The sequence below is a fragment of the Sturnira hondurensis genome, unplaced genomic scaffold (genome assembly GCF_014824575.4).
Source record: "Sturnira hondurensis isolate 20B ecotype Veracruz unplaced genomic scaffold, ASM1482457v3 Scaffold0008860, whole genome shotgun sequence".
In the NCBI taxonomy this organism is placed as follows: domain Eukaryota; kingdom Metazoa; phylum Chordata; class Mammalia; order Chiroptera; family Phyllostomidae; genus Sturnira; species Sturnira hondurensis.
Window position 1 is genome coordinate 2,730,474 of NW_028081491.1, and position 72,089 is coordinate 2,802,562.

General features: G+C 39.9%; 2 protein-coding genes across 4 annotated transcripts; one reads left to right on the forward strand and one right to left on the reverse strand.

Moving 5' to 3' along the window:
* The first annotated feature begins 1,975 nt into the window (after nucleotides 1-1,975).
* Nucleotides 1,976-46,073, forward strand: FBP2 (fructose-bisphosphatase 2). The gene is made up of 7 exons (XM_037056218.1): nucleotides 1,976-2,230; nucleotides 6,227-6,389; nucleotides 8,520-8,612; nucleotides 24,890-25,030; nucleotides 31,610-31,747; nucleotides 41,731-41,850; nucleotides 45,212-46,073. Exons 1-7 carry the CDS (start codon nucleotides 2,061-2,063, stop codon nucleotides 45,404-45,406), a joined length of 1,020 nt encoding a protein of 339 aa, XP_036912113.1. The 5' UTR covers nucleotides 1,976-2,060; the 3' UTR covers nucleotides 45,407-46,073.
* Nucleotides 46,074-54,904: 8,831 nt separating this feature from the next.
* LOC118993677 (procathepsin L-like) lies at nucleotides 54,905-68,912 on the reverse strand. 3 transcript variants are annotated; one of them, XM_037056165.1, is made up of 8 exons: nucleotides 68,860-68,912; nucleotides 68,227-68,363; nucleotides 67,784-67,906; nucleotides 67,536-67,682; nucleotides 67,138-67,362; nucleotides 59,098-59,260; nucleotides 57,712-57,829; nucleotides 54,905-55,288 (listed from the first exon to the last, which is right to left on the reverse strand). In XM_037056165.1, exons 2-8 carry the CDS (start codon nucleotides 68,350-68,352, stop codon nucleotides 55,189-55,191), a joined length of 1,002 nt encoding a protein of 333 aa, XP_036912060.1. In that variant the 5' UTR covers nucleotides 68,353-68,363; nucleotides 68,860-68,912; the 3' UTR covers nucleotides 54,905-55,188. The 3 variants fall into 3 exon arrangements, with proteins under 3 accessions (XP_036912060.1, XP_036912061.1, XP_036912062.1); XM_037056166.1 differs by lacking the exon at nucleotides 68,860-68,912 and adding an exon at nucleotides 68,581-68,663; XM_037056167.1 differs by lacking the exons at nucleotides 68,227-68,363; nucleotides 68,860-68,912 and adding an exon at nucleotides 68,018-68,216.
* Nucleotides 68,913-72,089: the final 3,177 nt, after the last annotated feature.

Genomic DNA, 72,089 nt, shown 5'->3' on the forward strand with positions numbered 1-72,089 from the left:
CAGGGCAACCCACAGCACTGCATTGTGTTGTTGTATGTGGGAGAGGGGTCCAAGAGGAAGTAGTGTTGCTTGCTCGGGTCTTGGCCGGCTTTCAGTCACTTCCTCTGCTACCCACAAGCAAATTGGGCCCTCTTGGTGCTGATTCCCAGGTGGGTGGTTGTGTGTACATGCTAGGACCCTGTGGGTCTCTCCAATGAACTCTCCTGTGAGGCTGGGAATTTCTCCCACCACTTCAACCCTACAGGATTTTTCAGTCACAGGTTTTGAAGCTCTATTTCCCTGCACTGGAACCCTGGGTTGTGCAGTCTGTCTCACTCCCATTGTTCCTCCCAGTTTATTTGCACACAAATGTGGGACCACACTCTCTGTCAGCCGCCACCTGGCCTGGTCCGTCAGTTGCTGCCTTGCTGCAATGCCTCTCTGCCTGGCTGCCCATCTCCGCCTCTTCTACCAGTATGGAGGAATGTTTGTTCTTTATCTCCTTGGTTGTTGGACCTCCACACAGCTTGATTTTCTGTCAGTTCTGGTTGTTTGGGGGTTTTAAATTTGTTGTTGTCCTTCTTTTGATTGTGTGAGGAGGCACGGTGTATCTACCTGCTCTTTTCTAATAAAAGGAAACTGATATAGTTACAGCTGCACTTTCTTTCCTGCACAGTTCTTCAGTATAGGCTAGATGTTCATAGCCGTGGTGGCTATGTTGTGCCAATGAAATGACAAGCATGGGGCAAAAGCCAGCACAAAGGATCACAGAAAAGAGACAGAGATCCCTAATGGAACTTTTAAATGGCTAAATGAATGCCAGCAGCCACCTCCAACTGAACTTGAGAAAACAGGAGAAAAATGAATGATCACACAATTAAATCATTCTGAGTTTTCTATTACTTGCAGCTAAACACACTCTAATTGAAATAACTGTCAAAGGAAAATATCAAATTGCAGAGCAATGTGCATATTCTATTTTGTAAAATGAAATTATATACGTATGCATAATAATTACATATACATCAAGAAGTTGGAAGGGCAATAATAGCTAACAAGTATTGAGCATCTGTTGTGTACCAGGCACATCTTATCAATTTAATCCTCACAACTACTATATAAGACAGATGGATGTTTTATTATTATCCCATTTTAAAAGTGAGGAAACTGAGGCCTTATACAACTAGCAGATAACTAGCTGGGTACGCAGAGCCAGGTCTTTCTCTCCCTAGAGAAACAGCTTGGACCACCCTGTGCAGACCCCACCAGTGCCTGCTACTAATGTAGACACCCTCCTGCTGTAACTGCAATTATTTTTAGGGAGTGGGCTGGGGGATGGGCTGGTGGTGAGGACTTTTGCTTTATATACTTTCTTTATATACTTCTGCAGTGTTTCCTTTTCAATAAGCAGGCATTATTTTGTCATAAAAGTGTAAATCTAGAGAAACTGATAAAATAACCCTGGTGCTGTGCTAGGAATAGAATTTATTTCTTTCGGATTTGGGTATGTATTATGGATATCCATCCAGTTCTACATGTTTTGGGGGAAAGAAAAAGCATTCTTCAACTTGTATGAAAGAACCTTTCCTTGCTAAGGGGTCCCACGATTGCCATCACTTTATCTTGCCACCTATACCCCAGAGAAGATAACTGCCAATATGCTTTCTATAAACCACAGAGGAATTGGATTCTGTGCTACATGGATGCAAAGAATCCTTTCCAGTCCTTGAATAAAAAAATTTTATGGATCATCTCACAGTGGCTGCATTTCTCATCTCCCACCTATTACTAGACAGTTGCTTCGTAGGATCTTTAAAGAAAGCAGCTCATCAAGAGAAAATAGATCTGTGTCTCTGGGCTTCCCAGTTCTATTTACAGCTTGCTACTGCGCCTTGACAGCTTTCAGAAGAGTGTGCCAGAGAGATATCCTTGAGGCTTGCCCAGTTACCTCAATCACGTGGGCTGGGCAATTTTCTTTAAAGGTCCTGGGCCAGCTCTGATACCAGGGAGCTACAGCTCTTAAGAGACAAACAAGGCTTTCTGCAGGGAGAAAAGAAGGATTTGAAAAATAACCCGCCACAATGACAGACAGAAGCCCCTTCGAAACAGACGTGGTCACACTGACCCGCTATGTTATGGAAAGGGGGCGTCAGGCGAAAGGGACTGGAGAGCTCACGCAGCTGCTGAACTCCATGCTGACGGCCATCAAAGCCATTTCCTCAGCTGTGCGCAAGGCCGGCCTGGCCAACCTGTGAGTTCTGGGAGCAGGTGCGGGTACACAGAGCCACCCTGACACATGGGGATAGGGCCCAGGTGGGGTGTGGGCAAAGCGGTAGGCACTTGTCAGAAAATCTGGTCAAAGCTCTTTGCCTACGTGCCCTGGACAGAAGTTGCCTTTTAAGTTTCTGTCACGTGTGCTTTGATAAAGAGAACTTTGAATTGTTTCAAGAAAGAACAAAATACTTGGAGACACGTTATAGGGAAAAAATATATATATAATTTTTCCAGTTGCCATGTATTATAATGATAACAAGCTCAGTGGTTTGTTACATTAACACATATTGAATGATGGTGAGTTTCATATTTGCATTCTCACTGGCACAAAGAAAAAGCCAGGAGACTGGAGAGGTCTCTTTATGCGTTTTGCAGGAAGGAGCATTTTATTGTCCTGACCCTTGCCAATACATTAGGAGCTAGGAACCATTTACCAATGTAGGCCCCAGCCTACAAAACAACTCTTTAATTTCTCCTCTGTGAACAATTTTTTACCTTCTCTGCTTGGTGGGGAGAAAGCTGGGAGGACAAAATGCACAGTGTTCTGCACTTGGTTCTCGTCGGTCCTTTATACAAGCACAGGAGGCCAAGTTCGGGCTATGGCTGCTGATCAACAGGCAAGTGTCCAGTTTAAGTTTGTAACAAAATAAAAGGCAGTCTTCTCTGGGCTTCCCTTTTCATTGCAGTAATTCCAATGGAGTTCCTTTCAGAAGTCTAAGGGACTTATTATTAGTAGTAGTAGTAGTATTACTCCAAAATGAAGAAATAACAAAGACCAACATTTGAAATATTTTATTAACACTTTAGTGCTTTTAACACAAAAATGTGATAGCATTATACGACAAGATATAATCATCACAAGATAATTACATAATTATTTGTACAAGGCTTTGTGACCCAGTAATGGGATCCCGGTTAACATGCCTTATGATCAGCTTCTTCCCACACTGTGTATTGCTGTCATTTGGAGATAATGGCCAAGCTCTACACTTAAGGATGTTCATGAATGTGAGGTGCAGCCATTTGCCTCTGTCCTGCTTTGGTCAGACAATGAGGCTTGCTGAGTGACACTAAATAGTGACTTGGTCTCTGCCTGTATGTGGGCTCCACTTGGCTTAGTGCTCTTCCCTGCTGACCTCTCAGTATTATTGACCTATCCTTTGGGCCCCAGATCTGGGCAGGATGCTTGGTTGGGCAGCAGTTGCTGTGGTAGGGTTGTACCAGTCAGCTGTGGAACAGACTCTATGGCCATTCATTGTCCAGATGAAGTGGACTCAGTCAGGAACTGGATAATTAAGGTGCTCATCTGACTTGGCTCTTCCTTCCATGCGATCATGGGCAAGGATCTATTCTCGCTAGGACCTCAGTTTGTGAAATGGACAGGATCCCAAGAGTCCCTAACTTTCAGGGCTGTTGTAACTGTTAGCAAGTCCACGTGATGATTTCGATAGTGCCAACCTAAATGTGCAGTAAATACTTTTTATTTCCACAGTTTGAAGCCCCATTCCAGGGAAATTTGCCAGTTGGCTGGTCAATGCTGCAGACCGATCACTAGGTGGCAGGCGCAGCTGTGGAAACAAGACACCAGGATTCCCCACATTTTCTAGGGGGCTGAATTTCCCTCGGTCTGGTCGGGGCTCTACATTCTGCTGGTCCAGACAGCCTTCTTTCCCGTCTGGCCTTTGAAAGACACCCTAGCAGCAGGAGAAGCCCGTTGGTTGGGAATCCTTTCTAGCAAGATGCTGAGATTGTTTTAAGAGGCCCCTGGTATTGCTTCTCAGAGATCAAAACGGTAGCACTCGGTCCCAGAGGAGTTCTGCTCGGGAGAGTGGGATTTTCACGTGTACCTGCCACTTCCCAGTTAGGAGCCTCAAGTCCCTCACTCTTTGCATTTTCTTTTCGCGAAGATGCACTCTCTGTTAATGCACCTTAAAAGTGATGAGAAATTTTCATGGTTTCCTCCCTTTTCCTCCACTGCTTGCTGAAGGGAATGCTAGAATGCCTCCTCCGAAAAACTCTCCACAGCTTTTGTCAAAATGTTTGAACATCCTGCTTGAAAATGGCTGGGAAAGCTTTAGTGTAGTTAAAATGCTAGAAGGTATTGTCCTGTGGGTAAAATGCCCTAACCCACGCTCTCACTTGGAGCAGCAGGTAGGCAGTCAGGTCTCCTTGGGAATGTGCCTTCATCCTTTCTGGAAGGTCCGGTGTGGCTGTGGGTTTTTCTCAGCGGGATGCCCAGTACCTTGAGGGAGGGTGAGGGGAGCCTGTTGAGGGGGATGTAAAGGTGTGGTTTGTGGGGTGGTGGTGGGTGGTTTGCAAGCACAAGATAGACCTATTTCTCAACTCTGCCCACCACAGGGCTTGGGAACGCCAGCTCTTCATTCTCCAACAGCATCTGCTTCCAGAATCCACATTAAACAAGAGGTTGGGTTTGTGGTGCCTTTAAATTCCAATGCAGAACAACTCTGCTTTGTTGTTGCTGATGTTTATTTGCTTTTGTTTTGAACCTGAAACTACACTCTTTGTGGCCAGGCTACCAGTATTGTTTTACAAGATAGCTGGCTCAGTACATCACATCACAGCAGACATCACATCACAGGGCAGGGCTGTGTGGGAGGGAAGAGGCTGTGAGTCAGGGAAGAGAGTGGGAAATGACTTGTCCCCCTTGAGAGTAAATCTGAGGTTCTCAACTCAGGCCATCTGTTAGACCACCTGAGGATTCCAACAAATAAATGGTGTCAAAAAGGGAGGAGATTACTGTTCTGCTCTCACTTTTTTTGTCATTCAACGAGGATATATTAAGCACCTCCTATGTCTCTGGATACTATGGAAATAAATATAGTAGCTCCACTTCTTGCCTCAATGGACAGATAATTTAGCAGAAAAAAATATTCCCATGAACAGATTGTGAGCCAATGTGGATGGGACAGCAAGGGCGTGCCTGGTGTGTGGTGGGAACGTGAAGGGGGACCCAGGAAGCTTCCAGAGTGGGTTAGGGGACACAGTAGGGAAAAGCTGGTAGTGTGCAGGGGGTATTTCTGTAGGGAGAGAGCCATGTGTGAAGATGAAAAGGAGAGGAGCAGCTTGCTGGCTGTCAGTGGCCATAGGACCTCTGCAGCTGTTGGACTGCAGAAGGCTTAAGTTGGGGGTGGTCATGTGGTTCTTAGGAGAGAGAAGAGCATCCGGGTGGGGCAGTAAACCCAGGGGTTGATCCTAAGGCAGGTGTGTGCCCCATGGGTGGAAGAGTCCGGGAGCTGAGGCTGGCCAAGTGAGGGAGAGAGGCACAAGAGAAAGTGCCAGTGTGGAAACAGGTATTGCCAGTGGGTCCTGTGCAGTCCCCCTCCCACTGTGGGGACTTGGGGGTGCTGGGTGGACAAGTGATCTTCTATCAAGGTGGGAGGTGTGAAACCTTTGCATATTTAGTTCTCTGAAACACGAAGACTCTAGATAGAACTTTATAGTAATGTTCTTCCTGATATTGCATGAAAAGAGAGTGAAAACTATATTAAATTAGTTAGGTCTGTCTCCAGATTTCCTTTTTATTCAAGTAACACCACCCTAAAGCAGGGCAATTTTTTAATTCAGCCAAGCAGGCCACTATTTGAGGATGAATAACAAATATTGAAACCCTAGGCATGGAAAGTCTTGGTTCTTTATTATTTTTGGAGTCATTAATTATAGGACTGTGCCTCAGGCAGGTTTGCAATTTACAATTGTAAGACTGAATTCTGGTTAGCATGTTGGGAGGAGGGCAGACTAGGGTAATACCCTGGAGGTGTAAAGAAAGCAAGGATGAGAATCACTGGTGTGGGACAGGGCATACTTGTGATGATAACTTAGAGACTCAGGAACCATGAAGGGAAAGCCATACCCTGGTGGTGTGTTAGTGTCTGGACTTATTTGTTGGAGTTCAGGATCTTTTGGTGATGTCCAGTGATATGACTGAAAAGCATTTTTTTTTTTGTCTTCTCAGGTATGGGATTGCGGGGACCGTGAACGTGACGGGGGATGAGGTGAAGAAACTGGACATGTTATCTAATTCCCTGGTAATCAACATGCTTCAGTCCTCCTACAGCACCTGTGTACTGGTCTCAGAAGAGAATAAAGAGGCGATTATCACCGCCAAGGACAAGAGGGTGAGTGAGGGAGGCAGGGTGCAGCTCTGCTCATCACCACTAGATGATGATACTGAGTTGAGAAGACGGTTGCCTTGCATTTCTTTTGTTTCTGCGATTTTCCTCTACTGCTTAATTTTGTTTTCCAGAAACAACTGTATACATCTTTACTTAGAAGTCTTACGCTGTCTGGTAAAAAAATGACTCCATAACTAGCAGGTCAGTGATTCATTCAGGAGATAAATCATAGTGATTTACCAAAATTTCAGTAAATCAGTGATTTTGGTAAATGCCTCAGTGTGGCATACATGGGTTTTTGTTTAACCTGCTGGTCTGCAAGTGCAGGCATTTTGGGGAGACTTGAAAATCAGTAAGTTCAGTAAAGAGTTGAGTTCCTGGGAAGAGTCGTACTATATAGCCTCTAAATTTTTCCCTCCCCACTTCTTTTCACCCCGCCACCTCCACACACTTCCTCTCAAGGAGTTTATGGTTTCAACAGAGGTTTCTTTCTTCCCGACACAGTGTCAGACTAATACAGAAAAGAAAACATAAAGATGGTGGCTCTCTTGCCTCAGTACAGTGGTCAACTTGGTTAGTGCAGGGCATGGCTGGGAGGGTCCATATGCACTCTGGTTTCATGAGCAGTTTACTAAAGAAAGAGGTTGTTTGGTGGTCAAAACATTCAATCACGTTCTCCTGCTGATACAGTAATACAAAATACAGACTGAGACTATCGTCCCTTGCTTTATATATTGGGTGTTGGAGACAAAGTGCCGTTTCTTTTTGATTAGCTGGTAGTGTGGAAAAGGTAAAGACAAATTTACTAAGCACCAGCCATATGCCAGGGACTGTGCAAAGCACTTTACTCCTCTTGTGTCACATAATTGAAGCTAAATCACACCTATTCTTTTCAACTTTCATATGACCCTCAAGTCTCTTTCCAATATGATCTACCATTTTCTTTCCCAGCTGGCCTGAGCTACACAGGACTTCATGCTAGTTCCTGAATACTCCATGCCTACTCCCATATGAATTCCTTAAACACGTTCCAATATATGCTAGATGCCCAACAAATCTGTTGAATGAATACACGAATGAAATGACAGGCTAAGTTGGATTATCTGCAAGGAGAATGGGAAATATCCAAGTCTATGAATTACCCCACTAATTTGTGCTCTTTCCTTCCATCTTTGCCCACCCCAGTTGAACAAGGTGATTAAAAAAGGAAATAAAATTCAACTTCAGCAACGGAAAAGTAATTTTAGTGACAGTAGAAGTGACTCCCATTTTACTTCAAGTTTTTTTTACTTTGTTTAGTTAATAGAAGGGGATACTCCAATCCCCATCACTAAGGCTCTCATAGGGCCTTGCACAAAGGAGGCCTGTAAAAGTATCTGGCGATTTCTTCCCATGAAGTGTTGGCTGAAGTTGTCTGTGACAGACAACCCACAGCAATGTGGGGACGTGTGAGGGACATGGTGTCACAAGACCCCACCTCCTCCGTCTTCTGGTCTTCATGTCAGACATGTGGGTTGGATACAGCAACATGCAGAAGAGTATTTTTATTTTATCTATGCATACCAGCTGTTTATACCTACCAGCTGTCTTAATAAAATGGACCCAAAGGCCCTGGGACATTGCTCTAAGATTTTCCATTTTTCCCCAGAAATACTCTAAAATGAAAAAAAAAAGCATATTTGGGAAGAGGATCAGAAAGAATTGTCAGTAAATCTGTAACTGACATGACTCTCAATGTGGGTGGAGTGAGTCTGAGTTTGTTTTCAGTTTCTCCACCTCTTCCCCGCAAAATGCCCTTTTCAGACCTTGTTACCTTTCACCCCCTCAGCAGTTCTAAGGCCCCATGGACCCAAATAGGAAGGGATGGTGGAGCCAGAGGAGGTAGAAGGAAAGCTTTTTGGAGGTAGAGCGAAGTCCGTTGCCCTGTATGGCCATATATAATTTGTTGTTGGCAGATAGGCCCTGACCTGTACAATTTATATATGCTGATACACTTCACCCTCCTTAAGTAATTACATTTTTTTGCTAAGAATATTCCTTTGTTCTCAGTTGCTTTTGGGTGTTGTATTATCTGCCCCTCACAGCTACATAGACTGTGTTGATCTGAAGTGGTTCTTCCTTCTGTGCATTTAGGGGAAATATGTGGTCTGCTTTGACCCACTGGATGGATCTTCCAACATCGACTGTCTGGCCTCCATTGGAACTATATTTGCCATCTACAGAAAGGTGAGTAGACAGTCTGATCTTTAATGCCTTGTTTCTCTGGTGGTTTCTGGAAGCTTCCTGGCCTGGGAGCACAAGTCTGGAGTTCTAATCTCTATCCTCCCACTAAGTAGGCAGGCCACTCTAGGCAGATCGTGAACCTCACTTTGCCTCAGACTCCTTACTGGAAGAATTGAATTGATAGTTTTCTCTCTGCCTTCTTCACTGCATTCGTGGGAAGGTAAAGTGAGAGGACAGATGGGGTGGTGTATTGAAAACCTGAATGAGACAAAATGTCAGACACGGTATTAGGTTCCAGGTGACATTTGTTTCTTCTTTATGGATCTCAAATCTGGCTGCATTACTTTTCTATCACTGCCATAGCAATTTATACACTTTTAGAGCTGAAAATGACACCCACTTCAATTTCTCCCTTTGAGGTACAACTTACAGATAAAAATAAAGAGATAGGTGGTGTGATATTTATGAGATTCTGGAAAAAGACAACCAGTTGTACCTTTGAAGTAATTCACGTTGGTGTTTCTATCATGGTTATTGCTCTTGACTGCTGAGCCTGAGTCAGACGCTGCTCTTCCCACCTGTAAGCACAGTGCTCCCAGGTCAGTCCTCACCTCAGCCCTGGAGGCAGCTACACATATTATTGTACTGATTTTTTAAAATGGTGTACAAATGGAAACACAGAGTAGGTAACTAACTTGACTAAAATCATCAGTCAGGCCAGGAATTCAAAGGGACATCATAACTTCACCATCACAGCTTTTAATAGCTCCCTCCCATGGTTTTATTGAATTGTAATTGACATATCATAATGTATTAGTTTTAGCTGTATAACATCATGATTTGGTATATGTATTATTATGAAATGATAAACACAATAAGTTTATTTCACATGTGTCACCTTATATAGTTATAATTTTTTTCTTGTGATGGGAATTTTTAAGATATACTCTCATTTACCAACTTTCAAATACACAGTACTACATTATTAACTTTGGTCACCATGCTGTATATTACATGCTCAGAACTTACTTATCTTATAACTGTAAGTTTGTACCTTTTGATCACCTTCACCCATTTCTTCCCCCCATCTCAATCTCTTGCCTCCATCAATCACCAACCTGCTGTCTGTTTTTATGAGTTCTTTTTTAATATATAGAATCAATATGTAAGTGAATTCATGTGGTATTTGTCTTCCTCTTACTGACTTATTTAACTTAGCATAATGCCTTCAAGGTCCATTCATGTTGCTGCAAATGGCAGAATTTTCTTTCTTTTTTATGGCTGAATAACATTCCATTATATATATATATGAAGTGATAAAGAAATGTGGTGTGTGTATATATATGTGTGTGTATATATATATATATATACCACATTTCTTTATCACTTCATCTATCTGTAGAAACTTAGGTTGTTCCATATCTTGGCTTTTTAAAATAATGTTGCAATGAACATGGGGGTGCAGATATATCTTCACGAGAGTGATTTAACTTCCTTTAGATAAATACCCAGAAGGGGAATTGCTAGATTATATGATAATTCTATTTTTAATTTTTTGAAGAACCTCCATGCTATTACCATAGTGACTGTACCAATTTATGTCCCCATCAATGGTGCCCAAAGATTTCCTTTTCTCCACACCCTTGCCAACACTTGCTATCTCTTGTCTTTTTGATGATATCCATTCTAACAAATATGAGATGATCTTTCATTGTGGTTTTGATTTACATTTCCCTGATAATTGGTGATTTTTGAGCATCTTTTCATTTACTTGTTAGTGCTTCATATATGTTCTTTGGAAAATGTCTATTCAATTTCTCTGTCCACTTTTTAATCATATTGGGTTTTTTGCTACTGAGTTATATGAGTTCTCTTTATATTTTGAATATTAAACCCTTATCCTATGTATGATGACTTAATAGCTTCTTAAAGTCAACTGTTTTAAAAACGAAGAGAAACAATGGGGGAGGCTGTGCAAGTGCAGGGGCGGGGGAGTATATGGGATATCTCTGTATCTTCATCTCAATTTTTCTGTGAACCTAAAATTGTTCTAAAGATATACGGTATTTAAAACAAAAGGGTGGAATATTATTATACATAATATAGGATATTCACACTTGAATTTACATGATTTTGAACACAGACATTCTGTCTTAAAGTTAAGTATAGGCTTTGTAGGCTAGTCAAAATAACCATGGATTATCTCTGAAAGTATTTCTAAAGAAGAGGAGGAAATTTAAGAAAATAATAAATCTTTTTAAGATGGAAATGATGAAAACAAGAGAAATGAAGAGACAATTTTGTGATGCTTCAGCAATGCCTAGTAAGAGAGAAGCTTGCTTTAAAGATTGCATGGGGCTGTCACAGCATCTCAGACACCTGTCAGCACCAGGGTCATGCACATTTCTGACAAGGGCTTCTGGGATTCTCTGATAAGCACTGAGATAGAAGTTTCAGGGTAGTCAGAGAATTGTCAGAGTTATCTTCTTCCCTTTTTCTCTAAGGAGAAATGCTGAAAACCAAATACGACATCATGTACTGTTTTCAGCCATCTGCCATGCAATTACCTTTTTCTTGAAATTGACATTTTCCATTTCCAACAAAGTCATGAATTACACAAAATGAAAACTCTCTTACTATAAAACATCCATAAGTGCTGGGTAAAATATATCATCCATGCCTTTACAAGCATAGCAGAGCTCATTGAAATGAACAAGTGATAAACACAAGATAAGGGTCAGGGACCAGAATCACAGGAAACAAAACCAGAGTGCTGAGGAGGATACTGATGCTGAAGTTGTCCTGATGGGAAGAGTGGGTCTATTAAGCTGATTATCTAAGGGTATGGGTTTTAACACCCTTACAGCATCAGGAGACCTCCTTCCCTCTGTGTTATGGCTAACTTTCCCCCTAAAGTCTACTCTTTTGTTGACATAAGGGTAGATAAACAAATGAAACACAAAAGAGAGTCCAGAAATAAACCCACACATGTATGGCCACATGACCTATGAAAAGATAACACTGAAGTTCAATTTGTACAGGGTGATATTTTTAATAAATGATGCCATGCCAACTGTATATGTGTATGAGAAAAAAATTAACTTTGAGCCCTACCTTGTACCACATACAAAAATTAATTAAAGAAATATTAGATACTTAATTGTAAAATATAAAACTCTTAGAAAAAACACAGGAGAATATCTTCATGCCACTGGAGAAATTAAGATTTCTTAAAGAGGACACAAAAATTACTAGCCATGAAAGCAAAGGCTAATGAACTGGACATAAGAATTTTTGTTCATCAAAAGAAAAGATTAAGAGAGTGAAAAGGTGACTTCTGGACAAGATGGAGGCATAGATAGATACACTTTGCTACCTCACACAACCAAAAGAAGGAAAACAACAAATTTAAAAACAAAAAATAACCAGACCTGCCAGAAAAATCAAACTGTATGGAGGTGTGACAACAAAGGAGTTAAAGAAAAAACATTCATCCAAACCGATAGGAAGAACAGAGACAAACAACTGGGATGGAGAGGACCTGTGAGAAGGCCGTGGCTAGAGGACCAGGGTGGGGGGCGGCAAGCAGCAACTGGTGGAGTGGGTGGTCTACATTTGCATGCAGATAAACCAGGAGAAACAACTGGGGAGTGAGTGAGACAGCCCTGTAACTGAGGGTTCCAGTGTGGGGAAATAAAGCCTCAAATCCTGTGACTGAAGAAACCTGTGGGAGTTACTGCAGTGGGAGAAACTCCCAGCCTCACAGGAGGGTTTGTTGGAGATACCCACAGGGTCCTAGAATGTACACAAACCCACCCACCAGGTAAGCAGCACCAGAAGGGCTCAATTTGCTTATAGGAAGAGGAGGAAGAGACTGAAAGTCTGCTGAGAGCTGAGCAAGTGGCACTGTTCCTTCTTGGACCCCTCTCCCACATAGGGAGCCACATGCAGCACCCGGGTTGCCCCACCCTGGCAAATACCTGAGGCTCTGCCCCTGACTACATGACAGCTATGAAGAGACAAAAAAATATGGCCCAAATAAAAGAACAGATCAAAGCTCCAGAAGAAATACAACTAAGCAATGAAGAGATAGCCAACATATCAGATGCACAGTTCAAAAATGCTGGTAATCAGGATGCTCACAGAAATGGTGGAGTATGGTCACAAAACAGGAAAAAGTGAAGGCTGTGAAAAGTGAAATAAAAGAAAATTTAAAAAACCAAAATATAAAAAAAACAGAAAAAAAAGAAAATGTACAGGGAACTAACCGTGAAGAGAAGGAAACTGGGGCTCAAATCAATGGTTTGGAGCAGAAGGAAGAAATAAACATTCAACCAGAACAGAATAAAGAAATAAGAATGAGGAGAGACTTAGGAACTTCTGGCACAACTTTAAACATTCCAACATCTGAATCATAGGGGTGCCAAAAGCAGAAGAGGAAGAGCAAGAAATTGAGAACTTATTTAAAAACATGATGAAGGAGAATGTCCTTAATCTGGCAAAAGAAACAGACTTCCAGGAAGTCCAGAAAGCTCAGAGAGTCACAAAAAAGTTGGACCCAAGGAAGCACACACTAAGGCACATCATAATTACATTACCCAAGATTGAATACATGGAGAGAATCTTAAAAGCAGCAAGAGAAAAGGAGACATTTGCCTACAAAGGAGTTCTCACAAGACTGTCATCTGATTTCTCAAAAGAAACCTTACAGGCAAGAAGGGACTAGAACGAAGAATTCCAAGTCACTGAAAGCAATCACCTACATGCAAGATTACTCTATCAGCAAAGCTATCACTTAGATGGAAGGGCAGATAAAGTGCTTTTCAGATAAGTTCAAGTTCAAGAAGTTCATCATCACTAAGTTCTTATTATATGAAATGTTAAAGGGATGTATCTATGAAAAAGAAGAAGATAAAAAATACAATTAGTAAAATGACAACAAACTCAGAACTATCAAAAACTGAACCTAAAGAAAACAAAAACAAACTAAGCAAACAACTACAACAGGAACAGATTCACAGGAATAGAGATCATATGGAGAGTTATCAGCAGGGAGGTGGAGCAGGGGAGAATGAGGGAAAAGATACAGGGAATAAAAAGCATAAATGGTAGGTACAAAATAGACAGGGGAAGGTTAAGAATAGTGTGGGAAATGTAGAAGCCAAAGAACTTATATGTATGACCCATGGACATGAACTAAGGTGGGGGAATGATGGTGGGATGAGGGTACATGGAAGAGGGAAATAAAAGGGAGAAAAATGGGAGAACGATAATAGCATAATCAATAAAAGGTCTTATTAAAAAGAGAATGAAAAGGCAACCACAGACTTGTAGAAAATATTTGTAATACATACATCCAAAAAAGATGCAGACACATAGATGCAGAATAAATGAAGAATTTGTATAATTCAATAAAAAGTACTGTCAATTTAATTAAAGGAATGGCTAAAGGCTTTAACAGGCACTTCAAAAAAGAATCCCCCCCCCCAGTTAATAAGCACATGAGAAATACTCAACATCATTGTTCATCAGGGAAATGGACAGTAAAATGACAGTGAAACATCATTTACCCCTCCAGAATGGCCAAAAGACTACCACTACTAAATGTTGATAAAGAAACTGGAATTCTTATACATTATTAGTGGGAGTAGAATATGATACAAACACTTTAAATAACTTGATAGCACCTGCTAGTGCTAAACATAGTTATACACTATGGCCCAGTAAGTAGGCACCCAGGATAGATGCATGCTTGTGTCTGTCAAAAGATGTGTACAGGTTATTCATAATAGTCCCAAACTTAAAAATTCAAATACATATCTACATTAAAATGACTAAATAAATTGTGATATATTCATGCAACAGGAAACTACATAGCAATGAAAAGGAACAAACTCCCAAGAGAGGCCTCTGACTTCCAGTTAAGATGGAGGTGTAGGTAAATATGGCTTTCCTCCTTGAAAAGCCACATCAAAATTACAACTGAACAATAGAAAAAACATCAATCAGAACCATCTGAAATCAAGTTGAATGGAAATTTAACAACTCTGGAATTAAAGATACCCCTTTCATGCAGACTGCTCGGAAGGGTTGAGACACTGAATGGGCTGGTCCCACACCCACAGGTGGTAGATAAAAATTCAGGAGAGATATCTTGGGAGTGAGTAGTCGCAGCTCCACATCAAGACCTCCAGCCAAGGGTTCCAGTGCCAAGATGATAAGTCCCCATAACTTCTGGCTGCAAAAAACCAGTGGGGATTGTGTCTGTGGAAGAATCCTTGGAAGTCCCAAGCAGTTCCTCTTAAGTAATCTGTACACAAACTTACTCAACATACTCCTTCTGACCTCCAGCACTGGGGTAGAAGCACGAAAGACACAGTGGCACACAAGGAGGAACTGAAGTGTATGGAGTCAAGGCAAGAGCTGGGGAACAGCTTTCTCCTGACAGAAAGGTGAGCAGAGGCCATGGTTCCTTTTCTGAACTCTCCTCATACAGATCCACATAGCCTTCAGGTGGGTGCCATATCTGGGAGTCCACCAGCCTGTCTAACATTATTTGCCCAGCCCTGGAGATCTTCTGAGGCTTTGCCTCACCCAACTTATGGGTCCACCCAAGCTACGCACAGTGACTTTTACATATGAATGGCTGGACTTGGCTCATGCTTTATAATCCCAAAAATCTCTAAAACAAGCAACAGCCAGCATCAGTAAGCCCCCAACCCCAAACCTCTTCATAAGTGGCTCTAGGCCTGGCTTCACCTGAGAACTTCCAAACCCAGCATAAGTAGCAGCCATCTTCAGATTACTTTGTAGCTCATGCATGGTAGCTCTGGGCAGAACACAGGTGGGGACTGACCTTAGTCCACAAACCCGGTGGACAGCTACAGACCATGTCAGAGCACCACCACCCTGCTCCTGCACAGCTAATCCTCCATGGCAGGCGGAGGCTGGTGGTCAGTGGTCATAGGCAGTCCTTGCATCTGACTGGCCTGGGTAAAACCCTCCCATTGGCTTGCCAATGGCAATCAAGGCTCAACTACAAGAGGAAAGTGTACTCAACCCACACAGAGGGTGCACCTTGAGTACCCAGCTTGGGTGAAAGGAGAGGCAGTATTACTGGACCCTACAAGACATCTACTACATTAGGTCATGCTACTAAGGCAGGGAGTCATAGAAACTCTACCTAATACATAGAAACAAACACAAGGAGGCTCCCAAAATGAGGAGACAAAGAAACATGGACCAAATGAAAGATCAGACCAAAACTCCAGAAAAAGAACTAAACAAAATGGAGATAAGCAATCTATTAGATGCAGAGTTCAAAACAATGATTATACAGATGTTCAAAGAACTTAATGAGGACCTCAAAAGCATAGAAAAGATCTAGTCAGAAGTGAAGGACACATCAATTAAAATAAAGAACAATTTACAGGGAAACCACAGTAGAATGGATGAAGCCAAGAACCAAATCAGAGATAGAACATAAGGAAGCACAAAACAGCCAATCAGAACAAGAAGGAAAAAGAATAGAAAAAAATGAGGATAGCATAAGGAGTTCTGGGACAACTCAAGCATTCTAAAATTCACATTATAGAGAAAAGGAGGCAAGGAGAAGAGAAAGAGCAAGAAATTGGATATCTATTTGAAAAAATAATGAAAGAAAACTTCCCTAATTTGGTGAAAGAAGTAGACCTGCAAGTCCAGGACACACAGAGAGTCTCAAACAAGATCCATGCAAAGAGGCCCAGTCCAAGACACATCATAATTAAAATGTCAAACTTAAAATAAAGACAGAACCTACAAGCAGCAAGAGAATAGCAGTTAATTACCTACAGGGTAGTTTCCATAAGACTGTTAGGTAATTTCTCAAGAGAAAGTTTGCAGACTAAAAGGGATTAGCAAGAAATATTCAAAGTCATGGAAAGTTGAGTCCTACATGCTCTGGCTGGTATAGCTCAGTGGATTGATCACAGGCCTTCGCACTAGTGATGCTGGTTCGGTTCCCAGTCAGGGCTTATGCTTGGGTTGTAGGCCAGGTCCCCAGTAGGGATGTGCAAGAGGCAACCACACATTGATGTTTCTCTCTCCCTCTTTCTCCTTCCCTTCCCCCTCACTAAAAAGAAATAAAAATCTAAACAAACAAACAAACAAACAAACAAAAGGTGGGGACCTACAGCCAAGATTGCTCTACTCAGCAAAGCTGTCATTTAGAATCAAAGAGCAGTTAAAGAGCTTCCCAGACAAGAAAAAAACTAATGAATTTATCACCACCAAATCATTATTATATGAAATGTTAAAGGTAATTTCAAAGGGCATATAGAGAGCTTCCCAGATAAGAAAAAACTAATGAGTTAATCACCACCAAATCATTATTATATGAAATTTTAAAGGTAATTACTTAAGAAAACAAAGATCAAAACTAGAAGCAATAAAAGGCAATAAACTTATATCTGTCAACAATTGAATTTACAAAACAAACTAAGCAAATAAAAAGAACAAAGTCTGAATCACAGAGAGCATTTTGATGTTTGCCATAAGGGAGGGGTGTGTAGCAGAAGGAGCAAAGAGGTGAGAGGGTTAAGAGGTACACACAGATAATTACAGAGCAACCATGGTGATGTAAAGTACGCTATAGGAAATGAAGTAGCCAAAGAACTTATATGCATGACCAATGGACATGAATACAGGTGTATTGCTGAGGGAATGGGCAATGCTGGGTGGAAGGGGGTGCTGGGTGAAGGGCATCCGAGGGATAACACTGGGACAACTATAATAGCATAAACAATAAAATATAATTTTAAAAAAGATAAAACTCATGCTATGAGCAAAAATATAAATATAATCATGTAATGTTGTAAAACATATGTAAGACATTAATATCTTTTACATGTAAAGAGCTACTAAATCAATGATAAGAAGGTGAATATCTTGATAGAAAAACAGGCAAAGACATGAAAGAAGCAACTTACAAAATAAGAAATAAAAATGGTCAATAAACATTAAAAGTTTAGCTTGTTAACTATAAAATAAAAATGAAACAAAATAGATGTCACATTTTAACCTATCAAATTGGCCAAGTTGAAAAAACAATAGTAGCTTATGTTTATTTACTTGCACATTGAATTAAAATGAACATTCTTAGCAGTGGTATGGGTGATGGCAAGGCTCCCCAACTCAGGTAAACAGCAATCAATCAAAACAACAGGGCAAGCCATGAATATGCACAGCAGAGAGCCCTGCCTGGAATAAAAGGAAAGTGGCCGAGTGTTGCATCACACATGATCACAGGGTTCACCAGCCCGGTCCAGGTTTCTGAAGCAGTTAATCAAACACAAACTTTCAGCTGCCCTCCCCATCTCTGGTGTGGCTATGAACAGCCAGAACTGACCATGGGCAGCCAGAATAAGGAGGCACATACAAGTGTGCACACTAGGCTGCACTAGCTTAAACCAATTCCTTCTTGCCAGGTGGCACTTCAGGCACCACGTGAATTCCCCTGAATTCAATCAGACTCTCAAAACCACCTAGTTCACAGACTACACAGAGGCCACTTCTAAACAAGGCCAATTTTTCAAAATTGGGAGACAGAGCTGTTTCAGCTAACTCCTAGGAATAAACACATAGAGTCAAACAAAACAGGGAGACAGAAGAATATGCTCCAAATGAAGGAACCAAAGAAAAAAACAACAACAAAAACAAAAAAAAAAGCTCTAATAAAACAGAGATAAGTCATTTCCCTGGTGAAGAATTCAAATAAATAATCATAAAGATGCTAAACAAACTTGAAAGTAGAAATAGAAAAACTCAGAGAGAAATTAGCAAAGATTTAGAAAATATAAAAAAGAACCAATCAGAAATAAAGAATACAATAAATGAAATGAAAAGCACACTAGAAGAAATCAACTGCAAATTAGTTAATATGGAGGAACAGATTAGCAACCTGAAAAGACAGAATAATGAAAATCATTCAATCAGGACAGTTAAAACATGAGATAATTTTTAAAAAGAGGATTATATAAGAGAACTATGGGACAACATTAAGCACATTACTATTCACACTGTGAATATCAGAAGGAGGAAAGAGAAAAGGGGGCAGACAGTATATTTGAAGAAATGATGGCTGAAAACTTTTTAACTCTGGGGAAGTAAAAAGGCAATTAGATACAGGAAGCATGGAGAGTTCCAATAAAGATGAACTGAAAGAGGCCTACATCAAGACATATTGCAATTAAAATGGCAAATATTAAGGATAAAGAGACAATCTCAAAGGCAACAAGAGAGAAGCAATGAGTTACAAACAAGGGAAGTCCTGTAATGTCATCACTTGGTTTTTCAGCAGCAACTCTACATGCCAAAAAGGAGTGGCAGGAAATATTTAAAGTGCTGGAAGAAAAGAACTTAAAATGCAGAATACTATACCTGGCAAGGTTGTAATTTAGAATTGAAGGAGAGAGAGTTTCCCAGAGAAGCAAAAATTAAAGGAGTTTCACATCTCTAAATCAGCTTTACGAGACATATTAAAGGATCTTCTTTATGCAGAAAAAGAAAGCCATTATCAGAAATAAGAAAATACAGGAAAGAAAAAAATTGGTAAAGGCAAATATATAATAAACACAGTGAACCAACCACTTAAAAGAAGGTTAAAAGACAAAGTAGCAAAATTAACTATAATGACCATAAATACATGAAGAAAGATATAAAATATATGGTGTTAAAAACATTAAGTGTGAAGGGAGTAGTGATTTTAGAATGTGTTATCAGCTTAAAATTAACTACTACAGATGTGGATGGATATATATGAACCTCATGGTAGCCACACACCAAAAATCTACAAACCACCACCCCCCCAAATAAAGAGAAAGGAACTCAAAGAAAACACTGAAGAAGACCAGCAAGCCAAAAGAAAAGAGATCAAGAGAAGAATGGAACAGAGAAGAACTACCAAAAAAAAACCCCAAAAACCCAACCAAACAAACAAACAAACAAAAAACCCTCCCAAAACCAACTAACAAAAATGATAATATGAATATTCTATCAATAATTACTTTAAATGTAAATGGACTAAATGCTCCAATCAAAAGACATGAGGTGGCTGAGTAGATTAAAAAAAAGACCCATTCATATGTTGCCTGTGTCAAAGTAGATTTTAGGTTTAAATACAAAACTTTAGAGTTTTTGCAATAAAGCATAAGAGAAAAATCTCCAGGACCTAGGGCTTGGTGCAGAGTTCTTAGACATGACACCAAAAGCATGGCACATGAAATTTGAATTGGACTTCATCAAAATTGAAAACTTTATCTCATAAAGAACTGTTTTAAGAAGATGAGCTCACAAATACAAAATGAGAAAAATATTTTCAAGTCACAAGTCTAACAAAGGACATATGTCAGGAATATAAAAAAACTCTCAAAATTTAAAAGCATAAAACTCTGAATAATCAGTGATTGTCAGGGATCAGGGGAAGTGGGAAAAAGGGTGGGTGTGACTATAAAGAAGTAGCACTAGGGAGATACCTGTGGTGATGGAGTAGTTCTGTGTCTTGAAGTGTTGGTGGATAAATAAGTCTTCACATGATAAAATGGCACAGAGCTATACACACATTTAATACAATGTTACTTGCTTGGTTTTGATATTGTACTATAACATATATATACATACAGGTATGGAAGATGTGACTATTGGGGGAAACTGGGTGAGAGGTGCATGGGCTCTCTCTGTACTACCTGCACAATTTCCTTTGAATCTATACATACAAGGTAGGACCAAAGTAAGTTTACAGTTGTTCATATGGAAAATAACACAATAATAAATAAATAATAATACAAAAATGAACTCTGTGTTTCAAGTACTTACAACTGTAAATCTCCTTTTGCCCCACCCTATGTATTTTAAATAAAATGTTTTAAAAAATAGAAAAAACCCTATATGTTAACAACAGAGGTTGATTAAATTTGGGGGTGCCCATGCAATTGAAAATCCAGCATGCTCATGAAAAAGTATGTATGCATGCACATAGATGTCTGTACATGTGTATAAATTTACAAGTATGTGTATGTGTGTGCATATCAGCTGAATGTAACAACCATGAGCCAGATTGTAGTAAGTGGTAGGAAAGAAGACATGAACAAGATAGTCAGTGCTTGCCATTGTGGAGCTGACAGTCTATTTAGGAAGTCAGACATTAAGTACACTAATGAGTGTGTTGAGAGCTTCAAAGGAGAAGCACTAAGTACCTGGAAAGTCAGGGAAGGCCACCACAGGGAAGCTAATGTTTCATTTGAGATTTGAAAGATAACTATGAGTTCCTCAGGCAAGTGGTGAGAGGAGAAAGGAGAAAACCTTCTGACTAGAAAGAAGGGCTTAGGCAGAGTTCTATAGCTCACATGCAAGGTGAATATTCAAGAAAAGATAAAGAAGCTCATTGAAGCTGCAACATGGGGCACATAAGGCTTAGGGGTGGGGGGCAAAGATGTTGAACAAGGCTTGTCCAACCAGCAGGAGGTCAGATCATGGAACACCTGGTAAAATGAGTTAAGAATATTGGACATCAAGGCTGTGGGAAATCAATGAAGTATTTTAAACAGAGCATTGACATAGACCTGAGGTGGGGTAAGGGCAGAGTGGGAGGACCAGGCAGGAGGTAATGGTATCTCTGGCCAAGGGGTAGTGGAAAAGATAGACAGGAGGGCTTGGATCTGTGAAGAATGGGTTGTAGAAGTGACTGCACTTAGGGACTGAGTGGAGGTTGTGGTTAGGGAAATGAAGAGAAGAGTGATTCCTGGGTTCCTACTGGTCAGATGATGGTGCTGTTTGCTCATATGGGGATCAATATGAGAAGAGCAGAAAATTTAGGGGGTATTACAGGGCAGATGAATTCAATCTTTGATATATTTAGCTTGAGGCATTGGTGGGATACCTGAATAAGGATGTCTGGTGGTCAGGTGGCTCCCAGAGTTGCACCATCAAACGAGATGAAGATGGAAGTGTGGGAGGCATTGACACCTAAGTAAAGCTTGAAACTTTGGTTGTGGGTGAAAATGCTGAGGAGTGTGTAGAATGAGAAGACAAGAGAGCTTTCTTGGTCAGGACTCTGGTATAAATGGAAGGAGTGAATCAGGAAGCCCCAAGACATATGTATGGCCAGCCTCAGAGAGGCCCTGGGCCAGGGAAGGGTTGAGCTGGGAGACCTTTTTTCCTCCAAGTCTCTCATCTTGACTTCCTGTGGCTACTGTACTCCTTCCCCTCTCTGAAGACCAGTTTGGTTCCTTCTCTGATTCTTTGACTAATTACAGAAGAAAGATGGTCACCCCACAGCTCACAAGTCTCCATTAACCAGAATGTTCTAGCCCCAAATATAGATTTCTGGAGCAGAGACTCTGGGCCAGTTTGGGTCAGGAATGCATCCCAGATCCCATTAAACTGTTGGGAGGGTTTGGGACTCATAACACAAACATAGTAGCTAAGAGTCACTGCTATGGGTAGGGTGGCAATGGAGAAGATCCATTTTCCAGTGGGTAGACACTCAAAGGCTTGGGGGGAACCAGAAGGAGCACCAACATTTAAGAAGAGGAGCTAAAAAAAGCAAATGAGAAGGCACATGTAGAGAGTTAGAAATTCATGCTAGAGGGAAATGGAGAGAAGCTCTGGAGAGATGCATCTTGAGAAGGAAGCAACACCCAATGAAGGGATCCAATACTGCCTAGAGGGCAGGTAGGAGAAAGACTGGCAAAAGTGCATCAGATTTAGTAATAGGGTCACATCTGGCAGTCTGCAGTGGAGACAGGAGAAGTAAGATAGTGTAGACTGGCATCCAAGACTCCAGGGATCTCCTGACCTGTTAGGAACCAGGCCTTAAGAGAAGCTTGCCTGAGCTCTGCCTCCTGTCCCCAGGCTCACACCCCCACCTCCCACCAGTGGATGAGAGCTCAGCTGACTTGAGCCTGGTGCCAGAATGATTGGGGACCACTGCAGCTCCAGGATATTGATGAAGAAAGAAATGGGGTGGTAGCTGGAGGGAAGTCGTGGGATCTAGAAAGTGTTTCTTGTTATTTTGTAAGGCCAGGGATTCTATGAGTAATTAAAGGCCAGTGGAAGGAGTTAGGGAGAAGGGATTCTCTTCAAACCACAGTGCAAGTTCCCCCAAACCAAGGAGAGGGTGCTACACTCACCACAGGCTGCAAAATCATGGCTCAGAGAAAGGAAAATCTCTGATGTGGGAGAATTCTGGTTTCCTATACAGAAAATGCAATCCTTTTGATGGCTGAGCAAAGCATTTTAATGTTTTTTTTTTAAAAAAAGATTCTATTTATTTCTTTTTAGACAAAGGGGAAGGGAGGAAGAAAGAGAGGGAGAGAAACATCAATGTGTGGTTGCCTTGCATGTGCCCCCTACTGGGGACCTGACTCCCAACCTAGGCATGTGCCCTGATGGGAGAATCTGAGCGGTGACTCTTTGGTACACAGGCTAGTAATCTCCTCAGCCACACCAGTCAGGGCTGAACAAAGATGTTTTAAAAGCTTCAGTGGGGATGACTACAAATTTTCATTAAAGAACCTAATACTACCTTTGCCTTCTACTTCCCTGATGGTTCTTAAGAGACCATGCTTTAGAGCAGTGGTTCTAAAATTTTTGTGCGTATCAGAATTACCAGGAGGGTAGATTCTGAAGGCCCAGCATTTCTGATTCTGGAGGTCTGGGGCATGGCCCAAGAATATGCATATCCAGTTAGAATCACTGCTCTGGGGCCTGCTTCTCAAAATCCGTATGTGGTCTGGGAATCTGAAAATAAAGCCAGTTATTGAGTGCATACACACAAGTCAAGTGACAATATAACCTAGTTGTAAAAAAATGTGTTAGAAAAAGTGCAAGACTGAAAGTAAGGAAAAAGACTAAAAGGAATGTGCCTTATTTTATTTTATTGTTGTTCAAGTACATTTGTCTGCATTTTCCCTACACCACTTTTCCCACCCCAGCCATCCCCATCTCTCTTCCTTGATTCGAACCCCACCCTTGTTTTTTTCCCTGTGTTCTTTATAGTTGCTTCTTAAAACCCTTCCCCACTTTCCCTTCTTATCCCCTCCCACCTCCCCTCTGGTTGCTGTCAGATTGTTCTTAAATTCAATGTCTGTGGTTATATTTCAATTGCTTTTTTCTTTTACTGATTAGGTTCCAGTTAAAGGTGAGATCATATGGTATTTGTCTTTCACTGTCTGGCTTATCTCACTTAGCATAATCTCTCCAGTTCCATCCATGCTGTTGCAAAGGGTAGGAGCTCCTTCATTCTCTCTGCTGTGTAGTATTCCACTGTGTAAATGTACCATAGTTTTTTTAGCCATTCCTTTACTGATGGGCACTTAGGTTGCTTCTAGCACTTGGCTGTTGTAAATTGAGCTGCTATGAACATTGAGGTGCATAGGTTCTTATGGAGTGGTGTTTCAGGATTCTTAGGGTATAATCCCAGCAGTGGAATTGCTGGGTCAGAAGGCAGTTCCATTTTTAGTTGTGTGTGGAAGTTCCATACTGTTTTCCACAGTGGCTGCACCAGTCTGCATTCCCAGTAATAGTGCACTAGGGTTCCCTTTTCTTCACATCATCTCCAATACTTTGTTGTTTATTGATTTGTTCATGATGGCCACTTTATCTGGTGTGAGGTGATATGTCATTGTGGTTTTAATTTGCATCTCTCTGAAGGCTAGTTATGCTGAGCATCTTTTCATACGTCTCTGGGCCCTCTGTATGTTCTCCTTGGAGAAGTGTCTGTTCAGGTTGTTTGCCGATTTTTAAATTGGGAATGTGCCATTTTTAATTGAATTAACTTGTAGCCCTAGAAAAACAGTAAAATAATAAAAGTATTAAAGGTCAAATGATGCTTCAAAGAAATCCTTAAAGAAGGATAAGATTTGGTTTTAAGACAAAGCTGTTAGGATATTACTGGCAGATGACAAACTGGCCCCATTTCCATTAGTTTTTGAAAATGATGCTGGCTTTGCTGCAGAAAATGTGGGTCCAGCCCCAGCTTCATCACTCACTGCATTCATGATGTTGTGTGAGTACCTCTCTGACCTCTATCCCTTTTCCTTTAGGGAAATGAAGGGTATTGAGCCTCTCCATTGTTTCACACATACACTATGAAAGCAATTTGAAAGATATAGAGTCTCATAACAATACAAATGATTATTTTACCCTTAAAAGTAATTCTTCAGGAGAATTAAGAAGCCCACTCCTTGGCAAGGGTTCTCTTCAGAGATGATAATGTACCATATTTTCCTCCTCTTCCTCAGGTGACAGAGGATGAGCCTTCTGAAAAGGATGCCCTGCAGCCAGGCCGTGAGATTGTGGCTGCAGGCTATGCACTCTATGGCAGTGCAACCCTGGTGGCTCTCTCCACTGGGCAAGGAGTGGACCTCTTCATGCTTGACCCAGTAAGTATACAGCATGGCATTATCAGCACTTGCAACTCCATGGAGCTCTGTACTTCAATTCTAGTCCCCTGGGATAATTTCCTGGCCATTCTTAATACTTGCATTTGGGGCCAGAGAGTTTTGGAGCCAAAAGATCATGAAAAAATATTAAGGATCTTTGTCCAAGTGAGGGAATTTGAGGGGTCCTGCAGGTTCAATCATATCAACTCAGGCCCTGTTCTTAAAGAGTTTGTTCCTCCAGTTTATGGAAACACAATGATTTGAAAATCTCAGTGCTGCTGTGTGGCTGAGGAGCTGGGTTTTATAATTTCATTTCATTTTAATTAACTTAAAAAGCTGCAAGTGACTGGTGGCTATCCTATTGGACAGCACAGGTTTGGAGGACTTCCCCTAATCTACATGTTCTTCCCAGTAAGAGGAAAGACTGGTAGAAAATTGCTTTATCAGGTTCTGTGTTGTGCTCCTTATTTGTCACTGTGAGAAAATGCTCAGTAGTATTTCTCCTCCCCTTGAGAAAATGCTCAAGGGGAAGAGGCACATCCTCAGGAAAGATGAAAAAATCAGACAGTATGATGCAGAGTAAAGGAAGAAATAATTGGATAAAGGCACAAGAGTTCAAATAAAGCTGAATTTTCATGGCAAGTGTACATTAAAAATGTTCAGCAGAAAAATTGTAAAGTATTCACAACTTATAGAATTTCTCTTTAAAATTCTGGATGCTTTGCCCATCACTTGTGAACCACTTTGCCAAATATAATCAGGTCTTGTGGAAATTCAAATAATTTTGATTGAGACCATTTCAAAGTTTCTAGTGTTCAGTAACTCAAAAGCACTTGTTCAGTATTTCAATTTAATTTGAATTTACAAAATGTTTATCGAGCATCTAGTATGCCCCAAAAGTCCCAAAGCACTGTTCTAGGTGGACATACAGCACCAGTGAAGCAGGCAAACATTCCAGCCCTGGTGGAATTTACATGGTGCATGTGTGTGGAGGGAGGAGGGTAACAACATTTCAAAACAAAGTCAAACTAAACATTATACAATGGAAACCCAGTATCTTTTCAAATATAAATTTTCATATATAAACTAATCAGATCAAGACCCACTGATGTTTCAGTGTGCTTAGACCCTAAATTCTCCTTTTTTTCAAAGAAACAGTCAAAACTGGAGAAATTCTGTAGTTCACAAATATTATTCTCAGACAATAAAGCAACCTTTCTAAAACTGTTCTGGAATAATAGTTGATAGTTATACAGTGCTTATTAAGTGGTGGGTAGCTATCTGTTTCAAGCACTTTGCATGTATGAATGTGTTTAAACCTTACAGCATCTCCCTAAGGTAGGTCCTACTATTATTCCCATTTTCAGGTAAGGAAAGTGAGGCACAAAGAAGGTAAGTAATTTGCCCAAAGTTATGCTAGGAGTCCTAGAGCAATGAGTCACACTCAGGTTGTGATATTCTGATTTATAAGAAATGTATATATGTGGTCATTCAGATGACTGAAATGTATTTCTCATATATAGTTAATCTTTGTCCATGGTTCTTGGATGACAGCTCCTCAAACCCTTGGAATTTCCTAAGTGTTGGGAGTGATAAAGGTATCTTTTGTTATACTATTGAGATGGCTTTCAGAAAGCACCTTAGGATGGAGGCTTGTTATCAATGGAGTCAGTCACATGATTAAAGGGTTGGAATTTTCAGTCCTAATCTCTGACCACCAGGGAAGGGAGAGGGCCTGGAGGTTGACCAAACCACCAATGGCCAGTAGATTTAATCAGTGTAATGTAACCTATGTAATGTAACCTGCCTATGTAATGAAACCTCCATAAAACCCCCAAAAGATGGTGTCTGGCGACCTTTCTGGTTAGTGAACACATGGAGACTGGGGAGAGTAGAGTGCCTAAAGAGGGCATGGAAGGTCTGTGTCATTTGTCTATACCCTGCCCTATGCATATCTTCAATCTGGCTGTTCCTGCATCATATCCTTTTATAATAAATTGGTAATCCAATAAGCAAAACATTTGTCCTAGTTCTGAGCCATACTATCAAATTAATCAAACCTGAGGAGGAAGAACTGGGTCTTCTAAAAACCTCTGATTTGCAGCCAGTCAGTCAGAAGCACAGGTAACAACCTGGGCTTGGGACTAGCATCTGAAGTGGAGAGTGGAGGCATTCTTGTAGGATTGAATCCTTAAACCCTGGAATCTGATGCTGTCTCTGGGTAGATAATGTCAGAGTTGAGTTGAATCAATTTGAATTCTCAGACACCCTGCTGGTGTGTCTGAGACACACGTACATTGGGATTGGTCCTGGAACACCTATTTACATCCAGTCTTGTACTTCTCTATCTTACCAGTTTTTAGTAAACTTTTTTTTTGCAAGAAAAATATCTCTGAGAATATTCTGAAGTGGTTCTAAAGGGAATAGGTAGGTACATTTGGCTTAGGGGTGCAACTAAGGATTCCGAACATAGGTAGGCCTGACAGCTTAACTGCACATCAGAAAGAAGAAACAAATCCCTGTATAATTTCTGCTGATCCTTCTTTATTAGCATGAAATTCCTTTGGATCACATCACCCTACTAAAAAGTACATTTCAGTGAAGACCCAGTGTAAGAAGCTTACGACTTGTTTGGGAGGTTGACTTCAAGTTGAAGTAGCTTATGACAGTTGTCACAGATAGAAAAAAATCATGGAGAGGGACCAACAGGTTACTCTGGTAGGGCCTAATGGGATCGAGTTCCTTGATGGGTCAGACAGACCTGTCTGACCTGTGGGTTTGCAGAGATGATAATTTGATTTTGTCAGAGTACACATTTGTGTTCAGGCACAGAGCAACCATCTCATGTTAATCATTCTCCATTGTGGTATAAACCACAGTGTTGAGACATTCATTTACAAATGGCAGATACTGTTCCTGGGTGACAAAGATATAGTGCCTAATAATAAGGTACCTTGTCCTCAAAGCTGTGGGAAGCTTTTTAATAGTCAGTGGTTGTGAGTGATCACAGATTCAAAATAAGAGAATATATTCTCCAAGTTAGGGCAAGACTCTACAGCCATTTCCTTCCCACAGTAGGGAATAGCTCTCTAGGCACTTGAGTATCTGCACCCCCAGGTTCAGAGAGGGATACAAAAGAGAATGATATTATTTAGACAATAGTTGTATATATGCCTTGCTCTTTACTAATAATCAAGAGAGAGAAGGATTCTGGCTCAATGAAGTAAAGGATGCTACTGCATTCATGGGAAAGCTAAAGCCCTAGGCTAGAAATGGGCAGGTCTAGAGGTCCAGGAAACAGCAATCACGTGAATGGTCTGGCAGCACAGCAAGTCTGGTCTGAACACCACCCCTGGTTTGTCTCTCATTCAATTACCAGGGAGGAGTATCTAATTTACCACATTAAATCAAGTGCCTGACCTTGAACCAGAGACCATCATGAACATACCTAAAGTGAAGTAAGTTAGGTTTACTGAGCATGGAGAATGAACTATAGAGAAACTGTGGGTTGTTGTGCTAAGATGAGAGAGAGTTGGAATGGGCTTATAATAGCACATATTTTGCTTGATGATTCTAAGGAGGATTTGAGAAAGTTAGTCCTAGATTGGGTGTTATCTAGAAGTGAGTAAAATTAGTGATTATGTACATGAATAATTTTTATCTAGGAGGTGGGAAGATTAAAGTGAGCATGGAGAATTCACTGGTAAAGAAGCAGTTATCATTCAAGTTCGGCAGAAGAAAGGAATCTTTAGTTATTTTTGCAGTCACTGAGTATCCTTGTCACTGGTCATTGTCTTATTTCATACATGGTCAGCATGACCTTGTCTCTTTATATGTGGGAATGTCATGTATGTTCATTAGGAACCTTTTAGTCTAGCTGACAGCTGTGAGGGATCATCTTGGGGAATTTTCACTTTCTTAGTCTTCAAAATTTATCAACATTGATTAGATTTCCAGGATTTGGTTTCTCCTCTAGTGACTGAGGGAGACAGCCAGTCTTTAAGATGATATATGCAGCTAGCTAATCATACCCACAGGGACTGTCTGACAGATAGTGACCATGGTGACTATATGGGGACTGGGCATGATTTTATTTATACTTCTGAGGATTTCATCAACTTTTATCAACTATTCCTTATGCCAAGTGCGTATAGTTTCTGTTGGAAGGGATTTCCTCTTTACCTCATGTAAAGAGGAAACTTGGGGACTTCTAGCCAAGATGGAGGCATAGATAGACACGCCGTGCCTCCTCACACAACTGAAAGGACAGCAACAAATTTAAAAACAATAACAACAACAACAAAAAACAGAACTGACAGAAAATCAAACTGTATGAGAGTCTGACAACCAAGGAGGTAAAGAAGAAAAATTCATCCAGACCAGTAGGAGAGGTGGAGGTGGGAAGCTGGTGTGGAGAGGATTCATGGGAAGGCAGTGGCTGATAGAGTGGGTGGTCCCACATTTTCATGCTGATAAACTTGGAGGAGCAACTGGGGAGTGAGACAGACTGTGCAATCCAGGGTCCCAGTGTGGGAAAATAAAGCCTCAAAAGCTCTGACTAAAAAGATCTGTGAGGGTTGTGGCATTGGGAGAAACTCCCAGACTCACAGGAGAGTTTGCTGGAGAGACCCACAGGGTCCTAGCATGTATACGAACCCACCCAACCAGGAATCAGCACGAGAAAGGCCCAATTTACTTCTGTGTAGCCCCAGAAGTGACTGAAAGCTAGCAGAGAGTGGAGCAAGCAGCGCTGTTCTCTCTTGGGAACCTCCCCCACTGAAAGCATCAAACACAGCAAACTGAGTTGCTCTGCCCTGATGAACACCTAAGGCTTCACCCCTTAATACATGATAGGTGCACCAAGACAAAAAATATTGCCCCAATGAAAGATCAAAACTCCAGAAAAAAAAATACAGCTAAGCAATGTGGGGATAGCCAACCTATCAGATGCACAGTTCAAAACACTGGTAATCAGGAAGCTCACAGAATTGGTTGAGTATAGTCACAAAATAGAGGAAAAAAATTAAGGCTATTAAAAGTGAAATAAAGGAAAATGTACAGGGAACCAACAGTGAGGGGAAGGAAACTGGGACTCAAATCAATGGTTTGGAGCAGAAGAAAGAAACAAAGATTCAACCAGAACAGAATGAAGAAACAAGAATTCAAAAAAACACCCCCCCAAAAACAAACAAACAAACAAAAAAAACAAGGAGAGGCTGAAGAAACTTCCAGGACAACTTTAAATATTCCAACATCTGAATTATAGTAGTGTCAGAAGGAGAAGAGGAAGACCAAGAAATCGAAAACTTATTTTAAAAAAATAATGAAAGAGAATTCCCCCAATATGGCAAAGCAAATAGACTTCCAGGAAGTCCAGGAAGCTCAGAGCCCACAAGGAGTTGGACTCAAGAAGGAACACACTAAGGCACATCATAATTACATTACCCAAGATGAAAGATAAGAAGATAATCTTAAAATCAGCAAGACAAAATGAGAGAGTTACCTACAAAGGAGTTTCCATAAGACTACCAGTTGATTTCTCAAAAGAGACCTTACAGACAAGAAGGAGATGGAAAGAAATATTCCAAGTTATGAAAGGCAAGATTGCTACATCCAAGATTGCTCTATCCAGCAAAGCTTTCATTTAGATGGAAGGGCAGATAAAGTGCTTCCGAAATAAGGTGAAGTTCAAGGAGTTCCTCATCACCAAACCCTTATTATATGAAATGTTAAAGAAACTTATCTAAGAAAAAGAAGATAAAAAATATGAACAATAAAATGATAACAAACTCACAACTATTAACAGCCAAACCTAAGAAAACTAAAACTAAAATGAACTAAGCAAGCACCTGGAACAGGAACAGATCCACAGAAATAGAGATTGCATAAAGGGCTATCAGCGGGGGAGTGGGAGGGTCATAGAGGGGGAAAAGGTACAGGGATTAAGTAACATAAATGATAGGCAGAAAATAGACAGGGGAAGGTTAAGAATAGTATAGAAAATGTAGAAGTCAAGGAACTTGTATGTATGACCCCTGGACATAAACTAAAGGGGGAGAATGCAGGTAGGGAGTGGTTTGCAGGACAGAGGACAATAAAGGGGGGAAACTGGAACAACTGTAATAGCATAATCAATAAAATATATTTTTTAGAAAGAGTCACTGGGATACCAGGAACTTTTAATGGCTTCCAAAATTAAATCACTATGATATAATAACTGGACCACAAAATAGTGTTTGAACTGTATCCCCACCTTTATGAAAAATCTTACCTGTATAACTTTTTCCTCTCACTGCTGATGGTCCAGGTCTTTCTGAAAATAGTAGGATTCACTGAGGGTGATAACTTGGGAGATCAATACAGCTAGGTTCCTTATAAATTAGTAGTATAGTTGACTCAATATTGTCACTGCTCTTCGTATAACTCAAAAAAATATCACTGGCAGACTTCTGGAGGACCTGGCAACCCCCTGGGTCCTTCCAGGATGCCCACATATTTTAATGTTTTCTAAGTGTTGGGGAGTGTGCTGTTGGCTTCTAGCATCTCTCTTCTTACTGGCGTTTTTGTTCAACTTTTTAGGCTCTTGGTGAGTTCATTCTGGTGGAAAAAGAGGTCAAAATTAAAAAGAAAGGAAAGATTTACAGTCTCAATGAAGGCTATGCCAAGTATTTTGATGCTGCCACCACGGAATATGTGCAGAAAAAGAAATTTCCTGAGGTAAGTGAAGGACACCTATGGCAGAATGCTATCTTAGCAGGTTCCTATTCCCATGGTGGCTCTGAGGCCTGGGCAAGAGGTTGGTGCTACTGTTTGTGGCTCTGATTGGCATGGGTGTGGCAGACTCTGCCTTTATAAGCAATTAATACCTTTTATAGCTAAAGTTTATCTATTAAATATAATACTCCCCAGTTGAGTTTTTCAGGAGGAACTGTTTATGAGCCTATATTTTTAAAATTCAGAGGTTCAGGCCAGAACCTTTCTCAAGTCATTTGTTTTCTGGACTACTACTTACATAGATTCTGGTCACTAAGTTATATTTGCTTTTTAGAGGGAATAATTATATTGGAAAGTCTCATTCATATGCTCTAATGTTGAGGCCTTGTTTTTACCCCAAGTTTTAGGAAGTTTTTTGATTCTCCATGAGATCACCAAGTTCTGGACTTCATGTGGCTATTAATACAGCTCAAACAATCTATTAAGCATATCCACCATACAGAGAGAGCTTTTAAGGCAGGAATGGGAACATGGTTGAAGAATTTCCAGGTCAAGTGTGAAATCTGGACTAAATTGGGAGTAGAAAAAAAAGGTTGTTTCTAAGTGGGACTCCCTCTCACTAAATGAGGGATGTGATAAGAGAGGCCCCTTTTCATGTAGTGAAATAGGATGTCCACCTAGCTGTCCCCGGATGCTCCTTGTGGGATTGCATGGGATCAGGCGACACTCATTCAGTGGGATGCCAGGGCCTGACTTTGCTGCCTCAAACTGAGTTTTGAAGTTTACTTTTCTTTTTCTTCCCCCCCCTTTATTTTTTATTGTTGTTCAAGTATAGTTGTCTCCTTTTCCCACCACCACTTTCCCTTGCCCCACCCTCAATCCTACCCCCTCTTTGGCTCTGTCCATGGGTCCTTTATACATGTTCCTTGATGACTCTTCCCCTTCTTTCCCCTATTATCCCTCACCTTCCCCTCCAGTTACTGTCAGTTTGTTGTTTATTTCAATGTCTATGGTTCTATTTTGCTTGCTTGCTTGTTTTGTTGGTTAGGTTCCACTTACAGGTGAGATCATATGGTATTTGTCTTTCACTGTCTGTCTTATTTCACTTAGTATACAGGTGGCAAACACAAGGCCTGTCGGCCAAATCTGGCCTTCCACCTTGCTTTATCCAGCCTGGCACCTTGTTTCTACCTGGTGGCTGTGCTGAGCTCTTGCTTAACTGTTAAGGAGTAGTTACATTTATATAGTCCTAAAATTACATTTAGCCCTTTGAAGGCAACCACCAGGCTGATATGGCCCCTGGGGAAAATGAGTTTGACACCCCTGACTTATCATAATGCTCTCCAGTTCCATCCATGTTGTCACAAAGGGTAGAAGTTCCTTCTTTCTTTCTGCTGCATAGAAATTTCATTGTATAAATGTACCATAGTTTTTTGATCCACTCATTTACTGATGGGCACTTAGTTTGCTTCCAGCACTTGGCTATTGTAAATTGTGCTGCTATGAACATTGGGGTACATAGGTTTTTTTGAATTGGTGTTTCAGGGTTCTTGGGGTATAATTCCAGCAGTGGGATTCCCAGGTCAGAAGGCTGTTACATTTTTAGTTTTCAGAGGAAATTCCATACTGTTTTCCACAGTGGCTGCAGCAGTCTGCATTCCCACCAACAATGTACTGGGGATCCCTTTTCTCTACATCCTCTCCAATACTTGTTTATGATGGCCATTCTGACTGGTGTGAAGTGATATCTCATTGTGGTTTTAATTTGCCTCTCTCTGATGGCTAGTGGTGCTGAGCATCCTTTCATATATTTCTGGGTGCTTTTTAAGTGAAAATCTCAGAAGTGCAATTTCCTGTGTTTCTCCTTTGTGAAGTAGTATTTACCATAACACACAAACCCATCAGATGTCTTGAGGGCAAAACTTAAGAATATAAATTGTGAGGTTGATAAACTCAAAGTGATTTATAAGTTCCCAGTCTTTCTTTAAATATATATTTTTAAATATTTTATTTATTTATCTTTAGAGGGGAAGGGAAGGGGAGAGGAAGAGAAATATCAATGTGTGGTTGCCTCTCGTGCATCCCCTGCTAGCAACTGGCCTGCAACCTAGGCATGTGCCCTGACTGGGAATTGAACCACAATCCCTTGGTTCACAGGCCCTCACTCAATCCACTGAGCTATGCTAGCCAGGGCAATAAGTTCCCAGTCTTAGAGATTGTTTCATAGTAGTTCCAATTCTAAGCTAAAAAGTGCCTTCTTTAGTACCTAAGGGGAAAATGTATAGGTTACCTGTAAAAAATAAACTCTTATGCCAAAAAAACACTCCATAAATCTTTTTGAAGGGAAAGTTGCAAACTGAAGAAAAAAGTAATCACTACACATACGACTAACAACAGGTGAATAATGTGACTATCTGAGAACCCGTACAAGTCATAACACAAGGACACGAGAATAAGCAAGTCCTAAATAGAAAATTGTGCAAGTCACAGAAGACATGTAGATGTCCTATTAGCATGTGGGAAGGTACTAATAAAAATGCAACTTAAAAATTCAAGATCAACCCTGGCTGGTGTAGCTCAGTGGATTGAGCACGGGCCTGCGAACCAGACGATCGCGGTTCAATTCCCAGTCAGGGCACATGCCTGGGTTGCTGGCCAGTTCCCTGCAGGCCAACTCCCAGCAGGGGATGCACAAAAGGCAACCATACATTGATGTTTCTCTCCCTCTCTCCTTCCCTCTAAAGATAAATAAATAAATAAATAAATAAAATCTTAAAAAAATAAAATAAAAATGCAAGATCAGTTTTATATATGGGATATTGCCAAAGACTTAAAAAGATGACTAGTGTTCAGTGATGAGAAAATAAGCGCTCTCATAAATTGTTAAGGAAAACAAACATCACAATGTTTTTGGAGAGCAATCTGGCAATATGATTTCAAATTTAAATATCTATAACTTTTGACTCAGCAGTTTATCCTAAATTATTCCAGGAATTTGTCCTAGGAAACTCACAGGTCAAATGAAAAGAGATAAATACACAAGAATATCTCCTTACAGCATTGTTTATAACAACAATTGAAGTATCAGTTCATCAGGGTGAATTAATATATTGTGGGCATTCACAATGTCCCAGTGACTCCTATGTTACATGCCTGCTCATTAGAAAGGTAAGTTCTTCTTCATATATTGATAGTGAAAATGTTCACAAAATATTCAGTGAAAGGAATGGAGTATTTCCTATAATAACCATGCACACACACACACACATATATATATATGTATGTATTTATGCACACAAATATATGTATATAGTATCTGTATATGCATAAAATGTCTCCAAAAATGTGCCATTGTGTTAATAGTGGTTTCTGGAAGTTGAGGGTATAGGGTTCCTCATTTTCTCTGCATTGTGTGAATATGTGCAATGATAATGTGTTTCTGAGAAGCAATTCTTTTTATAGAAATTATTACAAAATCATATTTTGAAGAGGCCAAAGAGCATGAGACCAAAAAAAGGTTAAATGGGGAAAAGTTTATCTGGTAGTTAATTAATAAAAATAGCATTTTTGGAGATTTTATATTGTTTACCATAATTTAATACAGTATAGCTTTAAAATTTTTGTAATATGTTGTGATTTCTTTTTCTATTTTATTTAACTTATCTTTTTTCTATTTTAAAATAAACCCTCAGTTTTGCACCCAAAAAAGAAAAGGAATCATTCCATTTTGACTCCTTTCTCTCCAAAATCTTTGCCTTCTGGAACCTCTGCTCTGGTGTGAACAGGCAGAGTTTTCTTCTCATTCCTGATTGCTCCTGAGGCCATTGCTTTCCCTCGGGTTCTGTGTGTTCTGGCTGCCATTGTCTCACACACCACACACACCCTAGTAGGTGGGAAGTGGTACGGCTGATCCATTTCCTCTCTGCCATATCAGAGAGAGCATCCTCGTTTGCTACCTCTGTCCCCGACAATAGCATCTTTTGCTAATACTGATTGCACACTTTTACGTCACATGGAGTAGCTAGTGTATGTTGTGTCAGATGCTGTTCCAAGTGAACAGTCAAGTAACTTATCTAAGGTGATCTTACTAATAATTAAAATAACCAGAATTAAAATCTAGATGGCCTGGATCCAGAGCCTATGCATTCTGTGCAACACATTATTGGGCACGAAAGTGTAGGGAGTTGTAACTAGCATTTATTTTTAGATGAAATAGAACAGAACTGAACTGAATGAAACAGAATAGAATGATGAGAATAGAATAGAATAAAAATTAGTAAGTAAAAGAATTATTTTTGAAAAACACTTATTTCAGCCATGTATGTGTGTTTGGTTGCACACTGTAGTTATAAAATGTATTTTTTTAAGTTTGAAAGCATTGTTATGCAATGTGGCCTCTTTATGACTTTCATCAAAACTATGACATGTAACTCAGTATCTCTCTGCACTCTGACTTCTGCCGACATCTGGATTGATTTCAGAGTCCATGGGTCCATTCAGTAGCTGGTTCATATATATAGTGTCTTAAGTCCAGATACATTCATCTCCATTCAGTTCATCTAGCTGTTTCTATACCTAAACCCTAGGGATTGTCAGTTCTTAGGAATTGCTGAATTATGAAACTGTAGACTTTGATGTTTACTCTTCAAACAACCCTCAACTTTTCATATTTCTTACACTCTACTTTCACTATTTGGACTGTAATAATGGGAAGGCACTGGGAAGCTTATAAACAGCAGAAATTTATTTCTCATGGTTCTGGAAGCTAGAAGCCCAAGATGAAGGTGCTGGCAGATTTGGTGTTTGGTGAGAACTCTCTTCCTGATTCATGGATGGCCATCTTCACATTGCATTATCATGTGGTAAAAGACGTGAAGGAGCTCTTAGGTTTTTTTAGAAGACATTGACACCATTCAAGAGGGTTCCACCCTCATGACCTAATCATCTCCCAAAGTCTTCACTTTCTATAATCGTAGCATTGGGGTTAGGATTTTAACACATGAGTTTTGGAGGGACAAAAATGTTGGTTCATAGTATACTGCCATGTCCCCAGCCATGATATGGAGTTCATCATGTCTCTTGATTCTTCCTTTTTGTCCCACATATTGTCAGTGTTCTTTTATCCCTGTTCTTTGTTCCTCTTCTGACCTCAGTGACACCCCAATAGTCTAACTTATGATTAATCATATCAATCTACCTGCCTCCTCTACTCACTTACCTCCTTATCCTTCAACATTCTTCTGACCCTGAATTAATCTCCAGTTGACCCTTCACTCCAATGCATGCACTGAAGAATACATCCAAGCAGATGGTGGCACTACAATTGCAGTCACCATGTTTACCAGTCTGTTGATGCCCCTCAGCATCTTGTATTTGACCTTGGTTCTATCTGACAGAGAAAACATATCCTATCAGCTCTCCATCTCACACCTGCAAACAGATGACAATCTCTTCCTTTTTAAGTGACCTCAGGTCCAAGGTTCATCTTCCTGCCTGTGCTCTTGGTCCCATCTCTTCATCCTTGCTCCATATTTCTTCTCCTGTGTTTTCATCCTTTTGCTTTCTACTAGTTACTTTCCCTCAGCCTATGAATATACATCTTTTTCATCCTAAAATTCTGCCTTCCACATATTTTGCAGCTCCAGCCAATGTCAAAACCCTCTCCATTACATTGCAATGAACACATTCATATTCACAGATGCACACACTTACACACACATAAATGATTCGTTGTTTCCAACTCCTTTTCTACTCTTCAGTCTTCTAAAATTGGGCCTTTGCCCCTACAACTTCATGGGAACTGTTCTTATCAAGGTTAATAATGACTTCTTTGTGGTCAAGTCCACTAAAACTTTTCTGACTATATATTATTCATTCCCTCTGAGTATCTGGAATTATTGATCACTGCCATTGTGTTGGATTTTTCTTCTCTAATTTCCATTACTCTATTCTTTCCATTTTACTGCCTCTCGTCTCAAGGCTCTTTCTTCATCATTATTTTCTTACTGTTAACAGAACTTAAAAAGTAAAGTTTGAGGTGTCATATAGTTTGAGAATGGGAAAGAGTAACCCATGTGAATTGAATGGATCAACTAAAAGTTAATATTTTTCAATAAAGAATATCATGAAGTTTTTTTGGACTAGGCAAACTAATTCTCAAGTTTATACTAAAAATGAACAAACAAAAATAGCTAATACAAGAAAATATTAAGGGGGTAAAGATAATGAGGGGGAAATAGTGGTTCTACCAGATACTATAAAGCCTCAGTAACTATAACAATGTGTCACTGGCACATGAACAGACAGAGCATCAGAGCAGTGATCAGAATAGAAGTCTGGAAGCAAATATAATATGCATGGGAATGTTGTTTATGAGAAGGAGAGAGCCAAACCAATGAGTAAGGATGGACTACTCTCAAATTTTTAGCATCCCTTTCCTGCATTTTCTTTCTCATTCTGCCTATCTGTCTCCTTTCCTTGGTCTATAAATACACGTAAGTTACGTAAGTGTCTCTCATTAAAAATAGAAAAACAAACAACACTCCCCTCCTTCCCGGGTCACTTTAGTTAACCGCTCTTTGTTCTACACATGGTAGCCAAATTCTCATGAAAAAATAGTTTTTATACATTATTTCTATCTCTTCCCTTTGAAAAAATTTTTTTCATTACAGGGTCCAGCAGAAGTAATGCCCCTTTTATATTACAAAATTTTTTTAAATCAAAAGCATGTAATTCTACAACATAACAATTTCACACTCAAGCACAGCATATGACATTTTAGGTGAAATGTTCAAATTAAAACTATAAATTATTACACCCATTTTATTACCCTACCAACCACACTCAAGCAGGCCCTACTTCTGTCAGACCCTGTATATTGATTTACTTTAGTTATAAAAAGACCACACAGAATGCTCTGCATTTTAACAACTTTGAAATGTGAGAAGAAAAAGGTTATAATTAAATCTGAAGTAAAAGCACAATAGCCCTTAGCCATATGTGGCTATTGAGCACTTGAACTCTGACCAGTCTGAACTGAGTTGTGCTATAAGATACACATTGGATTTTGAAAGTTTAGTGGAAGGAGGTAATGCAAAATAACTCAGATTATCTTTTCTTTGGATTACACATTAAAATGATAACATTTTGATATATTATTTTAAATAAAAAATGATTCCTAAAGCTTTTTAATGTTTGGCCAGTGGTAAACACTGCTTGGAGTAAGTGAAAAAGTGGTCATTATTCATGAAGTTCTGGCTCTCAGAAAGCTAAAATGTGCTCTGAAGCATGGTACCCCAAGAAGTTTCGAGGAGATGCTGAGAATTTTTTGAATGGTAGGGGAGGAAAACTTCTCTCTTCTTCCCTCCTAGGTTCTTTGGCTAGTCGAACAATTAAATTGACATAATACAGGTTAAGAAGAGAAAACCAACTTAATTTTTGTATTCAATAAAATATGAGACTCATAGAAGTGACCAGAGAAGACAGGTGTTATAGCTTCTAGACAAAGAAACAATAACTGTGTGAAGAACTGTCAGGACAGAGAAGTTAGATCTAAGGGTGGTAAATTAGTGAGGAAGTAACAAGTTTCATTTACACAGCCTTCTCAGCCCTCAATCCCCCATCTCTAGTGGAAAGGAAGTCTCCATTCTGGTGCGGAGAGGCCACCTTTCACATTGGAGGTTTAGTTCCTGCATTCAGAGGAACAAAGGAGTGTCAGAGTGTCCTTCCTGTACCAGCTGTTTCTCAAATAACTTTAATTTAAAGTAATCAATATGCTGAGTTCCGACCAAGATGGAGGCATAGGTAGAAACACTTTGCTTCCTCACACAACCAAAAGAAGGATAAGAACCAATTTAAAAAAAAAATAAACAACCAGGAGTGCCAGAAAATCATATTACATGGATCTCTGACAACCAAGGAGTAAAAGAAACATTCATCCAAACCGGTATGCCAGGACAAAGAAATATGGCCAAATAAAAGAACAGATCAAAACTCCAGGACAACAAGCAACAAGGACATATCTGATGCAGGGTTCAAACACTGGAAATACAGGATGCTCACAGAATTGATAGAGCTTGTTCACCAAATGAAAGGAGAAATGAAGGCTACCCAAAATGAAATAAAACAAAGTATATAGACCAACAGTGAAGGGCAGGAAACTGGGACTCGAATCAATGATTTGGAACAAAAGGAAGAAATAAACATCCAAACAGAGCAGAATTCAGAGAAATGAGGAGAGGCTTAGAAACCTCCGGGACAACTTTAAATGTTCCAACATCCAAATCAGGGGTACCAGAAGGAGAACAAGAGCAAGAAATTGAAAACTTATTTGAACAAATAATGAATGAAAACTGCCTCAGTCTGGTGAAAGGAATAGACTTCCAGGAAGTCCAGGAAACCCAGAGAGTCCCAAAGAAATTGGACCCAAGGAGGAATGCACCAAGGCACATCATAACTACATTACCCAAGGTGAAGGATAAGGAGAGGATCTTAAAAGCAGCAAGAGAAAAGGAGACAGTTACCTACAAGGAGTTCCCATAATACTATCAGCTGATTTCTCAAAAGAAACCTTGCAGGCAAGAAGGGTCTGGAAAGAAGTATTCCAAGTCATGAAAGGCAAGGACCTATATCCAAGATTACTTTATCCAGCAAAGCTATCATTTAGAATGGAAGGGCAGATAAAGTGTTTCCCAGATAAAGTCAAATTCAAGGAGCTCATTGATGCAGATCCCGGCTCGTGGGGTTTGCCACACTATGGATGAGAAATGAGACATTCACACGGACTACCGAGTCCTGTGGAGGAAAAGGGCAAGCAAAAAGCCTTTGCTTGAGAAAAAGCCTTTTCTCTCAAGGTGAAAAAAAGCCACAGCCTCTGCCATGACAGGTCATTATTTCTTTTTCTCTGCTCATATCATGATGGTCCTCATTTACCATATATGCACAGTTTTACTATGCACAGTGGTTACCTTTTACAGAAAACAAGGAGCCAGATGCCACTAATCACATCACAAAAGAGGAATATTTGCAAATGAAAAGGCAAAAGTGGTTGAACTGGTTACACTCATCCTTGGAAAGTTTAGCATGGATTTTAGGAAGTTACTTTGCAGGCCTGATTCCCCATGGGAGAACTTATCTGTGGGCATGGGTCCTGTGCCTTGCACCTTGCTTTCCATTGGGAGCTGGGCCCACACCATGCAGAATGGTCTCCTACAGTTCATCATCACCAAGTCTGTATTATATGAAATGTTAAATGAACTTATCTAAGGAACAGAAGAAGAGAAAAAACTATGAACAGTAAAATTATAACAAACTCATCAAAACTCAACCTAAAATATAAAAACAAAAACTGAGCAAACAACTAGAACAGAAAGAGAACCAGAGGAATGGAAATCACGTGGAGGGTTATCAGTGGGAAGGGAGAAGGGAAGAATTGGGAGGGAAAGGTACAGGGAATAAGAAGCATAAATAGTAGGCATAAAATATATGGGAGAAGGTTAAGAATGGTATAGGAAACAGGGAAACCAAAGAATTTATATGTACAACCCATGGACATGAACTAAGGGGGTGGTAGGAATGCTGGAGGGTGGATGGTGCAGGGTGGAGGGGGGATAAAGGGGAAAAATGGGGAAAACTGTAATAGCATAATCAATAAAATATATTTAAAAAGAAAATAAGATAATCAGTATTCCAAATTAGCATATTTTGAGGTGGCATATTCTGCTTCAGTATATACTTCCCTTTTTTTGACAGTTGCTCTCAGAGATTATTTAAGGATATAGTGTGTTACTCTAAGTAGTCCTATATTTAATGAGTTTAATCACTGGTCATGGTATGGGAATTCCTAATGGATGAAATGCTTAATTATATGATGTTTTTCAGTTCCTAAGCCCCTGGAACTCAGAGGCCACAACAACTGGACGTGTAACCCTGAGCTGGTGCTGGCTAATTGCAGAACTCACTACAACTCTTCCTTCTTTGCTATCTAGGATGGCGGTACTCCCTATGGGGCCAGGTATGTGGGCTCCATGGTGGCTGATGTGCACCGCACCCTGGTCTATGGAGGGATTTTCCTATACCCAGCGAACCAGAAAAGTCCGAAGGGCAAGGTAATCCTCTTTGTCCACTGGCTGCATTGGGTCAGGGAGCCAGATGAGTTTCCTTTCTGTTCATACCTGCTTTTCAGCTACTGCCTTGTCCTTGGTATGTCTCTCTATGGTTGGGCAGGTAGAAGAGAAATATATTTCCCATTAGTAAATTTTGAGGCAGTTGTAGGTTTGGGGGGGAAGGCTGAAGCTGTCATTAGTTATTTCTCTGGCCTTCCTTTCCTCTGGCCTCATGCCCATCATTCTCCATGAGTCCGCTGTGTTTATTTCCCACTTTCCACATGCTATGTCTGACTTTTAGTTTCAGCACCAACTAATTGTGTGCTGAATCTAATGAAACTTATGGGCCCACTTCCCAGAAAAAGGTATGTAAACATATATCACATATGTGTTCAGAGGATTCACAGATGTTCTGAAGTCCATCCACAATCCCTTAGAAGGTTTCAAATAAAAAAGAAAGAAAATATTCTAAATATCTGATAGAAAGATGGATAATTAAAAAGTGGTCTAACAAAGCAATAGAATATTTTGGAACCACAGATATTATCTTTATAATAAATGTTTACTAGCATAGATAAAGGCTTAAAAGAGAATTTAAAAAGCATGATATCAAATTATATAGACTTTTGGTACTTGCATTATAGTAAACAAGATATTAAGGGACTCCCTTCTATTGCAAAAAACTAAATCCTTTAAATACTTTAAAAAGCATCTATCTCAGGACTCACAGTAAATAGGAAAAATTTCTGAATCTATTCCCTGACTCCCAAAAAGGGCAAAAGAAATCATGAGCTAGCTGTGGAGCAAGCAAGACGAGGACCAGGGTTCCTTGTGGGCCACTGCCCCAAGCATTTTAATTGTGTGGTCAGGATGGCAAGCCTTGGACAGCTAGAAAGATGAGGGAGCTAAACCTGAGCCTCTCACATTAAGCTGAGACCCCCAAAGTAAGCTCGAGAGAGTTAGGGTTAATGGTTCTCTCCAACCTTTGGCAGAAACAGAAACAAATTTTTTTAATAGAAAAATATCCCCAACTTCCACTGACAGGATTCTCAAAATTAAAGAGCAAGCAAAAATTAGTTTCTATGAAAAATCACAAATACATATGGAAGCAAGATAGTATGAGTGACAGAAAACAACAAATAATACACTTAAATTGCAAGAATTTCAGATATTAGGAATGTCAGATATGAAATACATATGAGCTATGTATGAAGTGCTTTGAATAAAAGATAAAAATCTCAAAGCTAAACAAGTAGCAGAGGTTATTAGAGAGATGCAGGGGTGGTGGAAATAAAACATATATGGATACTAAACAAAAGAACTTCAGCTCTGAACTCATTCAATATTTCTGGAAAGGTAGATTCTGAAGGTCTTAAGATTCTGAAGGTCTTGTGTCATTTTATGACACAAAACTGAAAATACTGGTATTATCAAGTAGGAATCTTACGATCCAAATGTATCAATCTTGAATACACCCTTCCATGAAAAGGTGTTTGATTTTTAGCCAATTACAGAAATCATAGGTAAGTAGGCAAGTCAAAATAAAGAATTGCCATGTTTTCTAATATTACCAACAACCAGCCCCCACCCCCACATATGTGTGTGTGTGTTGGGGTGGCAGATTTGAATTATTGGAATGGCCGATTCAAAGCCATGATGAGAAATCTAACAGCACATCAGAACAGAGAAGATTTTTAACATGCAGATTGGCATATCAGGCATTTCTCTTCATATGAGTGTTAAGCTCATGTATATGAACCTATTGTACAGAAAAGTATGCATAAAAAGATGAAGAAACTCTTAAATAGAACCTTTCTTACCACCTATTCAATTCCAACAGAAAGAACATTGAAACTGATTATTACTAATTATTAAAATGATTTAAAAGTTGTCAGAAAATACCCACAAATAATTATATAAACATTTCCATAAGAAGGTATAGTGCCATATATAGACCTATATTCACCACATCATAATCACTACAAATATTTAAAGTACCATTGGTTCCTGATCTCCATGTTTTAACTATCATGGTTTCTGTGACTACATGTGTGCGGGGGAGTAGCAGGGAGGGGGAGGGTTGTTTGACTCTTCCTGTGTGTGCTTGTCTCTGGAGAGGCATGTAAATTTTAACCACAGGGGAAAAAATAGATCACACAGCCTACAAACCAAGGTGCCATGGACACCTTGGCATTGTGTTTTAAGATGAGTTTACTGCAACAATGAGATTTTAAGGTCAGAGCAAACCTGGGGTCCAAGACAAGCTATGTGAGAATGCTGTGTTTATTTTTTAAATTATTTTTGAAGTGTCTGAATCAACATGTACAAAGAAAGGTCAATTGGTTAAACCTGACACATTATTGCTTGACACCACAACACCCCTGCCCCCACACCTCCAGGATCAGGGTAAGGGGAAGAAAGAGCCAAGATCTCCAAGTTGCCAGGTAAGAGTCTTTCTGGTGGCTACTCCAGGACAGCGTGGCCTCCAGTGTCCCTCCTGTGGATGATCAGGGACCAAACTAGCTGACTGAAGTGTGTCCCCATGCACTGGAGCTTCTCTATGCCCCTGCCAGGCTGCCCACAATTCTAAAGTCAGGAGGTCTAGGGTTAGGGCACTGCACACTGTTTTACCAGAATGGTAAGTAAGTGCCCCAGAGTCTTTACTCACTTTCTCCTGAGTGCCTGGCTCTCCAACTTAGACTAGAGGTACTTTATTCTTCTCCATGCAATATCAAAAAATTAAAAATCAGCACCAGATATGACTGTTTCTCCAAGTAGTTTCAACATGTCTTCAAAATGGATCTGGAGAAAAGAAAGGAAAAGTCTACACAGACCCAAGTAAACCACTTTCTAAGCTGATTAGAGAATTTAAAAAATACGGATTTTGCACCTATGGGGAAAGGAATGAGAAGATAGTGTGATAATTTAGTCAGAGAGTGCAGCTAAAATATAACCTCGAATCTGATGTGATATGATGATATGATGTGTGTGGTGGGGGATAGTCGGGGGAAGAAGTCACAACATAATCACAGAAATAGACCCCAAAGGACATTTATTCTCACCCATTTCATGGTTCTCATAGTGCGTATTACAGAAGGTAACAAGTACTATGCTCAGAAGAAGCTCAGCCTGAGGTCCATGTGCACAGTTTGGCAAGCAGGGCATGGGCTGACTTTACTCCCTATTTCTGCCCTCTATTGGGAGCCCTTGTGCAAGGTATGTGGTAGCCCTGTTTGGACAGTTTCCTTGTGTCAGGGAATGGAGATGCCACAGTGACCAATGGAATTTCTCATTGAGCTTCAGGGGCATGGCTTGAGGTTTTTGGCAACTTACAAAGTTTGTCTGCCTGACTCTTTCTCTGCAGCTCCGGCTCCTGTATGAGTGCAATCCTGTGGCCTATATCATTGAGCAGGCGGGAGGCTTGGCAACCACAGGCACTCAGCCTGTGCTAGATGTGAAGCCTGAGGACATTCACCAACGAGTACCCCTAATTCTGGGGTCCCCGGATGATGTGCAGGAATATCTCACCTGTGTACAAAAAATCCAGGCAGGCCGGTAGTGAATCAGACCATGCAAGCCCTATTCTTTTTGTCTTGTACCTTGTGTGTTAAGAGCCCTAAATGAATGATAAGTGGAAACAGTGGTGAGGAGTGACTAAAGGACCATCCACCCAATCACAAACAGAAAAGCAGCCGCAAACTGCTCATGACAGGTCTAAAGGCCAGACACAACTCTGTGGTCAGTGTAAATGGCTAAAAATGAAAATCCACATGTGAAAAGAACAATTTAGATTTGTCTTTTGTCATGAACAGTGGCAAAAAGAGTTGTAATTCTGTCTGTTGGCTCAAGTAATCAGTAGCTATCTACTTAGGTCAAAAAGTACAGAGATCAGTTATGAATTTGTCTTGCTTGACTTAAAATTTGAACTTAGTGTCTCATCCTATAGTGATTCATTTTCTTTCTTAAAATAAGTATGTATACTGAATATATGCATACTTTATGTATATATTTAAATGGCTTCCTTAATTTCTTAGCAGAGTTCTTGCCTTATTTTGGATAAATTAAAGTTAGAAATCTCATGGCTTTTAAATTCTAAAATTTCAGATTGAACTTTTTTGGGGAGCAATAAGTTGAATGACTGGTAAAAGTTGAAATGGAAAAATGAGGTCACCTATTGAGAAAGCAACATACTAAACAAAGTTAATATTTAAAAATTAACACCTACTTTTCTCAACCTATTGACTTTGTATTTTTGTTTTGGGGAGAAATATTTTAATCAATCCTAGGGCTTAACCAGAATACACTTGTTGAATGACTCTTCATTTGTCCATATTATGTCAAAATTGGGATAAAGTGGTATATGCATAAAGAATCTCAGTTTGTTTTAACAAGAGTTTCTATATATGTATATGAACTTTGAGGCCAGAAATTATTAATGAAGTATTGGTGAATCAAATCCGGAAGTATTTAAAACAAAGATGCATCAGGATAATGTCATGTTTAACTTAGAAAATCAAGAATGATTCATATTAGAGAATTTTTTGTAAGATGGCAGCATAGGTAGACACAGCTCACCTCCTTGCATGACAGCATCAAAATTACAACTAAGCTACAAACCAATGATTATTCAGAACTGCCACAAATTGAGCTGGAAAGAAGTACCACAACTGTGGAATTAAAGAAGAAACCACATCAAGACTGGTAGAAGGGGCAAAAATACAGAACAGGCTGGTCCCACAACCACACATGACAAATAAAAGATGGGAGGGGTATTTCTGGAGTGAGGGGTCCAGCCCCATACCAGGCTCCCCAGCTAAGGGTTCCAGTGCCAGGAAGATAAGTCCCTATAATGTCTAGCTGTAAAAACCAGTGAGGATAGAGGCTGTGAAAGACAGAAACTTCTGGAGTCACAGGCAGTTCCTCTTACAGAGCCCATGTATGGAATTATTCAGACTCACTCCCTCTGAGCTTTAGCACTGAGGCAGCAGCCTGAAAGGCACTTGAGGCATACAGGGAGGAGCTGAAGTGTCTGGTATCAAGGCGAGACCTGTGGGACAACTTTCTCTAAGACAGAAGTCCTGGCAGAGGCCATTGTTCTTCTTCTGAGTCCTCCCCGCCACAGAGCCACAGAGCCAGCAGGCAGGCACCATAGCTGAGACTCCATCAACCAGGATGACACAGTTTGCCCCACCCCGGTGATTCCCTAAGGATCTTCCCCACCCATCTTTTGGGGCCAATCAAGCTGTTTTCAGTGGCTTTTCTATATGAAAATCTTATCTTGCCTCATCTTCAGACTTTCCTAAATTCTCTCAAACAAGCAATATCTCACTAAATGTTGACCAGATGGGGTAAATCCCTCAGTGACTGGTCTCTCAGAGAGAGAGAGACTAATAACTCTCTCTAAGTGGCCACAAGCCCAGCACTAGCAGCAGCTGGCCTTGGTTTACAGGGTGGCCTCACTTAGGTACTTCCAGGCCCAGCACAAGTAGAAGCCAACTGTAGATCACTCTGTAGCCTATGCCAGGGGCTCACAGGTATTGGCTGACCTTGGTCTGCACCTCCCTGGTGGACTCAGAGCCTGCACATCTCACGGACAGCTACAGACCATGTCAGAGCACCACCATCCAACTACTTCTACAAGCAACACACTCAAAGAACAGACTCAGTAGGCACCAAAGCCCTGCTGAAGTAAATTCTGCTCTGTGGAGTGGCTCCTGTGTAGCTGATCTTCCACAGTGGTCAGAAGTTGGTGGTCAGAAGTTGGTGGTCGGTAGTCACAGATAGTGCTTGCAGCTGATTGGCCTAGGTAAATCCCTCCCATTGACCTGTCAACAGCAGTCAAAGGTCAACTACAAGAGGAGCATATATACAGCCCACACAATGAACACACCTCAACTACCCTGCTTGGATGATAGGGGAGGCTGTGCCACTGGATCCTACAGGACGCCTACTACATTAGGCCACACCACCATGCTAGGGAGTTGTAGCGGCTCTATAAAATACATGGAAACAACCATAGGGAGGCTGCAAAAATAAGGAGACAAAGTAACATAGCTCAAATGAAAAACAGAACAAAACTCCAGGAAAAAGAACTAAACAGAAGGGAGACAAGCAATTTGTTAGATACAAAGTTCAAAATACTTGTTATAAAGATACTCAATGAACTGAGGAGAAGAGTAGATGAATGCAGAGAGAACTTCAACAGCATTAAAAGGAACATGGAAACCATAAAAAATTAGTCAAAAATGAAAAATACATTAACTGAAATGAAGAACAATTTACAGGGAATCAACAGTAGAGCAAATGAAGCCCAGAATCAAATCAGTGACTTGGAATATAAGGAAGTAAAAACCACCTAATCATAACAGTAAAAGAGAGAAAGAGTCCAAAAATGAGGATAGTGTAAGGAGCCTCCCAAATAACTTCAAGTGTACAAACATTCACGATATGGGAGTGTCAGAAGGACAAAAAAGAGCAAGAACTTGAAAACCTATTTGAAAAAATAATGACAGAAATCTTCCTTATCTTGGTAAAGGAAGTAGACATACAAGTCCAGGAAATGCAAACAGTTCCAAACAAGATGAATCCAAAGAAGTCCACAAAAAGATACCTCATAATTAAAATGCCAAAGCTTAAAGACAAAGAGAGAATCTTAAAAGCAGCACAAAAAATGTAGTTAGTTACCTACAAAGAGCTCCCATAAGACTTTCAGCTTATTTCTCAACAGAAACTTTGCAGGCCAGAAGAGATTGGTATGAAATATTCAAAGTGATGAAAAGCAAGGACCTACAACTAAGATTACTCTACCCAGCAAGGCTAACATTTAGAGTAAGGACAGATGAAGAGCTTCCTAGACAAGAAAAAGCTAAAGGAGTTTATCACCACCAAACCAGTATTATATGAAATGTTAAAGGGTCTTTAAGAAGGTAAAAATATGAACAATAAAATGACAATAAAAACATATCTATCAATAATTGAATCTAAAAGCCCTGACTGGGAATCAAACTGGCAACCCTTTGGTTCACAGGCCTGCGCTCAATCCACTGAGCTACACCAGCCAGGGCAGAATTCTTATTCTAATCAATGGGCTACTGATTAGATACTTTATTAGACACTCCATTTGAAATGTATATCTCAGAGGTTCAAACTGAAACATTCACTTCAAAATCTTATATGAATACCTTGATTTGCTAAGTTTACAGCACATAGTGTAAAGACTAGAGAGCCAGGAGGAGAAGGTTTTCTTGGAGCTGAGAGACAGAACTTTCAATCATGGTGTATGTTGCTTTGAAGAATGATAGTGGGTGCTGAGGGAAGATCTATTCACCATTCATATGCATTCTTCTTCAAGCTGAGACTCTGGGTTTCTTCACATCAAATTCAAGAACAGGGAACGGGAAGAGCATAAGACTCTCATTCCATTCAGAGGCTATGTATCAAAGATGTCAGGAAGATGAAGACAACGGTGCCTGAGGGACTGGTGCTTCCATAGGCAGGGTCCAGAAAGACCAGTGATTGTGCTCCCTGGCCAAAGTGACCTGAGAATCCCTTTTCTCTAGGTTTCTCATTTCCTCCTGATTGGCTTCCCAGTATGGAAAGAACCCACTGTTCTTTCCATTTTTCAATCATTTCTCAAATGTAGACTGTACAGGTATACATTCCCACTTGAGGAAGGTGGGACTATTCAATGGTTTCCGTTATACTTTGGAAAGCCCATCTGCCCAGATTTCTTTTGGCAGATGAGCTTTAGCAACTGGAAGGCAGACTCATTAACACTTCAAAAAGGAAAAACCATATGATCATTTTAATAGATGCTTTTTAAAAATAAGAAGGAAACATGCTCTTTCAAATTAGTGGGGAAAGAATGTCTGGTGTATGAATAATTAGCTAGTCATTTGAGAAAAAATAAGATTAGATCCCCAAAATATACAGCAAATAAATTCCAGAATTGAATGTAAAGCATAAAATATAAAGGTATTACAGAAATATAATGGGGGTCCTATTTATGACCTTAAATTGGACCAAAATACACAAAGCAAAAGGTATAAAGGAAAGATAGATGTGGTTACACCAAAATAAAAACAACACTCCACAAAGTTAAAAGACAACTGATAGCTTAGATGGAAATATTTGTAACATATATAACAAAAAATGAATATCAGCAATCATATATATTAAGAGGTAAAAGATAAACTATCTGTAGAGAAATAAACTAAAGAAATAAAACTGCAATTTGCAGAAGAGAAAACACAAAGAGTCAATAAACATCTGAAAAAATGGTAGCCTCCTTGATGATTCATTTGAGTTAATTTTTGTGTGTGGTGTAAAGTAGTGGTGGAGTTTCATTCTTTTTCATTTGGGCATCCAGTTTCCTTCTTTACTTAAAGTCAACTGATTATGAATGTTAATAATTTCTACACAGTAACTTCACAGCAACCTCTAGAATAGTGTCTGACTAAAGAAGTGGGCACCATAGCCTACTCTGAAGTACAAACAAGGATAATAACCAAGCCATCATGGTAGGTGAAAGGGGCATTTTGCAAATAGATATGAGGGAATGCCACCTTTGTAAAAAATTTTAAAAAACCACACAACAAAACTACATGCGTTTTGGGGGTAAAGGCAAATTAAAGAGGACTATTAACATTCTGAATTAATAGTTATGTTTACTCCCCTGAGGAAGGGAGATGTTCTGGGGAGATAGAGTACCAAAAGGGGTATTTGCTTTACCTCCAGTTCCTGATTCAAAACTATGACAATGTATTCATACATAACTCAGGTGTGTCATTTCATTTGGACAGCAGATTTTATTGTGTGCCTACTGTTTTCCAGGTCCTTAGCACTGTTCTTAGTGCTGAGGATGGAGAGGTGAACAAAATAAAACTCCTTGATCTCTGTACAGATTCAATGCTGATGTGTGCAGAGACACAATAAATAAAACCAACAAATAAAATGAAATAGTATGTCAGATGGTATGAATACTATGGGAAAAAATAAATCAGGGGATGAGAGAACAGTGCCAGGGGAAGTTATTCTAACTTTAGTTAATGGAGAGGGTGACATTTCAGCCACTTTCAAATGGAGGGGATGAGCCTTGTACACGCCTAGGGGAAAGCTTATAGGGAAGGGGACAGAAAACACATACAAAGATAATTTAAGTAAAATAGTACTTCAAACATTAAAAAAGTACTGTATTCAAGTATTTAGGCATCCTTCCTCACCACCTCTCAGGAATGACCTGGTCTATATTTGATAGCTCAGAAAATGAATGGGAAGAAGATAAAAGAAGGTTCCCAGCAAGGAAATGTTGAACTCTACCAGAGACTGTGTTTTCTGGTCTATTCCTTAACAAAGGAGGTTCTCCGGCACAGGGTTCCTGTTGGGAAATGAAGCTCATCCCCAGGCAGCTATCTTTTGAAAGTTAAACTGAAACCCAGGACAGTAGGATAACCATGTGACAAAGGCTCCCAAGACTTCCAGAGAGAATGATGGTGGTAAGGGAAGAAGTGCAGACTGGCATTACTACCTCCATACAGCTGAGCTCCAAAAACCCATTAGAAGCCCAGGGGAATGAGCAAAAAATCTCAGAGGCAGTGATCTCAGCAGAGGACTTATTGTCAGAGAGCAGAACTTCAGTGTCCAAAAGAGCAGCAATATTCCCTGTTGCAAGGTAGGCCACCTTGGGTCACAACTACTTTTTGAGGAGCATATGTAATATTCAGTCTTATTTCCATTATTTCCTATGTTTCCTTCATATCTTTCTTACAATCTTTTCTCCTTCACAAAGAAAAACAGAAAACAATTTATGTCATCCCATGAAAGTGGTACCAGAGAGTAAAGAACACATTATTACCAAGTTAAAACAGAAAGAAGCAATGCATGTTTTACGTGCATTTTGATGTGTGAGAATGCCTTTCTACAAGGGATTATTTCTGGTACTGACTCCAGCCATGCTAGACTTAGATGAGAGAAGACATGTGAGGAGGTGAAAGATTCCCAAACCTTCTTGTGCCTTTTTTCTATTTGGCACATTTCTAAATTCACTGCTACTAGTGATAACCAGGCTAAGCCATGTTGAGTTCTCCTATCTCTTAGATTTCTCCTATCTTTAGTTGATTCCCTTGTGGACTATAGCATTTTGTTGAGCTCAATGCATCCTAAGAAACTAAAAGAAAACTTGTAATAATAAAAGTCAGCCTTGGTGAACATAATGAGTGGCTGAAAACCATTTATAGATGACAGATTTCTTGTCCTGCGTGGATGTTCACCAAGTCTGACTTGTCCAGCTGGCCTTGACTGAATGAGTCCTGTTGTGCCCTCTGGGTTGCTGAGTAGAACATGAGGCCAGCTGTACAGAAATAGGTACATTACTATCCCAGGGCTGACATTCCATATTACTACAAACTTGTATGCTTAGTTATGATAGTCTAGAGGCTAGAATTCCAAACCAGAGTGTCTGCTGGGCAATATTCCCTCTGAGGGCTGCCGGGCCTGAGTCTTTTGTTGCCTCTTCCAGCTTCTGATATTAAATTTATGTTTCAGATAAGACTTTCATGTAATTGAACTGTTTTCAGCTTTATTCAATTTATGCTCATTGGCTTATTTTAAAAATATGATAGGTATAGCTTGGAACTTTTCACAAGTTTAAGTTAATACCATGTGTTTGAAAGTTATAGGGACTTCTAATATGTATTTAATTATTTATACATCATTTAGTTTGAAACTATTTCCAAGTTTAAACATGTCTTTAAAAATTACAAAAACTTATTATGTGTTTAATCATTCAGACATCTGAGAGGTCTTCACACTTTCTTTTGTTCATATCAGCCCCTAGGCAATTTCTCAGTCTGAGTCTGGATTTCAGGACTCCATGGACAGCATCTGAGCTGGCCTGTTATGGTGAAGCAGGATGTCAGTCACAAAGAAATCCTTTCTAGTGGATTTTCAAAGACAAAATGTAAAAGTTTATATCTTCCAAAGATGGTCACAACCATATCTTCCATGTCACATGCTCTTCTGCTAAGTGACCTCACCTTTTCCAATCAGGTAGTGGCCTCTCAACCCCCTTCCCAAGAACCTGAGCCCTCCAGTGACATCCTCCAAATATGACACAGCAGCAGAGACTTCACTTGGGACTGAGACAAAGTCATAAGATGCCCTGCAGGTCCTCACTGGGCATACATGCTGTGGGATCCCCAGCCAGGGAGAGGCCCATGTAGGTGCTCTGTTCAGCAGCCCAGGCTGAATGCCCAGCTCACACCAGTATCTAGGAGAGTCACATGAATGAGTTTGCTTGGGTATGAGCCCAGTCAAACTTGCGGATTGCAGCATGCATTAGAGACTTCCAGTGGAAAACCACATAGGTAAGCCCAGTTAGGAAATGGGAAAGACTGTTTTTTCAAGTTGGTACATTTCTATATGTTCATTTTACAGTAAGAGATAAGCAGAACAGTTTTTACCCTGCACTCTCCAGTGATTCCCCTGTGAACTACAATCCCACATGTGGACCCAGTCTCATCTTCCATACCTTGGCTCACTCACTTCCCACTTTCTCTAAATTCGGTTTTTCTTTTCTCAAGGATTCTGACCATAAGTCTCTGCTCAGAGACTCACCTTTTTATACTGTCTGATTGACTGGCTCCTCTAGGTTCTCATCAGATTTCTCTTCCTCCTGGTGTTCTCAGGACCTCCCTCTCCCTAGTTATATCTGCTCCTATTTGAGGTTGGAAATGTCTCTTCCACAAGGCAATGACTGTGACACAGTTGGGAGTTACATCAGTCCAGACGTTTTAATATAGGTCCCAATCAGCAAAAGGAATTCAGTTTGAAAGCCCTCAAATCTTTTTGTGACCACACTTGTTAGTACTATCACAGAACCTGTAGACTTTCACTCTAAACACATCTGCCATTTTAGTTAAAAAGGTTATAAATTGAAGGACTTATGAGGGAAGCCCATAGCGAGGGTCCAGCTGGGCACATGGTCCAGTACAGATACACTTGAACAGTGGCTGCTGGAGGTCTTCTGGGTTAAGAGGCTTAACCCAGAGGCTGCTGGGTTAAGACCCCCAGCTGTCCTCTACTTTGTGTCCTCATAAGAAATTATGGGACCCATTAAATAAATACATCCATCTATTTATTTTTCTCTGAGTGGCAACATGAGAACTTTAAACAAAGACAACAAACGGAACTATATATTTCTTTAGACTGTAGAAAATAGAATTTTTTCTCTTTTTAAAGTAAATCCTGGCCCTGACTTGGGTGGCTCAGTGGGTTGGGTGTCATTCCAAAAACCAGGGAGTTGCTAGTTTAATTCCTGATTGAGGCATGTGTTAGGTTGGGGGATGTGGGAGACAAACAATCAATTTTTCTGCCCCTCTTTTTCCCTCCTTTCCCCTCTCTCTGAAAAGAAAGAAAGAAAAAATAAAAAAATAAATAGATTCAGAAATGAGGTAGCTAGATGGAAATCAGGCTTCAGACTCTCGCTTCTGATGCCCTCACTTGTCTCCCGCCTCTGAAGCCATAGCACTATATTCAATTTCAGTTCTAAATTCAGGAGTTTATTCTTCATCCCTTTCAGCCACAAAGACACACATTTTTGGCACTGCACTGTTTGGTGCTTCCCCCACTGCAAAGTAGCCACATGACTTTTACAAACAGTTGGAGAAGATGTTTCAGAAACTGACACTGTGAAATTTGTCCTGTAACTCAGGTGGATTGTAACCATCTTGAGTCAAATGACCATGACCTCTTAGGCTCCTTTCTATCTGGAAATCCTATGTATGTGTAACAACTTATTTAGTATGTAAATTTTCCTTATTAAAATAATTTACCTTTGTTTTACAGATCACTTGTCAAATTTTGTTCCATTTAAGGGTTGGGTCAGGTGCAGCCAATGGGCATCTGACCTAAGAGATGCATATTTATCACTAGAAGAGCAAGAAGGCCCCTTGCCATCCTTCCAATGGGCCATTGGCACCTTTAGTTATGTCTCTAGAGCCTAATTACACCTTTTACCATGGAAAAAGTTAATGTTTTAAAAACAAAAATAAATTCCAACTTTACTTTGAAATTGAGTTTTATTTTAAAAGTTAAAAATTTACATCCTTTTAAAACATAAAAGTGCAAAAGTTATTACGCAAATCAATCAGACCAAACTCTTTATACAATAATTAAAGAAGTGGCAACATTTTAGCAGTGTAAAATGTCACACAATTCAGATCACAGCTTAGATCTTCAAGACTCAAGTGTTTTATCCCACACAATATGGCCTGGTCAGTTTTCAGATAAAATTTCTCCTTTGGACATTCTGTCTCGATTAAGTCTCTCTTTACCACCAGTATCTCACACCGTAGGATAGCTGGCCTCAGTGGTGATTCCACAGTGGTTGTCCCGGTCTCTGGCCATCTTTATGTAGCCATTCATACCCCAAATTGTACCCCAGCTGAAAGTAGAGAGGGTTTTCCATCTTATATAAAGAATCAGACACATTTATCTTTGTTAACAATAATGGCTGACACTTAAACAGTGCACCTGAAGCCCACACAGATTCAGAAAGAATCAGGAGAGTCAGCTGTTCTTTTTCAAGGCTGAGTTCAAAACCTGCACATGACTTCCATCTGAAAACTTTTCACAGAAGTACAAAATTAGAAATTGAGAAAGGAAATTCTTGGGGCAAGATGTGTTTCAGAATTTTTAAAAAATTCAAATTTAGAAATGCAGTGGTAACAAAACTGTATCAATGCCCTGGCAAGCTTGAGGACTTCTGGCCAAGATGGAGGCATAGGTAGACACACTATGCCTCATCACACAACCAAAAGAAGGACAACAACAAATTTAAAAACAAAAACAACCAGAAATGCCTGTAAATCAAACTGTATGGAAGTCCGACAGCAAAGGAGTTAAAGAAGAAACATTCATCCAGACCAGTAGGAGGGGCAGAGATGGGTGGCTGGGGTGGAGAGCATTAGCAGTAAGGTGGCAGCTGGCAGACTGGGGGGTCCCACATTTGCATGTGGATAGACCAGGAGGAACAACTGGGAAATGAGACAGACCTCACAACCCAGGCTTCCAGTGAGGGGAAAGAAAGCCTCAAAACCTCTGACTGAAAAAACCTGTGAGAGTTGCAGCAGTGGGAGAAACTCCCAGCCTCACAGGAATATTCATTGGAAAGACATACAGAGTCCTAGAATGTACACAAAACCACATACCTGGGAATCAGGACCAGAAGGGCCCAGTTTGCTTGTGGGTAGCGGAGGAAATTACTGAAAGCCAGCTGAAAGCCCAGCAAGTGACATTATTCCCTCTTAGATCCCTCCCCCACATACAAAACCATAATGCAGCAATGTGGGTGGCCCCACCATGGTGAATACCTAAGGCTCTGTCCCTTACTACATAGTATGTGTTCTAAGACCAAAAGAAATTGTTTTAAAAGCCCAAATGAAAGAACAGATCAAAGCTCTAGAAAAAATACAACTAAGTGATGAAGAGATAGCCAACCTATCAGATACACAGTTCAAAACACTGATAATCAGGATGCTCACAGAATTGGTTGAGTATGGTCACAAAATAGAGGAAAGAGTTAGGGCTATGAAAAGTGAAATAAAGGAAAATGTACAGGGAACCAAAAGTAAAGAAAAGGAAACCAGGACTCAAATCAACTATTTGGAACAGAAGGAAGAATTAAACATTCAACTAGAACAGAATGAAGAAACAAGAATTCAAAAACATGAAGGCAGGCTTAGGAACCTCTGGGACAACTTTAAACATTCCAATATCTGAATCATAGGGGTGCCAGAAGGAGAAGAAGAAGAGTAAGAAATTTAAAACTTATTTGAAAACATAATAAAGGAGAACTTCCCCAATCATGCAAAGGAAATAGACTTCCAGGGAGTCTAGGAAGCTCAGAAAGTCCCAAAGAATTTGGATCCAAGGAAGCACACACCAAGGCACATCATAATTACACTAGCCAAGATTAAAGATAAGGAGAGAATCTTAAAAGCAGCAAGAGAAAAGGTGAGAGTTACCTACAAAGGAATTCCCATAAGATCATCAGCTGATTTTTCAAAAGAGACCTTACAGACAGGAAGGGGCTGGAAAGAAGTATTTCAAGTCATGAAAGGCAAGGACCTACATCCAAGATTACTCTATCCAGCAAAGCTTTCATTTAGAATGGAAGAGCAGATAAAGTGCTTCCCAGATAAGGTCAAGTTCAAGGAGTTCATCATCACCAAGCCCTTATTATATGAAATGTTAAAGGGATTTATTTAAAGAAAATGAGATAAAAAATATGAACAGTAAAATGACAATAAACTCACAACTAGCAACAACCAAACCTAAACAAAAACAAAAATAAACTAAGCAAGCAATTAGAACAGGAACGGAACCATAGAAATGGAGATCACATGGAGGGTTATCAGTGTGAAGGGGGATGAGGGAAGATGGGGGAAAAGATACAGAGAAAAAGTAGCAAAAATGGTAGGTAGAAAATAGACAGGGGGAGGTTAAGAATAGCATAGGAAATGTAGAAGCCAAAGACCTTTTATGTACGACCAAGGACAAAAACTAAAGGTGGGGAGGGGGAATGTGGGTGGGAGAGAGGGTTCAGGGTGGAGGAGAATAAAGGGGGGAAATGGGACAACTGCAATAGCATAATTCATATAATATATTTTACAAATGTTCTGGTAAGCTTGAGATAATATCTTCATGTTGTAAGTAAATATTCATGTTTGTGTTCATCCTAAGTGGGATAAAGACTTCTGGGATCTCAGAAGTGTGTTCAAAGGTTTGAGTACCTATATCCAAATACTGATTCCAAAAAGGATTCCCTTTTCAATATCAAACATAATTATTTGTGGTATTTCTTACCTGTTCTTGACAATCCAATATTTATTGTTATCTGGTAGTGCTCCTTCAGAGCCATAGCCAACAACCAGAACACCATGATTCAGGTCCTCGGAACTGCATTTGGGGTCATAATAAATACCTGAGAAAGTAAAAGTCAATGCTGGGGTGAGAACCTTCTAGTGAGACATGATAGCAATTCAGCCTATCAACCACCATAAGGGAGGCATCCCAAAATTCAGTCAAATAACATAAATCTAGGTAAGATTTTAAAAACAAGATTTTTTTTGCCTTTGCCAGGTGGTTCAGTTAATTGGAGCATTGTTCCATACCCCAAAAGGTTGCAGGTCCAATTCCCAGTTAGGACAGAAACCTAGGTTGTGGGTTTGATCCCTGGTCAGGGCATGTACAGGAGGCAACTGACCAATGTTTCTATTTCTCTCTCACGTTGATGTTTCTCTCTCCCCCTACCCCTGACCTTCCTCTCTCTCTAAAACCAATAGACATATCCTGGGTGAGTATTAAAAAAGAGATTTAAAAAAATCTAGGCTAGGGTGCTAGGCCCTCCTGTAATACTAATGGAAGTACAAATTGCCACTAGGTATTGTATGTGCCCTAACCAGGGATCAAACCCACAACATTTTGATAGATGGGACAATGCTCCAACCAACTGAGCCACCTGGCCAGGACAACCACTATCACTTTTAAAACCAACCTGTCAAGAGGCATAAAAGACCACTCACTGAAACCTTATTCTACTTTTAGGATGTCAGTCTAAGAAAATAGCACAGAACACAGAATTAGTTGAACCAAGGGTTTTTCCAGTTTTAATTTCAGTAGTAAAATTCTCTGAAAATTAATAAAAGCTTTTTATCCTCATCCAAGGACATTTTTTTGTTGCCTTTAGAGAGGAAGGGAAAGAAAGAAAAAGAGAGAGAAACATCAGTGTGAGAGAGAAAAACATTGATTGGTTGCCTTCCTGTACGTGCCCCAACTGTGGGCCTGAACCCACAACCTGGACATGTACCCTGACCAGGGATTGAACCTGTCACCATATGATTTGTGGGGTGATGCTCCCACCAACTGAGCAACATTGTCCAGGGCAAATTCTTTGAACATTTTAAAGGTCTACCAAATTTTAAAAAGTAAAGTGAATTAAGCTGTATTGCTCAAATTATGTAGCTACTTGGTATATTTACAAAGCACTTAAAATCATGGGGATATGGTTTAAGTAATGTCAAATGGACAACATCTGGTGCAAATATTACATATATAGGATGCTCACCTTTGTTAAATCCACACACTCAGAAATTCTCCATTGAATTCTATGTAAAGAAGAATGAGTGTTCCTGTATGTCAGGGTGGTTTTATCATTTTTCTTCCTAAATTTATATAAAGACAAATGCTTACCTTTTTTATAGAATTGGAAGGATATAAGGCTTGCATCTATACCAACAGAAATGGGCCCCACACTTGCCACTGCTTTCATAAGAGATGTCTCCTGCTTATGGATGTCCACATAACCAGTGTCATTGGCAGCAGAAAACTCGGGCTTGTATTTGCAAGATTCATCCTTTTAAAGGTAGAAGGGGAGGGACCTGATTACAACCCACTTCCTGGAGAATGAGTTCAAGACAGTTTGCAGTTTAATGATTTCCAAAAAAAGTTTGTAGTAAAGCATCCCAAGAGGTGAAGTGCTATTGGTTGCTTTGAAATCGAAGAACTAGATGGTGTGTCTATTCAATGAGATACTCTCGGTTTACCTGCCCACGAGAATTTTTTTCCTCTGGAGAAATCTGTACTATATACAAAGTGGTGTGTAAATCTCCACGTAGCACAGAAGTAGAAACAGCTATATAGTAACCATCTAAATGAAGAATTGGGTAGTTCTGACAATTTGCAGATGTAGATTCTACAGCCTAAAATGTGAATTCTGAATATGGCATTTGCTTTCTCTGAGGGGTTGAACTCTCAAAAACAGAGATAAAATAGCAAGATAAGAAGTGTAGAGTTTGGAAGATGTGGCCAAGTAGGTGGAAGCTGAGCCCCCTTGCTTGTGTCCTCTGTGTGGATTTTTGACTGATCTGCTGAAAAGTGACCTGAAAAATCAATGAAATCTTAGCTGATATGAATTTTTAAAGCCAAGGAGTGCAGTGGGAGGCTTTGTTCCATCCAGTAAAAGATTTTACAAGTTGAAGGGAAAATACCTTGCATGAAGTGACTGAAGCAAAGGAGAGAGCAGAGGAGACACAGTGCAGCTTGGGGGCCCCCAGCTTTCTCAGAGTAGGGGGGCTCGGTCCTGCACAGGGAACTCCCAACCCTTATTGAAAGAGACTTGGGAGGATGTATAGTCTGGGAGACTTGGGCTGCACACACACAGCAAGCAGAATATCCATGGCTGGCAGCACCAACTGGGAGAGTCCAGGAGACAAATTCTGGCTGTCAGAGGTACCGGCAGGCTGTGGCCAGACCTGACCAAGAGAGACCTTTTGCTTTTGGGATAGTAAAGTGTGTGGAGAGTTTCACAGTGGCCCAGAGCTTCAGTGTGGATGCTACACAGGGATGTTTTTGAAGAGAGGAGTGGAGGTATGACTGAGCAGGGAACCTGCACACATGCGTAGCTGTCCTGCCAACAAAGAGGCCAGATTCAAAGCACAGTTCATGCCCACTGAACCCAACTGGCCAGGAAGAGTAGAAGGCTGCACAGTGAAGGGATTGTGGGGCTCCACCTGGTGCAACTGATGTGCAAGAGGCTGCATGCAGAACAAAAGGTTTGGGTCTGAGTCTCCTGCAAAAGCAATGAGCCAGGAACTGGATGGGCTGGAGTTGAGTGCCTGAGATTCTTCGCAGTCAGGCAGGGCCACCCAAACCTCAGAATACAAACCTATGGGAAGGAGAAAAATGCCCATCCCCCACCTGCAGGATTGCAAACCCTGTGAGGCCAGGCTCAAGAGTCCCCTGCCTGGTGCGTATCCTCAGGGGTAAGAATAAGAATTTCCAAAGGGGCCCTTTATGAACTTTTCTCCGATGCTGTGCTGGCTCCTCCTCAGGATCTATCCATTGAACAGTAGAACAAAGAGATTAGAAATTGGTACAGCAAGAGTTACTCAGGACCCCACCCAGTCTTGGCTCTCACACAGAGCTGTGATCAGCACCAAGCAGGAAAGAGCTGACCGTTTTACACAGATTGGTCCCTCACATGAAACAACTAATTCATCAGAAGCTACAGATTAGTAAAAATAATCTGAGACAGACCAAGATGTAAACCTTCCCTGAATAATTTTATTATTTTAGTTTCAATTCCAAACTCAAATTATACTCTTCTTTTCACTTACTCCATTTTGCCTTCATCCTTCTCTTTCTTATATGTGTATTAAATATTTTTTCCCTTTCTACTCCTTGTTTCTGTTCCTCACTCTATTTCTCTTCCTTCCATCATCTCAAAACCATCTTTGTTTTCATTAGTCATCTCACATTCTTTTTCCCTTTCTTATAAAATCCTTATTGTCATTCCACATTTATTAATATTTGTTCAGTTGTCATTGATGTTGGGGTTGTTATTACATTTCTTCAATTCTGTCCTTAGGTGATCACTATTTTTTATTTTAAACCTTATATTTTTTACTGTTTCCCATCCTATTTTATTTCACCTTCTTCCTACCCTGTCTTATCTTCCTGTTAAGCTTTATTTTCTTTCTTTCTTAGCCTTGTTTCTAATGCTTACATGTATTACTTCTCTCCTCTCAAAATCAGTTTTCTTTACTTTAGACATCTCACAATCATTTTCTCCTTTTCTTTCTTTTTTCTTTCTTATAATATTATTCTCTTTCCACTTTTATCAATCTTTGCTCCTTTGTGGTAGATATCACTGCTATGGTTTTTCTTCAATTTGGTTCTTATTTTTTCATGATTTTTTCCAAATCCTCAAATTGTACTTTTTCCTTGTCTTATTCCAGTTTGCCCTATTCCCTCCCTATTTTATTTATGTGGTAAATTGCATTTTCTCCTTTTCTTCAGCTTATTTCTATTCCTTACTCTTACTATTTCTCCTCCCCCTGCCCTCTCAAAATCATTTTTCTTTCCATTGGTTACCTTATATTTTTTCTCCTTTTATATAATATTCTTATTCCCGTTCCTAAGTAAATATTAAGCTCATTTGTTGTTAATATCATGGTAGTGGTTGGGGGGTATTTTTACTACTGTGGATTTTGTTTGCTGGATTGTTTTGTTTTGTTCTGGAAGCTCCTGTACAACAGCATATGAGATGTAGTGGGGCTTTTCGCTCTCAGTTAGCCAGCCAGAGGGGAGAGCCCAACAATGAATAAGTCAACCAAAACCTATACAAAAAAGTCCACAGAAACTGCATAAAACACATCACTAGAGTATCCAGCTCAGGAGTTTGGAAGATTGTACCACTGAGTACCACAGGACTACTACCACAGAAGTTTAAGGGAACAGCAGGACAATATGAAACATAACTATTCACATCATGGAGATTCCAGAGGGAGAAACAAAGGAACAAGGGATAGAAAACCTGTTTGAAAACATAATGACAAAAAACTTCCCTAACTTGGTGAGGGAAAAAGTCATGCAGGTTCAGGAAGCACAGAGGATCCCAATCAAGTTGAATTTAAAGAGGCCTACACCAAGACACATCACAATTAAAATGGCAAAATTCAAAGACAAAGAGAGAATCTTAAAGGCAAAAATAGAGAAATAGCTAGTAACATACACAGGAGCTCTGATAAGGTTACTAGCAGATTTCTCAACAGAAACATTACAAGCCAGAAGAGAATGGAATGAAATATTCCAAGTAATGAAAAGCAAAGGCCTACAACCAAGATTACTCTACCCAGCAAAGCTCACATTTAAAATGGAAGGTGAAATAAGGAGCTTCCCAGACCCCCCCCCCCAAAAAAAGCTAAGAGAATACATCTTTACCAAACCAGCATTGCAAGAGATGCTAAAAGGATTGCTTTAAGAAGATGAAGGGCTGCTTTAAGATAGATAGATAGATTGATCAATAGATAGATAGATAGAAGAACATAGGCACAGTGGGAAATATGGCAATGAATAAGTACCTATCAATAATAACCTTAAGTGTAAATGTATTAAATATGCCAATGAAAAGACATAGGATAGCTGAATGGATAAGAAAACATGCCTCACATGTATGCTCTCTACAAGAGACCCACCTCAGAACAAAAGACTTAAAGAGACCGAAAGTGAAAGGATGGAAAAAATATTCCAAGCAAATAGACATGAAAAAAAAAGCTGGGGTAGCAATACTTGTATCAGGCAAAATAGACTTAAAAACAAAGGCCATAACAAGAGACAAAGAAGGTCTCTACATAATACTTAAGGGAGTTTTCCAACAAGAGGATATAAACCCTGTAAACATATATGCACCCAAAATAGTAGCACTTAAATACATCACAAAATCTTGGAGGGATTTAACAAGGAGAGCAACAGCAACACAGTCCCTATAGAAGATTTTAACACCCAACTGTCAACAATGGATAGATCATCCAAATAAAAAATCAACAAGGATATTGTGGCATTGAACAACACCTTAGATGATATGGACCTAACTGATATTTACAGAGTTTTCACCCCTAAGAAGCAAAATATACATTCTTTTCAAATGCACATGGATCATTTTCAAAAAAGATCATGTGATAGGACACAAAACAAGCCTTAACAAATTCAAGAAAACTGAAATCATATCCAGCATTTTCTCAGATCACATTGGCTTGAAATTAAAAACCAACCTCAAGTAAAAAACCCAAAAACATTTAAATACAAGGTGACTGTATAACATGTTATTAAATCATGAATACATTAACAATGAGATTAAGGGAGAAATTAAAAATACATGAAAACAAATGAAAATGCACACACACACAACAACCAAAACGTATGGGGTCTGTGTGGACTCCCTCACAGGAAAGGCAGTCCTGAGAGGGAAATTCATAGCAATACAGGCATAACTAAAGAGATAGAAAAATCTAAAATAAACAACCTAACCCTACATCTAAAAAATCTAGAGGAACAACAATGAAGCCAAGAGTGTGTAGAAGGAAGGAAATAACCAAGATCAGAGCAGAATAAATAACATAGAGACTAAAAGGACAATTCAAAGGATCAATGAATCTAGGAGCTGGTTCTTTGAAAAGATAAACAAAATTGACAAACCTTTAACCAGAATCATCAAGGAAAAAAAAGAGAGGACCCAAATAAATAAAATCAGAAATGAAAGAGAAGTAATAACTGATACCACATAAAAACAAAGGATTTAAGAAATTACTATGAACAACTATATGCCCCCAAATTAGAAAACCTGGGAAAACATTTCTAGAAACATACAATCATCCAAAACTGTATCAAGAAGAAGCAGAAACCCTGAGTAGTCTGATTACAACTAGCAAAATTGAAGTAGTAATAAAAAACCTTTCAGCATACAAAAGCCCTGGCTGGAAAACTTCACAGGAGAATTTTATCAAACATTCAAAGGAGAACTAACTCTTATTTGTCTCAAACTATTTTTAAAAAATTCAAGAAGAGGAAAGACTCCCAAACTGTTTTTATGAGGCCAGCATCATCCTAATCCCAAAACCAGATAAATGCACATCAAAGAAAGAAAACTATAGGCCAATATCGCTGATGAATATAGATGCTAAAATCCTCAAGAAAATATTGGCAAACCTCATCCAACCATCTATTAAAAGGATCATACACCATGATCATGTGGGATTCATCCCAGGGATGCAAGGATGCTACAATATTAGCAAATCAATAAAAATAATACATCACATAAACAAAAGGAAAGACAAGAATCACATGATCATATCCATAAATGCTGCAAAGCATTTGATAAAGTACAGCACCAATTTATGATAAAAAGCATTTAGCAAAGTGGGAGTATGGGGAGCATACCTCAATATAATAAAGGCCATATATGAGACATCTACTGCCAACATCATATTCAAAGGGCAAAAACTAAAAGCTTTTCCTTTACGATCAGGAAAATGACAAATGTATCCACTCTCACCATTCTTATTCAACATAGTACTGGAAATACTAGCCATAGTGATCAGACAATAAAGAGCATCTAAATTGGGAAGGAGGAGCCCTGGCTGGCGTAGCTCAGTGGATTGAGTGCGGGCCTGCAAACCAGACAATCGCAGTTCAATTCCCAGTCAGAGCACATGCCTGGGTTGCAGGCCGGTTCCTTGCAGGCTAACTACCAGCAGGGGATGCACAAAAGGCAACCATACATTGATGTTTCTCTCCCTCTCTCCTTCCCCTCTAAAGATAAATAAATAAATAAAATCTTAAAAAAAATAAATTGGGAAGGAGGAAGTAAAACTGTCATTATCTGCAGACAACATGATAGTGTACATAGAATTTATATGGAATCAAAAAAGACCCTAAATAGCTTCAGCAACCTTGAGATCGAGAATAAAGTTGGAGGGATCACAGTATCTCATAAAACTAACAGATCAAAATAGCCTGGTCCTGGTATTCACAGATATAAAACAAACATTTCAAAAATTTATATGGAACCATAAACAACCCTGAATAGCTGCAGCAATTTTGAGAAAGAAGAACAAAGTAGGAAGGATCACAATACCTGATATCAAACTGTATTATAAGGCCACAGTAACCAATACAGTCTGGTACTGGCATAAGAACAGACACATAGATCAATGGAACAGAATAGAGAGCCCTGAAATAATCCTATGTTTCTATGGTCAATTAATATTTGACAAAGGGGGCACAAGCACACAATGGAGTAAAAATAGTCTTTTCAACAAATGGTATTGGGAGAATTGGACGGGTACATGCAAAACAATGAAACTCGACCACCAACTTATACCATACACCAGAATAAACCCAAAATGGATAAAAGACTTAAATATAAGTCATGGTACCATAAAAGTCTTAGTGGAAAACATAGCAATAAAATTTCAAATATCCCACATAGCAATATTTTTGCTGCTATATCTCCTAGGGCAAGGGAAATAAAGGAAAAAATAAACAAATGGGACTACATAAAGTTAAAAAGCTTCCACGTGGTCAAAGAAACCATCATCAAAATGAAAAAGGACCTTATTGTACAGAAAAATATATCTACTAAGGATATTTTGAACAAGGATTGATCTCCAAAATATATAAAGAACTCATAAGCCAGGCGGTGAAAAACAAATACTGTATAATTCATCTATAAGTGGAATCTAATCAACAAAACAAACAAGCATGCAAAATATAACCAGAGACATTGAAATAAAGAACAAGCTGACAGTAACCAGAGGGGAGGAGAAAGAGGGATAAAGAGAGAAAACAGGGCAAGAGCCATCAAGGAACATGTATAAAGGAAACATGGACAAAGCCAAAGGGGGTAGGTTCTAGTGCGGGAGGCAGGGATGGGTGAGGTAGGGGGGCATGGTGGGGTGCAAATGGAGACAAATATACTTGAACAACAATTTAAAAAAAAGAACCCATATGACTCCCATCAGGAAGACAAACAATCCAATTAAAAAATAGACAAAGGACCTGAATAGACACTTCTCCAAGGAGGATGTACAGATGGCCCATAAACATATGAAAAAATGCTCAACATCACTAGCCATCAGAGAGATGCAAATTAAAACCACAATGAGATATCACCTCACACCTGTTAAAATGGCTATCATTAATAAATCAACAAACAAGTGATGGTGAGGATGTAGAGAAAGGGGAACCTTAGTGCACTATTGGTGGGAATGCAGATTGGTACAGCCACTGTGGAAAACAGTATGGAGCTTCTGCAAAAAATTAAAAATGAAACTTCCTTTTTGACCCAGCAATTCCACTGCTGGGAATATATCCTAAGAATCCCAAAACACCAATTCAAAGGAACTTATGCATCTCTATGTTTGTAGCAGCACTATTTACAATAACCAAGTGCTGGAAACAGTCTAAATGCCCATCAGTAAATGAGTGGATCAAAAAACTGGTACAGTTACATAATGGAATACTATGCCTCAGCAGAAAGAAAGAAGGAGCTCCTACCTTTCATGACAGTATGGATGGGACTGGAGAATATTCTAACTGAAATAAGCCAGGCAGTTAAAGACAAATACCATATGATCTCATTTATAAGAGGAATATAATGAACAAAATAAACCAACAAGCAAAATACAACTAGAGACATAAAATCATGGAATGGACTGACAGTGGCCAGGGGCAATGAGGATAATGGTGGAAAGAAGGGACAGGACTAGTCAAAGAACATGTGTGGATGACTGATGGACATGGACAATAGTGTAGGATTGACTGACGGAGCAGGTGATGGACTGGGCAGAGGGGCACAAAGAGGGGAAAATTGGGAAAAGGAACGTATGCAACTATTTTTACTGTAATAGAGTAACAGTAAAACTTTTTTTAAATATAAGAAGTATATTTTACCCTTGCATGATATGGGTAAGATGCCTCTGAGTCCAGGCCTTTGTTGTCCTTGACATACTGGAAGGCATTATGTACTAGGCCCCCATTACAGCCATGATTGCCTTGAGGCTGAGAGCAGTCCACCAGGTTCTGCTCACTCAGGGAAATAAGTTTGCCAGTTTTCCGGAACATCTGTCCTTCAAGGGTACCAGTTGCACTGAAAGCCCAACAAGAGCCACACTGCCCCTGAAAACAAAATGAAAAACTGCTTAGTCTACAAAACAAATAGCAAGACTTTGGCAACAGCTGGCATATTTAAAAAATGGAAACTGCACACTGTTCCATGGTCTACCATTTCATGGAAAGCAACTCCTTTATGACTTTACTCTTGGAGAGAAACCTGGTGAATTCTGTCATACCTGATCCTTCACAGGAGTGACATAGCCTTTCTCTCTCCAATCCACAGATGGGGGGACTTGAGCAAAGGGAGATTCTTGAAACACTTTCCTTTTCCTGTACTTCTGGTATTGAAAACCATTCATCACTTGCCTAAATTCTTCATTGGTCTTCAAGGGAAAGGAAATAGAATGTTATAAAGGAAGAGATTATTTTGGAAAAGTACTAGGACAGGGAGCACCCAAACTGAAGCCTCCTGTGCCACACTTACCATGTCACCAAAGGCATTCATTGCCATGGTGAAGCTATGTTTCCCTTGGCTGTGTTCCTGATTGTGCAGTTCAATCATTTTCATATTCTTCTCCCACACTGCCCTCCTCCATCCTTCTTCATTCTAGAGACAAAGAAATAGGCTATGACATTTATTTTTATTTAAACCAACTTACCTTCACTAGTGGTTCCTGTTTATTCACCAAATGGATTTACAGCAGAGAGGAAGACAAACTACTGTCAGCGGAGGTTTTATACTTATGGGAGCTGCTCTCCAGCACCCACACAGCAAGGATGTATGCCTGTGTTGTGTCAGTGATGGGTTGTTATGAACTTATGGCCTTGGTAAGGGCTGGTCTCAAGAAACTACTCTCTTCTTTAAACTCTTCACAGCAAGGGCCATTTTCTGCGGGTTCCCTCCGAACAATTTCAGATGTTATCAACCTCGTCATATAGTTTCTTGTGTGTTGTCTTCCACTGGTTCCATCGTACAGCTAATCTGTGATCAAGTTTGGGAGCAGCTGAGGCTATTCCCAAGCAAAGTGCAGCCAGGAAGAGTGAAGGATTCATGTTTCAGAAACCTAAGAAGGGAAAAGAAATGAGTCTCTGATTAGACCCATCTTCTGAAAAGCTACCCTACTTTCTTCTGAGATGTTACAGACTCTACAATGGAGTGAAAAACATTTAATTTATCCTTGCAAGCATTTACACAAGGTCTGTGGAGGAAGGCTAAAGACATGAGCAGAGAAAAACAGCCCGGAGACTCCCATTCCCACGATCAAACTGGGTAAAGCTCACCAGGGGTCTGAAAAACAGCTCAGGGTCAGGCAGCACAGTTTGCTGCGGGCCAAACCCAGCCGGAGGTGTGCCGCCCCACTCCCAGCCCCTCGCGTCCACCAGCCGCTTCCAGAGGATGTGGAGGCAGTGCAAGCAGCGGCGGCTCCCACTGCCCAGCGGTACGCTGGGTCTGATTTGCGGACATGGACTTCTGGAATCCTCCTGGACTCCAAAGGCTGGCGGCCGCCCCAATTCCCGGAGTGGCGCGGCCGCACCCGGCCCAGGCCAGGGGGCGCTCACCTGCGGAGGCAGGGGCTGCCTAAACACAGCAAGCGCTGGTCCAGGGATCTCCCTGGTCGCGCTTTCGTCCTCAAGCAGCCCATTTAAGGCCCGCGATTCGGTCCGGCCCCTGCCCCGCCCCCACCGCCAGCCCGCGCTAAGATTGGCTGAGCCGGTATGTGGGCGGAGCCTTCAGGTGCAGGGACTCCCGACGCCTGACGAGGACAGGTCCCAACCTGTCCCAGGGCAGATGGTACCTCCCTCAGTGGAAAACTCGGGAAAAGGTGCTGAGGGCCTCGGGACAGCGCTAAGGAGGGTCTCGCTGCTTCCTGGGGACCTGGGTCAACCGAACACTCCGAATTTATGCGCTTAGCCAGCGGTTAACAGAAAAAGTGTACGGGACGCTTCAAGTGGATTTTCTTTGTAACCCTGCATCCTTTAGTCTAGAGTTCTGATAAAAATCTCCCGAGCTCGGAGAACAGTAAAATATAGTCTAGTGGTTCCTATTTATTCCTCAGCAAACTGTGGGGCAGGCTGCAAGATTACTGTGGTAAGTACGGAAAGGATGAGACTAAGAAACTGTTAGAAAAGGGATATGTAGATTGTTCAAAAAAAATGCTGGAAGAACATCATGTAGGGGATAATGAGCACAAGACCAGAGCTTAATGAATTCTCGTTAATTGATTCACTTGATGAATGGGTTGACTGTTTCACTTTACAGGAAAAGCACTGTTTTATTTCTGTAAACAGAAAAAGACAAACATACCATGTTTCTGATTTTTGTTCCTTACACTCTTGATTATGTACTTTAATATTTAATATATAATATATTTTCTCCATTTAAAATATTTTCACAAACTGTCATTTAAATCCTGACATTAAGTGTAAAGTGGAAATCATTGAAGCAAAACTCACTAAAGCAAATTTCTTACATTAAATCTCAAGAAAAGCTCATTGAGGAAGATGACAAATCCAAAACACAGAGAGTTGGGAGGTAAACATAGTTTCTACTTTCCTTCTTTTATTAAACCACATGTTTTGTAAATAACTCAGAAAAGTCCGTTATTTTATACAAATATCAAAACTCTTTCCCATGAGTTGGGAAAGTTGTAGCCTTCATACAAATATCAAAACTCTTTCCCATGAAACTGTAACTGGTAGTAAACCACTTTACAAATAGGTAACTTTAAAAAGAGTAATCCTTGATTCATTGAATTTAAACAAATTGGAGGGGGTTATTATATTGGGGAAAGGTGTTAAGTGAACTTGAGCTCTCAATGACCATCATGCTAGATTTGTTCATTCCCCTACACTTTAAAACTTCCAGAGTTAGGGTAAAGAATTATGTCTCATTTTTCTAGTGAGCCAAAGAAATCTAGATAAATGCATGCAGGAATATGCTTTCACAGATGCTGCATTTTAAATAGGAATCAGGACAGCCTATCAACTGCATTTTATCAAAGGCAGAGCTAAGGATTAGACATGTGACTAAAATGTGACCATTTTAATAATAGTACTCATTTAAGTTATCTCACAAAGAAATGGAGATAGAAGAGTAGAAATAAGAGCAAAGTGGTTAGCATAATGTATCTTTCTGTAATACATTATTTAACAGATTTTGTGTAATTAGATAATATAATTTCATGCTTAAATAATATTCTCCCATATTTCTCTGGCATTTAGATATTTTTTGGTTTCCTTCTAGATTTGGGACACATTTGGCATAAAAAGAATCCATGCTTTCTCCAGGGCATTGCACCACATTCCAGAAACTAAAGGGATGGCATTCTTTGGAGCAGTACCTGCCACACAGCCTGCTGTGAGGCCAAGGTGCACGTCAGATTTTCCTCCAGCAATCTTCTCCAGCTGTGACCCAAGGAAAACTGTAGAACCATATATTAGAATATATACTTACGTTTCTTGAGTGATTGATTGTGTTGAACTCCATGGTATAATTAAAAAATTGTAAGCTTCAGTCATTTACAGTACAACATAATTTTGTGATCATATAAGAGCTTCAGCCTCCAGTTATGTTTNCATTCCAGAAACTAAAGGGATGGCATTCTTTGGAGCAGTACCTGCCACACAGCCTGCTGTGAGGCCAAGGTGCACGTCAGATTTTCCTCCAGCAATCTTCTCCAGCTGTGACCCAAGCTAAACTGTAGAACCATATATTAGAATATATACTTACGTTTCTCGAGTGATTAATTGTGTTGAACTCCATGGTATAATTAAAAAATTGTAAGCTTCAGTCATTTACAGTACAACATAATTTTGTAATCATATAAGAGCTTTGGCCTCCAGTTATGTTTGAGCTTCTATTTCCTCAAAGATCTTAAAATGAAAATTTTAATGAATTGAATTTTAAAATTGCATGGTATTGCCAGGACCATTCGAAAGGATGTTCATTTCAACAAATAATGCTGAGAAAATGGGATATCCACATGAAAAAGAATGAAGTTGGACTCTTATACCATATGCAAATGTTAACACAAAAATGGATCAAAGACCCAAACATAAGAACTAAAACCATAAAACTTTAGGTGAAAACACAAAAGAATAGTATCATGATATTGAACTTAGTAACAATTTTTTAGTTATGACACCAAAAGAACAGGCAACCAAAGAAAAGTAGATAAACCAAACTTCATCAAAATTAAAAACTTTAATTCATCAAAGGACAGTCTCTACTTAATAAAAAATAACTCACAGAATTCAAAAATGTTTGAAATCATATCAGATTGGAATCCTCCCTATACAGTTGTGATAGAAATATAAAATGGTGCAGCTACTGTGGAAAACATAGAATTACCATATCCAGTAAATCCACCTTTGGCTTTATGGCAGTGGACACAGAACATTATGGATTTTTAAAATATATTTTATTGATTATGCTATTACAATAGTCTCATTTTCCCCCTTCACTCCCCTCCACCCTGCACACCCCCTCCCACCCACATTCCCCACCTTTAGTTCATGTCCACGTGTCATACACATAAGTTCTTTGGCTTCTACATTTCCCATACTATTCTTACCCTCCCCCTGTCTATTTTCTACCTACCATCTATGCTACTTATTCTCTGTACCTTTTTTCCCTCTCTCATCCTCCCACTCCCCTGTTGATAACCCTCCATATGTTCTCCACTTCTGTGGTTCTGTTCCTGTTCTAGTTGTTTGCTTAGTTTGTTTTTGTTTTTGTTTAGGTTTGGTTGTTGCTAGTTGTGAGTTTATTGTCATTTTACTGTTCATAT

What these genes read in the sequence shown, in the direction of transcription:
- LOC118993677 (XM_037056165.1), bottom strand. Translation starts at nt 68,352, where the DNA reads ATGAATCCTTCACTCTTCCTGGCTGCACTTTGCTTGGGAATAGCCTCA. An exon ending in TCACTCCTGTGAAGGATCAG is followed by an intron (nt 67,363 to 67,535) that starts GTATGACAGAAT and finishes TTTTGTTTTCAG; the next exon opens with GGGCAGTGTGGCTCTTGTTG. An exon ending in CTTCCAATTCTATAAAAAAG is followed by an intron (nt 57,830 to 59,097) that starts GTAAGCATTTGT and finishes TTACTTTCTCAG; the next exon opens with GTATTTATTATGACCCCAAA.
- FBP2 (XM_037056218.1), top strand. Translation starts at nt 2,061, where the DNA reads ATGACAGACAGAAGCCCCTTCGAAACAGACGTGGTCACACTGACCCGC. An exon ending in TATTTGCCATCTACAGAAAG is followed by an intron (nt 8,613 to 24,889) that starts GTGAGTAGACAG and finishes CCTCTTCCTCAG; the next exon opens with GTGACAGAGGATGAGCCTTC. An exon ending in AGAAAAAGAAATTTCCTGAG is followed by an intron (nt 31,748 to 41,730) that starts GTAAGTGAAGGA and finishes TTTGCTATCTAG; the next exon opens with GATGGCGGTACTCCCTATGG.